The 72,089-nt window shown below is 41.8% G+C and overlaps 1 protein-coding gene across 1 annotated transcript; it reads left to right on the top strand.

Annotated features, from left to right (window-relative positions):
• Window positions 1-45,533: 45,533 nt before the first annotated feature.
• Window positions 45,534-69,900, top strand: dlgap4a (discs, large homolog-associated protein 4a; the record flags this gene model as incomplete). Its single annotated transcript, XM_083895135.1, has 11 exons — window positions 45,534-46,742; window positions 47,852-48,087; window positions 49,378-49,455; window positions 50,654-50,810; window positions 52,832-53,072; window positions 62,270-62,688; window positions 62,788-62,885; window positions 63,820-64,256; window positions 67,331-67,422; window positions 67,874-68,023; window positions 69,216-69,900. 11 exons carry the CDS (start codon window positions 45,534-45,536, stop codon window positions 69,438-69,440), a joined length of 3,342 nt encoding a protein of 1,113 aa, XP_083751261.1. The 3' UTR covers window positions 69,441-69,900.
• Between the last annotated feature and the right edge of the window lie 2,189 nt (window positions 69,901-72,089).

Raw genomic sequence — 72,089 nt, 5'->3', positions numbered from 1 at the left:
GGTATCGGTCAGTATTGGTCAGATACTGGCCCAAATCACTGGATGGTGTACTGGACAGATGAAAATGTTGTTAAAAATTATACCATCCAAAAAAGCCTCTATATATCACATGCATCCCTATGGATAGACTGTTAAAAGGTAAGAAATAGCAAAAGCATTTTAGCTGAGTCATGTTTGAGCCGAGTTTGTGATATCGCTATCGGACACAGAGATCCCTGATCCCTTCAAGAACGTGATACATCATCACTTAAGCAGAGGCGACATTTTTGGCCAAAGTAACATCATGCTATTAGCGGTTGTGATAGTCCTGTTATGGATTATGGGCATTATCAAGCGTTTGTCAGGTGCTAATACTGCTAACTACTTGGTAATACCAGTTTACAGTACGTCCAAGAGACGGAAAACAAGTGTTGTTGTGGCTAGCGAGGCTAAACACAACTCGTTAGCCAACATTACCGTTAGTTTCCTTGGATAATGGTCATTGTAAGTGCTTGTCTGCAGCAAAACAGAGACATGTCAGGTGCTAATACTGCTAACTACTTGCTAATACCAGTTTACAGTACGTCCAAGAGACGGCAAACAAGTGTTGTGTCTAGCGAAGCATAACAGAGACATGTCGGATGCTAATACTGCTAACACCAGTTTATGGTACGTGCAAGAGACGGCAAGCAAGTGTTGTTGTGGCTAGCGAAGCTAAACACAACTCGTTAGCCAACATTACAGTTAGCTTTCTTGGAGTCTGTTCTCCTGAGAGCGTTCCTTTTAAAACGGCTAGTTAGCCGTGACTCTACCTCACTGTCAGACAAAGGGGACAATCTACGCCTTTATGTCAACATGCAAAATGGAGAGGGAGGAGCTAAATGGTAACGGCGAGCTAACCCTAATCTGTTCATGAAATGGGATTGAGCCCAATAGTTGCCTAAAAGTCAAGGTGATGTGAACTTTTAACAAAAACACCATCTATAGAGATAGAGGCTCAGTTTGGGCCTTTTGGAGTTTGAGCTAAACTCATAAATGTCACATGATTGGCAGACGCTCACACCGTCACTTGGAAATCAAAACAATGGAACATCAGTGCACTTCAGCAACACTTGACACCAACCCCTCAATTACAAGTGACTGTGAAGCATTTCCTTCACTGCATATGCATTTATGAAGGAAGAGTTTTACATATGTTGACAGAGAATTAACAAGCACAAAAAAAATACAAGCACAAAATGTCTGCTTTGGTTCAAGGGAAGTCCACTGCAGCTGTGTTGATCAGGCCTCTTATAGTGGAACCTCCTGTGCAGGACCAATCAGCTCCCAGGATTCACCTGAACTCTCACACACAAACGTCATTCAATCAAACATGCACAGCTGCAGCACATCACACACACACATGCAGAAACAGACACACAAAGGAAAAAGCAGCCATGACCCTGGTGTCCAGTCTCGTATAAAGTACTTGAAAGCGATACTTGAGCAGAAGTACAAGTATCTTACCAGAAAATTACACCTTTTATAATATTACTAGAGTAACAGTGTTAAAGTACCTGACATTTACTGTACTTATGTATCAAAAGTATTTTTCTGATCTAAAACTTACTTAAGTATTAGAAGTAAAAGTAAAAGTATTGGTTGGCCGCTCAGCTGACAGTTATATACGCAATAATAAGAGCAGAAAACATCAATAACAATAAAATACAAACACAAACACAATAGAGCACAGGTGACAAACTGGTGGCCCACGGGCCATATGCGGGCCCCCAATCGATGACATGCGGCCCCCCCATTTAATATATGAAAACATGGCCCACGACCTCACAGTATTTTAAACACAGTGTTTAGCTGAGGCACATCTGCCAGTCAGGTCAAAGAATATAATATAATATAATATAATATATGTTTGTTAGTAATGTTAGGAAAGTTGTCCAAAGTTTTGCTGTTTTGGCGAATTTCGACCATTCGCCACGATACAGGAAGTGCCCGATAACTTCGGCATAGATTGAGTTCCACCAAATTTCCCGAAACTTGGTGGGAAGACCATGGTCTCATCTCAACAGGAAGTCGGCCTTTTTGAATTTTGGCCCCCATTTTGGTGATTTGCACCATTTGTAAATGAGCTAGACACATTGAAAAAGTTGGCGAAAGTTGTGTTTTTTATTCTCTAGGCCGGCCCACTATTGACCACACGAGACGCTCATTGGCCCCCAGGTCATTTGACTTTGACACCCCTGCAATAGAGAATAAAGATTCTTTAAAAAACAAATGTGAAAACACACTGAAGATCATACAATAATATACAATTGCGCACAGAACAGAAAACATAATGTTTAAAGGTGCATTATGTAATAAATCATAAAATCCTCCTAATATGTCACAGAGACTCAGGAATAATGTTCATATAACAAACTGAACTCACCAACAACAACAGTACAGACAAAATATTTGCATTAAAAAATATTTAGCAGACTGCAAATCATGTTTATGTTTTGAAATCATGTTTTTGGCATGTCTACTGCAGTCAGTAGAGTCTCAGCTGCCGAGCAACCACGGGTTGCCAGTTACATCAGAAATTGAAACCTAAAAGACCTTGGTATTTTAAATTTGAATGCAGTAACTGTTTTTGGCCACATTCTTACATGTGGCGCCTTTAAACAACTAAAACTCAGTGGGTAACAGCTGGTGACGCTAAAAACAAGAGCGACAACAGACAGGCATTACTTTTAACTTTTATTTTGTAGTAACGTAGATGGTTAAGGGAAATGCATCTTATCGAAGTATACGAACAAAGTATTTGTACTTCGTTACATTACAACACTGCTCGTGTGGTACCAGGACACAGTATGTGTAGTATCTTATACTGTATTTCTACCCATGTCCTTTTCATTTTTTTTATTATTCATAACCTTTATGTTCCAATAATTTGGTACAAAAAAGTTTGACAAAGTATTCTCCGAGTATTCCTCAGAGGGTTTTCAAACTTGGTCGTGCACAGCTCATGGAAGCAATTAAGGTGACCTGGTTTTAAAAACCGTCAGCAACCAGATTGCTGCAGTTTATGCCAAAAATGATTGTCCATCAAAAATAAATAAATGTCTGGAAACTGGCTGAGAATTATCTTCTCTTTTTTTGGGAGGGAACAGGATGTTAACTTGCTGTGAGAGTTTTCATTCGGCATCAAAGCCAGTAATTGGTTGTTAGCAGTAAATTCACCGACTAATAACTTTCAAGTTAATAGTGACAGTGAAGAGAATGATCTTAGGTACATTTGTTGAAACACATTTTTCTCACTTAAACTTATTTATTTTATTTTCTAATGCTGACCTTTAAATCTTGCATATATCTCACAGGCAGTGTTTCTTCTTCCTGTTGTTCTTGAAGCACATTGCTACTTTTTCCTCTGCACAACAAGTAAAAGGTGTTAGAAATGATGCCTGTGGTGTTTTTTTTTTTTTTAAGACTTAAGCTTTATCAGAGCGGAGATGAGTGGATATTTCTGAAGTTTTTCTCAGCACTAAATGCAGCAACAGAGCTCACATCTGCAACAAAAACACACACACACACACAAACTCAGTGCACTATTTTACATTCTGTACCTATTTTTCCACACAGACAGAGTCTCTGGAGGACAGTGACTATTAGTGCGTGATTGACATTGGTGGAATTTCTTATGTAATCCATGGACGGACAAGGACGTTGTTATTGTTCGCTTTCTCTTCTCATCTGAGTTTAGCAGCAGCTGCAAGGTTTTTCTTTTTTCTCTCTCTCTCTCTTCCCTCTCTTTTGGTTTAGCTCCCAGGGCCAAATGATTCAGAAACGCTGTCACATGACACGAGATAATGAGCAACACTACTGCAGCATGACAGCAAAGAGGCTCCAATACGATGCAGCAACGTGTGCCTGAGTGTTCAAGGACAATGCTTTGTCACTTAAAAGGCCTGTGATGCTGTGTGTGTGTGTGTGTTTAGAATAATATTATACAGGAAGTCTATAATAAAGCATATACTGGCCTTGGTGTGTACATATATATGTATATATATATACATATAGTGCACTTTAATGTATTGCCAAGATGAGTTATTGCCAATAAGTGTCCTAAATCCACATGATATCCAGACTGCATGCAAGTTTTAGTTTGTTTGATCCACACACGTAGTCACTGCTACAACTGGTAGAGAATGTAATTGCATTAAAGGATAATTATCTGCCTAACTGAGTCCAGACTGAGGACTGCAGCTGCCACACAGTGCAACACACACATACACACATACATGCACACTCTTTAAAATGTCTAATCTTTCTCTTAAAACATTAGCGTGCAACCATTTAAATATAAACAAAGGGCTTAAACTATTTGTCAAATGAGTTCACACGATGTAAATTAAGTTTCTCAGTGTGTTTTGTTCTTTTTCCTTGCTGCACGCATGAAGGGATTTGTTGATGAAGGCAACAGCAACGTTGCGCTAGTAAAGCGAGACGGGTGCTCATAGGTTGGAGTTTGACTGAAAAGTTAGTTACGCACATTACTCCAGTTTTAGTAGAATCTCACTGGTTCCAAGTTAATTTCCGAATTGATTTTAAAATAATTTTTTGTCTTGTTTTTAAAGTTGTTTTTTTCAGCCGCTGCTCTGAAGCTTTGGAATGAGTTTGTCTTTAAGCATCAGGGCAGGCGACTCACTTCCTGTTTTTAAGTCCTGTCATAAAACACATTTTTTGGTTTTGTCCTTTAACCCTTTAATGTACACACCACAAAAAAACGCAAAGGAACAATTATTTCTTTGCATTTTTTATTATTATTTTTTTTATTTACTTATGATAACAATAACGACAATCAATGTATATATATATATATTTTAATTTGACCCTGCAGTATTTCAGATACAGGCCTCTACCAAACAGTTGATACATCTGTTCATAATAAACCTGGTTTGCATAATTCATAAAGTACAACATTCAGAACAAGTGACATTAAGTGTTAGTGAGTTTTTCAATGAGATATAGTGACTTAAAGTGTGGTCGACCAAATGGTTGAGTCGTACCTTAAAGGGTTAATTTTTTAATTGTCACGTCTGTGTTCAGCACTTTGGGCCAACTGTGTTGTCTTTAAAGTGCTTTATAAATAAAGTTGGATTACATTGGACAAACACAAAGAAGCACCTGTGAACATCTTCAGACGTGTAAGTGCACAAATGAATCGGTTCCTTCAGCAGTTTGATGTTCCGCTGTTTCCACACGGTAACAGTTCACAATACTGAGTTATTTCAGATCCTCAGTTCATCGTCCTCACCTGTTGTTTCACACTCACACTGCTTCACACCTGCAGCTCATTAGTTCCCTGGTATATAAACCAGCTCAATCTCACTGTCTCTCTACCTCTGCAGGTTGTCTTGTGTTGTCAAGCTCGCACACATGTCTTAGTTTTGTATTCTCCCTGATCTGACCTCAGAATTCATCACTTCCTGGTGTTTTTTTTTGACCAATTAAACTGAACCCTCCTTTGAATTGACTTCTGCCTCTTCTGTCTTCTTAAGCTGCCTCAGTCAGGTCTGATAGTATTTCTTGAAAGAGCTCCTTTTCAGGATGAGGCAGCAAACAAATAATGTTAGATAATTTCTGCTCACAATGACGGGCAAAATAACATCAACAACAACAACAAAAAAACAACAAAAGCTACACACTAGCTTTAAGCAGAGAGTTTGTTTCGGAGTGTTTAGGTTAAGGCTACACTAGCACGGGTATTTTTAAAAACGGAGACTTTCTCCTGCGTTTGTGCCTTTCGTTTACACACAAATGGCGATTTCGCCTCTGAAAACGATTCTTTCTAAAAACTCAGGCAAAAGTGGAGATTAAGGAAAACTCGGAAAAACGGAGAAAAACAGAGTTTTGGCAATCTACGCTCCAAAAATTCAACCTTTTTTACATTTGTTTATGATTATTTTTACATGTTTGCATTTGTAAATACAGCTCCTATATTACGTGGGCAACTGCTGTCAGGTGGGAGAACTTTGAGAATGAGGTTATTGTCCTGGAGTGGAGTGACAATTTTAGGATGTCGTGATCATCGCTGCTGTCAATCTGTCACTTGTATAGTTACGTCCATACATTGAGGGTTAGAGGTCAGTCGTTGTTGTTGTTGTTGTTCTGATTGGCTTGTATGGCTTTCTGATTCTTCCTACACTGCCGCCCACAGGCTTGGCGTAGTTATGATGGCTCTCGACAGCTTATTTATGCGGGTTAATATAAATGGAAACTTTTTGAAAATGATGATGTGTGCACAAAGTTATTTTGGAAAATGGAGTGAATTTTAAAAATATCCAGCTAGTGTAAACGTAGCCTAAGACAATCATCATCTTACAGAGAGTTTCTCTTCTTGTAAAACACTGAGGCTTCTGATTGTTGAATAATTTACGTTGGACATCAGGCTTTTGCCTCTTGTTAGGTTTTTGAGGGGATTGCAGCTTCTTTTTTTGTACCAAAAGTGTAGTGTCAGCAGAAGCGAAGATATATATTTTTAACTACCTTGTTAAATCATGAGCTCACACTACAAACGATGCAGCTCAAGTTGACATTTTGGTCTGCAATTAAAGTTCTCTTATGTTACAAGTAACGTAGCCTGAAGCAGAGATGAGGAGTAAGGACCACAGGTCAGGACCACTCACCACCTTCTAACTCCAAAGTGTTAGTGGTTATTGTTCTCCGTTTTCAAATCTGAGGTTTAGCAGATTTTGCACATGAAACTTACTGCATGCATTAATATTCCCTTAAAACATGTGAACTTTTGATTTCCTATCGTAGACGTTTCCACAGCAGAGAGGTTTGTTGGTCGTTTAGTATCTCACGACCACCAATCCTCACTGACAAGTGACAAAATCGAAAAGAGTGAGTTCAGAGTCAGCTCAGTCCCAGTTCAAACTGTCCTGCCGTTTCGTCCCTAAAATGGGCCAAGTACTGAATGCACTGCACTTCCCATGATGCAGCTTTTTGATGTCTATTAGTAACATTTAGCTCATTTTAACACTGTCCACAAAAGGGTCTGATTTTCTTGAAGAAATATCAATAGAAAATATCATGGAATATGAAATATATTATATTGATAATATTCAAATTCAAAATACCGAGGTCTTTTAGGTTCTCTTTCATAATATCTCGTGAGATGTCTCACTATGGGATGCACCCCCTGCTGCAGCCCCCAGAAGCATTAATCTCATTACGCCAATCCTGATTGGCTGGTGAAAGTGTCCGTCTGCCACAGGTAGTCCCACCTACCATAAATACTGTGTGCGGACGGGACCACGTCATTCAAACACCTCTTCTCACTCGGAGCATATCTCGCGTCCAGGGCTAACTGGCTAAACTGTCCACAGGCGGATCTTATTTAGCTTCTGTCGCAGGGCGCCAGTTGCCTTGGATTTATTTGCGTCGTCGGTCACACCAGACCGAATTTACCGAATATTAGCACACCAGCTAATCTTTGGTCCTTGCGGTTATCACGCCAGATAACCTCCCAGCTCGGCGTCCCACCACGGCGCTCCGAGCACCGAGTACTAACACACCAGTTAATTTCTCGGTTTTTCACAGTTAGCACACCAGCTAACAGCCTCGACTCCCTGCCTGCGCACCAGGTCGCACGGAATGGAGGCTAAAATCCCTCACACCAGAGGGCACAGAGATTTTGAAGCCCGGCTCTGTCGCTTGCGGGAATAAGATATCGAGTAAGGATCCACACCAGGTCTGCTCGAGCTGCCTGGGGCTGGAACACACCCGGCTGCCTATCGATGTCCCCGGCTCCTGTCAGAGCTGCGCGGCGTTCACCGCCAAGAGTCTCCGCAGACGGCTTGCGCGCCAAGCTAGCCTGTCTGGCCGTGACCCATATCTCCCTTCTGACGGCGCCGCCGTCCAAGACGGAGAGGAGATGGAGGTCGCTGCGGCGGCACCGGGGGTTAACGTCAGCTGGGGCTCCCAGCTTGGCTTAGCCGCAGTTCCCCCGCCGGAGGAAGACGTCCTAGATTTGGACTATGGGGAGGATGATGATGTCGCTTCTGAACTCCTCATATCAGAGGATGAAGATGAGGACGATTTTTTCATCACTCCGGCCCGGGCTTCACAGCCCGCTGCCTCTGTCGCCTCTCGGGATGGGGGTGAGAGTAGCACACCAGCTTCTCCCCTCCCCGGCTCGGACATGCTCGACGTGTGTAAACGCGCTGCTGCCCGACTGGCTATCCCCTGGCCCGCTGTCGTAGCCGAGACCACCAGATCCCGCTACGAGGGGAAGAAATTGCCCCTGGCTAAGAGCGCAACGAGGCAAACTCTCCCCGTCTTCCCAGAGCTGCTGGATGAGGTCGCGCGCTCGTGGAGAGCCCGTCCTTACAGCAGCAGGAGCCCGATTCCTGGCGCCTCCTCCCTCGATTGCGATGCGATGGAGAGCCTGGGTCTGCTCCGTATGCCTCCGATGGAGCCACTCGTTGCAGCGCACCTTCACCCGCGACTGTCAGTGGCGTCCTCCCGGAGTCCCAACCTGCCGTCCAAATCTGACCGTTTCCAGTCAGCGCTGACTGAGAAGGCATATAAGGCGGCGGCGCTGTGAGGCCAAAAAGAAAGAGGATGAAGCTCTTCAGCTCTGCCTTCCTCGGAAGCCCTCAGCTCCTTCTCCGCCTGCACAGCGCAAAACCTTTGCGCATGCGGTTTCCCAGGGTTCACGGTACAGGTCTCCTAAACTGCCGAAGCCCCAGCCAGCCCCGCAACCCCACTCGGGCAGGGTCAGCTGGTCCAAGAAACCCTCGGCTCCGGTGACAGCTCCGCCGGCACAGCCCGCGCCAGCTGCTACACAGCGAGCCACGAAAAAGAAGAGAGCAGCCTGACAGCCCCTCTCTCCTCTGGTGATGCAGCTGGAAGTTCCCTGTTCTCCAGCTTCACCTGTTTGGCCTTTGAGCGTGATCTCCCGGCGGTCCATGCCAGAACTAGCCGAGGGAAGTGGACATCTGACAGCGGAGAGTTCAGCGGTTGCCCCTCTCTCATGTCCACAAGCACGCACGCAAAAGTTTTCATAAAGAAAAAGTGTTCCGCTGCCGCATCCAGGCCGAGTGCCGAGGGCGCAGCTAATAAAAAATGCCAAAACTATCACTATAAACAGCGCGGTGGCGACGCCCGCTGTCCTCCGTCGGAAGAGGGTCATATCCCTCCCCGAGACGGGGGCTGTGGTGTCCCCGCCGCTGCGCTGTCCACCCGGGCAGAAATTCGCAGCGGGGGGGGGAGCGGGATTCGCCCTATCCTGGATCTACGGGCTCTGAACAGATATCTCAGGAAATACAAGTTCAGGATGCTGACACACGCATCCCTGCTGCGTCTTGTGCGTCAGAACGACTGGTTCACTTCTGTCGATCTGAAAGACGCGTATTTCCACATCCCCATTTATCCGCCCCACAGAAAATATCTGAGGTTCGCTTTCCAGGGGATCTGTTACGAGTACCGCGTACTTCCTTTCGGTCTGTCATTAAGCCCGAGGGTGTTTGTGCGTTGCACAGAGGCGGCAATAGCCCCGCTGAGACGGCGGGGCATCCGCCTGGCCACATATTTGGACGATTGGCTGCTTTTGGCACAATCAGACCAGGAGGCCAGGGCGCATACGCGTATTCTCATGGAACACCTGTTATACCTGGGTTTCGTGATAAACGCGGAGCATGCTGTCTCCGGCTCAGGACATAATCTTTCTGTGACTGTCCCTGAACTCGGTGACTTTCACAGCGCGCCTTTCGGCGGAGCGAGTGGAAACATTCAAAGCATGTCTCGCGCTCTTTCATCCAGGCAAATCTGTTCAGTTCCGATTGTGTCTTCGATTACTCGGACTTATGGCATCTGCCATTCTCGTAGTCCGTCAAGGGGGGTTACGCTCCCGTCGGTTGCATATGCTGGCACGCAGACTGATCCTGTGGAGCTGCGGTCGTCTCCTCTCCCTGAGAGCGACGCACATCCCGGGAGTCCTGAACACGGGCGCGGACCTGTTGTCCAGGGGCGCACCGGTGTACCGGGAGTGGGCTCTACACCCGGAGGTTGTGGAACAGATATGGGCCCGTTACGGTCGGGCAGCAGTGGATCTGTTCGCGCCGGGAGAGAACGCACGGTGCGCGCGGTTCTACTCTCTGCGCAGCATGGACGCTCCCCTCGGTGTAGACGCACTAGCGCACGTCTGGCCGCACAAGCTTCTTTACGCGTTCCCCCCGCTGGCCTTGGTTCCCCCCACTCTGTCCAGGGTGAGGGAATACGGCCACACACTGATTCTGATAGCTCCGAATTGGCCTGCGATGCACTGGCTGGCGGAGATTTATCGGTTGCTGCGCGCTCAGCCCTGGCAGCTCCCGCTGCGCAGGGACCTGCTGTCGCAGGGGGGGGGAGCGGTTTTTCACCCACACCCAGAACGCATGGCGCTGTGGGCTTGGCCCCTGAGTGGCTCAATCTATCAGCTGTGGGACTCTCACAGCGTGTGATTGCCACTATACAAAGTGCTCGAGCCTCCTCCACTAGGTCTCTATATGACTGTAAGTGGAGAGTGTTTGAGAGTTGGTGCCACAGGAACAGCCACGTTCCCTTTCAGTGTCCAGTGGGAGTGATTTTGTCATTTCTGCAGGAGCTGATTGACAAACATAAAGCCTTCTCCACAATCAAAGTTTACTTGGCGGCTATCGCCGCCTGTCACGTGGGTTTTGGGGAGCAAACTGCGAGCCAGCACCCGCTGGTTTGCCGTTTTATGAAGGGGGCACGCAGGCTCCTTCCCGTGTCCAGACCGCTGGTACCGCCATGGGATCTGGCTGTGATTTTGGAGGGGCTTAAAGGGCCCCCGTTTGAACCACTGGAGGAGGCAGACTTAAAGCACGTGTCTCTTAAGACTGTGTTACTGCTGGCGCTGGCTTCCGCTAAACGAGTTAGTGACATTCATGCACTTTCTGTGCATCCGTCATGTGCTCAACTTTTCCCGGGCGATGTGAGGATGATTTTGAAACCCAACCCGGCTTTTGTGCCTAAGGTGGTTGGTTCATGTTCTCCTATTGACCTTGTGACCTTTCCTGCCTCACCAGGTGGGCGCTCACATGTGTCCAGTTCGTGCTGTGCGCACTTACATGGAAAGGACAAAGGCTTTCAGGAGGAGTGATCAGCTGTTCGTCTCCTGGGCTACGCCTCATAAGGGAAAACCTGTCACAAAGCAGCGCCTGTCCCACTGGGTGGTGGAGGCGATAGCTTTAGCCTATACGAGTCAAGGTTTGCAGCCGCCTGTGGGCCTGCGAGCGCATTCGACTCGGGGTTTGGCCGCATCCTGGGCCTTGTTCAGGGGGGTTTCTGTTCAGGACATTTGTGCTGCGGCGAGTTGGTCCTCGCCTCTCACTTTTGTTCGTTTCTATATGCTGGACGTTTCCGCTCCGTGGTTAGCACGAGCAGTTTTACTGTCCTCGTAGAGCAGAGCAGAGGACCTTCCCTGTGGGTTGGTGGACGCTTGATAAGCTTGTCTGGCAATACGGGAGCTACGATATCCCATAGTGAGACATCTCACGAGATATTATGAAAGAGAACTTAGGGTTATTAACATAACCCCGGTTCTCTGAGTAATATGAGTGAGATGTCTCACCAGACAACCCTTCTTGCTTGGGCGAGTGAGAAGAGGTGCTTATCTTGAATGACGTGGTCCCGTCCGCACACAGTATTTATGGTAGGTGGGACTACCTGTGACAGACGGACACCTTGTCCAGCCAATCAGGATTGGCGTAATGAGATTAATGCTTCTGAGGGCTGCAGCAGGGGGTGCATCCCATAGTGAGACATCTCACTCATATTACTCAGAGAACCGGGGTTATGTTAATTACCCTAAGTTTCGTTTTCTGATGTAACTGGCAACCCGTGGTTGCTCAGCAGCTGAGGCTCTACTGACTGCAATGATTGGTAGACGGCAATAGGTGGCGCCACATGCCAAAACATGATTTCAAAACATAAACATGATTTGCAGTCTGCAAAATATATTTTTTAATGCAAATATTTTGTCTGTACTGTTGTTGTTGGTGAGTTCAGTCTGTTATATGAACATTATTCCTGAGTCTCTTTTATGGCCAGTTGCTTTAGATTTATTACATAATGCACCTTTAACCTTACTTACTTAACCTTATCTATACTTTATAAATACTCTATACATTATAAATCCACAGGGCTGTATTTTTTTTTGTCTAAATACAGTATATAATGAAAAGAATGTGTGGTTTTGTGATGCCTTTCATTTAAAAAGGGCTAAATTAGGGAATATATCCATTAAATCTCTTAAATTGTGATTATATCAATTAAGAAACTGTTAATATTTAAACATTTCTGATGCCATATGAGGAAAAGCGGATCTAGACCAGAAGTTCCAATTAACGCTGTTTTTTAGTGTGTATCTGCGTCATTACCTTGTTTAAGAAGCGCTGAAGGTTCGAAACAAACAGTTCAGTCACTGCTGAGAACGCTGAGAGCGGTTGTGCTGATTATGTCACTTCCGGGTATTGGCCAATCACAAGACAGTTGGGAAGGCTCTACGCTGGCTGGCCAATCACAACACACTCTGTCTTCTGGGCGTGAGATTTCAGTCTGAAATTTTGCGGCTGAGGAACAGTATTAGAAAACAGAGATTTCTATCAGCTCGTTTACAGAGTTTTTTTACAGGAGTTTTTTGACCATAAAAACAAGTAAATGTATGTAAGTAGACCTCCATAACTAACATGTGCAACAGGACCACTCTATGTGAGCTTTAAATGAGCAGTGGCTCAGCTTATTTTTTAATGTATTTCAGACAGACAAACTGTCCCATGTTCTCATAAATGTACTAAACACACACATTACATAAGTCCCCATCATGAATATTTATATCAACGAGCTTCTCCACTGTATCAGGGTTCAGAAGGGATTGTCCCTCATGGCAGCGGTGGCGTCGTCATCAAATGAAGATATGCGGTTCATCTAATATTGAATATCACTCTGGGTGGGATCCATAATTCATCCTCTGAGTGAAGACGTGACTCTCATGAAGTGGATGGAATTTACAGCCTCAGTGGGAGGAGGTTGATGGAAACAATGACCCGCAGCAGGTTCCCTCATTCAGACGGTGGCTCAGATCACTCTACCTCCCTCTGCCGTATCCCCTTTGAGAGGTGAAGTTCAAGGCTTGTCATTCACGGAGGTTATCTCTGTCTTATGCACAACCTGCCATTCTGTGCTTGTGCTAATAAGCATGAGGGGGAAGCACTTAAAAGCTTTTAATTTGCACTGTATGACACCACGCCACAGGTGATTTGTCTAATATATGAGCGGCAGAGTAATAAGCAAGAGAAACACGACCGTGACATACGACGTGAGTGATCGCGGGGCTCATCATAGAGGTCTGAACATCCCCAATGTGTCCTTCAGAGGTGGTTTGAGGACACATGGGGCCACATGTCCTCAGGTTAGATCAGATTCTGCCTCCTGAGCTGACTTTATCTGATCCGCAGCAGTTCCAGGATTATTTTTACACTAATTAGCACAATATGATCAGTGTGTGAATGTCATGTTTTAAGCCGTCTCTTATCATGCCACACTTCTCATTATAACCCAACTCCTACACCATTTTGCTATATCTAGAAAAAATTTCAAAAACTGTAAACTGGCGATCTGTCCAGGGTGTGACCCCGCCCCCAACCCTCATGTGGAGGATAAAGCGGTAGAAGACAGATAGATGGATACTGGAAAGCAAAGAAATGAAGCTCTGTGCCCAAACACTTATTTCATTACTGTCGCCCCTCAGGACGTCCGTGCAACGAAGAAGATTCGCCAGCTTCTCAGTGCCGTAATTCCTAAACAGTTGAATAACTGCCAGATATTGAAAGTGAAAGTTATCTCGGAAGAAAAAGGGGCAAAAGAAACTCACTCATTGGAATTTCTTTGACAATTCTACAGCCATAAAATCAAAATAAATCCAAGAGGCTTGATTATCACGATGGTCATAAGAGGGTTAAGCAAACTTAGATTTAGATTGTTCAATCTGCCTCAGCCCCAAATCTGCATGTTTTTGAATCCTCGTGGAGGTTTTGGACTCAACATTTAACACAGTGTATATAATGGGAATATCAGTAGCTTTGCAGGTTTTGATCATGAACAAACGTACTGGACAAATTGAAGTGTTAAAAAAAAAGGTTCTGCACTAGAGCTTTAACCAATGAATGGGGGACCTTTTACTATTAAGGGACATTGAGATTTTTGTAACATCTGCAATGGTCAATGTTATTGAACCCATTAATTTAACTTCTCTACCCTAATAAATGGGACTGGTTCTCTTTAGTGAGGAGGTATATGATGATTATTTTTAGCTTGTAGTCGTCAAGTGCTTGTTTTGCCAAAATGTGACTTTTGTTTTAAACTTTGAACTTGCAGGAGAAATCCACAAACTAGATCCACACATGTATCACAATACTTGAATGCCTGGTTTTCAATTAGATGTTAGCGTGCGTTTGCACTCATTGTTATTTACTCTACAAACCCCATTACTGTGTGTGTGTGTGTGTGTGTGTGTGTGTGTGTGTGTGTGTGTGTGTGCGTGCGTGCGTGCGTGCGTGCGTGCGTGTGTGTGTGTGTGTGTGTGTGTGTGTGTGTGCAGATGGCATCCATGTATGTAAGGCTTGCACTGGCCTATAATTGATAATGTAACCTGTTGCTAAGCTAAATGGTGCAATCCATCATCGGAACATAGCTGCACCTCAGATTTGGTAGTTGCTGTATCCAGTTTACCAGTATGAATAATTCAAATGATGCACAAGGACACTTTTAATTTAGACATTCTGAGCAAGCGTCCATGTTTACTGCATCGTTCCTTTGACTGTCAGCACTTTCTTATTTTTTTTTTGTCTTTCCTTTTTTAGTGTTGTGCTCTCAGTGAGAGTAAGGGTGAGATGAAGACAATGAGATGGAAGGAAGGAAGGAAGGGGGGGAACGTGAGGAAGTGTTTATGCAGCAGCAGCAAAGATGAAGAGCGCGAGCGACGGAGAACTCTGATGTGGATGCGATCGTGATGAAATGAAACAAACAGGGAAACGGTCTCTGCGTTCACTCTGCTCGTGCTACGGTGGTGACGATCAATTATGGCTCCATAATTGATCGTCCTGCTTCCATTAACTACAGTAATTACACCTGCTGTTTTGTTGGCGCTATTGAACTCCAGGAGGGTTACAGGTTGTGTTTTGTCTGCGCGGCTCACGCTTAAAAATTACCACGTCGAGAGTATTTTTTTTAATGTATTTATTTTACTACTCTGAACAATGACATAAACGCGCGTTATTTTTGGTCTACAGTATGAAATATTATCTGTAATTATGTGACAGTGTTTTGTCATCCACAAAATGAGCCGTCAGAGTAAATGAGGTCTACTGTTCCGGATTTTAACAGGCAAAGATGGATGCAAGTGGACTGGATCGTCTCCCACTGTCTCCGCAGGACGCGTCAGCCTGAACTTACGGCTTTAATTATCCAGAAAGATGGCTTTGCTGCCCAGCTGACAGACACACAGTTTAGGCACATGCAGGTGATCCAGAACCCACCAATCATCTCTCATCATGGAGTCAGTGTCAAAATAAGTGCTAGAGTTAAAACTGGGCCCGATCTGACATCATTACCGTGTACAAATAAATGTTTTTTTTGTGTCCACGCTGCACCAAGATGGACATATTTCACCTTTTTGGACTACAGCCAGCACTTCTTTAAATCTCTATCATCCAGCTCCTGCAAAAATGTTTATTTTGTCTTGTATTTGTCAAACAGCAAAGCTGGGGTGAAGTGAAGATGACTGATCTGAAATGATGATGATTTAGTTGTGTCAACCCCACAAGCATCTCAGGTTAAAAGCACTAGATTTGTTCAGGCATTTTTACAAAGTCCAATCCAATCCAGCTTTATTTGTAAAGCACTTTAAAACAACCACAGTGAACCAAAGTGCTGTACAAATAAAGGACACAATAAATAAAAGGAATAGAGGCGATAAGATACATCGAAAAAATAAAAGAATGTGACATTTGAACCTTTTCTTTTGGACTCAAACTTTATACAACTGATTTTAAACTGAACTAAAACTCGACTTACACCAAATCAAATCACAACGTCTGTCAGAAAAATTGCATTTGGATATTTCCACCTCACTGTTCACTTGTACAGTTCAAAGTGTCCTCTTTCAAAGTCAAGATGACTCGTGTGGCAACTGTTAGCACTTAAGAGTGAAAACATGATGCTTTGAAGACACGCACTGTGCAGTAAATGCATCCCTTTTACCAGGGAATATTGTGAACTGTCATTATTTTTTGGGAACATAAAGAAAAAGCCTGTGCTGTGAATAATTGATAAATAACCAGAGATGGCGCCTGGTTTGGAGTTTGCTTAAAAGATGGAGCGCAACAAAGTAAACTTGCAAAAAAGTCAACAGACGAGTCTAACACACACATGGCATTACAATTCTTTAAATATTTTATATAGAAAAGATGATTGGGGCTGTGAAATGGAGATAAAGAGTCACACTTATACTTGGCATTAAGTTTTCAAGTCCTCAATGTCTGTTTTATTTTATTCTATTTAGTGAATTTTCACATGTCGGCAACAATGAAACACTAATGAGCTGTAAAAACCTTATAATATGTGTTAATAACCACCAACATAGTGTATGATAGAGAGAGAGAGAGAGAGAGAGAGAGAGCTTTCTGTTTTGCTTCCACTTTCAGCTGTTTACAACTCCAGACCTTCATTTTTCTTCCCCTCTGGTCCAGACGTTTTTAAGATGTGTACTGAGGCTTTTTAGGTTTGGTAACTCACAGCTTGCTGTGTTCAAATAACTCTGCATGCAACATTGGTGGCGGTGGTCGGCGCAGCAGACCAAAACTATACTGGCTGCATCATTGCTATCAGTGAACCCAGTATTTAAACTTGTTTCCTTGATCTGTGGTGACAATATAATACATTTATTACATCTACCACTTTAAATAAAGTGGAATAGAGTGTTTTGTTTTATTTGTATTATCACTCATCTGCCACTTTATCCTCCACATGAGGGTCACAGGGGGTACTGTTGTCATCCCAGCTGACAAAGGGTGAAAGGATCACAGACCACATCGGTCAGTTTATTAGGGATGTGAATCTTTGGGTGGCTCACGATTCGATTCATACGATTCTTAATTCAAACGATTCTCGATTCAAAAATGTATAAAATGCATAGTGTTTTAAGGCAAATTATGGCATCAAAACAATACAGTTTGTATAAGATAATGTGATAATATGATGACACAAGTTACAAAAATATAGTGTATACAAATAACACAAACTGGTGTTTTGTGTGATTTTTCAAAATATAAACGAAAAAAATATATATATGTATTTTTTTTCAATAATCTATTTTTGAAGTTTATGAATCGATTCAGAATCGTGGATGATTAGAATCACGATTCCTATGTGAATCGTTTTTTTCCCACCTCTACAGTGTATAGTGTCTGATTAGCCTAATCCCCTATAATCTGCATGTTTTTGGACTGATGGAGAAAACTGGAGAACCAAGGAAAACACACACACATGGGGAGAACATGCAAACTTCATGCAGAAAGGCCCTTAAATGCTGCAAAGACAAGAGTAACCACGTAGTAACTACTACATCTACCGTGTGGTTGATCATGCATTTCCAAATGAAGTTCTCTATCATAACAAATAGTGTTGGCAAAACCTTGTGACCTCACATTAACACCAGTGCAACGAGACGCTTTCTCTGTCCACAACCTGACAGACCTGTGTCCACGCTGACGTCACACCTCAGGGACAGTTTGTCCACACACACAACACACTATATGTTGACATTATGACCTTTCCAGGGGAGACAAAGAGATGAATTTCACCCTCTGCACACACACACACACACACACACACACACACACGCTGTAAACCGGTAAAAACCACCTGGTTGTTGTTCAATCTCCCATAGCCCGCAGCTCTGCGCTGCCTTTTGTGGAGCGTCGAGCCTCTTTAGTATGGAGGCGACGACGGACAAAGGAAACTCGGGAACCGAGAGATTTGTCACATTTTGACAGTCGCTTTGCTCCAGTAACTCACGTCACTCTGGGTCAACGTGATCCACCTCGTTTCTGCACAGAAGAACTTTCCACGGGCAGAATGAAGCAGAGCAGGTGTTGGCTTTTATTGTATTATATTTTATATATATTTGTATATATTGTATAAGTCACACCTTAAAGGACAAGGATACTTAAATATGCTATTAAAAGGTCAACATGAGTGGGTCTGATTTATGCATCAGTGGCTACATATCTCTTCTTTGTGTGATATGATTAACAATATCAGTTTTAATCTAAGCTGTTAAAGGTGCCATATGTAAGAATGTGGCCAAAAACAGTTACTACACTCAAATTCAAAATACTGAGGTCTTTTAGGTTTTGTTTTCTGACGTAACTGGCAACCCATGGTTGCTCGGCAGCTGAGACTCTACTGACTGCAATGATTGGTAGACGGCTGTAGGTGGCGCCACATGCCAAAACATGATTTCAAAACATAAACATGATTTACAGTCTGCAAAATATATTTTTTAATGCAAATATTTTGTCTGTACTGTTGTTGTTGGTGAGTTCAGTTTGTTATATGAACATTATTCCTGAGTCTCTGTGACATATTAGGAGGATTTTAGATTTATTACATAATGCACCTTTAATATTAAGACTGAAGTTGTTATATCCTTCTCTCTGACTCAGATCTATGGATTATATCCCATGTGCACGACTGTTATTACATCATTGATCGCTCAGGTGAGTCACATGACCTGGTTAGTCATTCTCACAACAGTCTGTCACTTTCATCATGATCCATTACTGCCAGTAAACCAACCACACGTCTTGAATTTAAATCTTAAACATAAGAGTGACTTTACCCTTCAGCCAACTCGAGCACACACACACACACACACACACACACACACACACACACACACACACACACACACACACACACACACACACACACACACACACACACACACACACACACACACACACACACACACACACACAATGAGCTGCAGAGACAAAAAAAACTTACTTTGAGGAGACGTCTCAACCGCATCCACCGTGGCATTATCACCTCCCCTTGGGATGCTCTGATTAAGGATTCCTAACCACAGAGATTTATGTGCTGCTTCTTTTACATAAGTCCTTATCTCGGCCGCCATGAATAATTCATGTGAAAGTGGAGAAGTGAGAAGACGTTGTGTCACAGAGAGGAGACGAGCGACGACGTCTCACCTTGTCTTTGTCGCCAGTTTGTGACCTGTGGTAAATACCGCTTTTTATAATTTAACCTCCTTCTTCAGCGGGAAAGATAAGAAGTGTTGGATCAGAGCTAATGTGGCATCGCGACGGCGCCTTTAAAGGGCCAGCGCGTCAGAATGAGTGAAGTCTAACGGGTTGACTGCAATAAACAGATGACTCCATGAACTACAGTGCAGTTGTTTTTCGGTGAACTGAATCATGACAATCATCCATCCATTCTCTACTGCTTCATTAAAGTGGACCGAGACCAGAAGTTCCAATTAACGCTGTTTTTTAGTGTGTATCTGCGTCATTACCTAGTTTACGAAGCCCTGAAGGTTCGAAACAAACGGTTCAGCCACTGCTGAGAACGCTGTGTTTTATTGTAATCTCAGGCTCAGTGAGATCTCTGAAAAAACCCGGCCCGTGAACAGCGGATCATCCTGCTCCGGGCACTAGTCCGGGTACATCTGGTTGCGTACATTGAACCGCAGAAGAAGAAGAACGAACGGGGAGTCGTGACGAAGCTATTTTTAAACACTGTTAAAACAATGTTTTGATAATGAGTAGCAGTGCGTCCACCGTTCCAGAGGGGGGAGCTGCGCTTCTGAGAGCTGGTGTGCTGAATATGTCACTTCCGGTATTGGCCAATCACAAGACAGTTGGGAAGGCTCTACGCTGGCTGGCCAATCACAACACAGTCTGTCTTCTGGGTTTAAGATTTATGTCTGAAATATCGTGGCTGAGGACAGCGTCAGTAAGGAGAGATTTCTATCGGCTCGTTTAAAGCAACTAGGAGGTTTTTGAGCATAAAAACAAGTTAATGTATGTAAGTAGACCTCCATAACTAACATATATGTGCAACAGGACCACTCTATGTGACCTTTAAGGTTGCTAAGGTTCACTCGGTGTCCAATTTACCTAACCCAACATATTAGCTGTGATTTTTGGACTGTGGGAGGAACCTGGAGAACCCAGAGAAAACCCACACTTCTTGCTTCTTCTTTTTTGTTATTACTTTTCCTAAATCTGTGCCTCCAGAGTCCAGGTTTTTGCTGTGATGTGTCAGCTGTGAGACCGTATGACATCTGTCCAAATCATTTCAATTGCTGATGTACACTGTTGCTTCCCCACTGCTGTTCTCAATCAGAAATTGACGACCAAAAGAAGTTTATTTTCTGTTTTTTTAATGATGCAGTTATCACATTAAAGGTCCAGTGACCAACATTTGTTGGCAGAAATTGAAGAAACAGTCCATAATGTAACGGAGCGTCTTTTGTCTTTTGGGTAAAGTTGTTTTACGCTTCTAACATCAACGTGCTTCACACTCCAAAAGCAGACAATATTCTGACTTATTTTCTCTAATATATTCAAAGTAGTTTTGGTAAAAGTATATTTTTTCTCTTCCTTTTGTTGAAACCAATTCAAAGTCCTTGGCCAAACAATCGAGGTTCAAAGCGAAGCCTTCTTTTGCCTTTATGCATTTTCAATGTCAACCTTTTAAATCTTCCTCACAAATGCCTTTGCTCTGCCTCTCTCTCTCTTCACTGCTCAGCTTTATTTCCCTGCTTCCATTCGCCTCCTGCTCTGAAAGTCATTGATTCAGCCATTTACCAGAAAAATGCCTTGGCACGAAAAAGAGAGAAAAGACATGATGGGTCGGTGGAGACTCTGTGGCTTATTCACATAACACACAATGACAGGAGGTTTGCTGAGGTCTCCTGAGTTTAATGTGTTTGTATTTAATCGCGTCCATTGACACAGACATGAAAAGCGTTCAAAGTAACCGCTTTTTTGTGTTGTGTACAATTTGATTTTTTTTGCTGTTAAAGATGTAAAAAAAACTGGACTTTTATTGACGCTCATCACTTTGGAACAGGGTCAGACTGATGGTGCGTTTGTGTGCCAAAGCTGACGGATTCAAAAAAAAGCATTTCATAGCTGTCGTTTTGCACTTTTGTTCCTTGTAGCACGATCCTGCACAAGCAGTGAAATATCTCCTCGTGTTTGATTAGAAACCGCGTTCGTTAACCTGCCGTATATTTATTTATCAGCCGTAACATGTTTCATCATTCAGAACCCTCTGTTGTACATGGAGCTCTTTGACGGCTCAAAAGAGCTTAACTCGGTTGGTTTTCTTTTCATTTCTATTCATGTTATTTCTCATCATTTATGATGGATTTGGTTTTTGGGGGCAAAAAAAAAACTTCTGCTCGTTCACAATCTTTTATTTTCTTTAGCTTCACATCCTGTACATAATTCAAATTAACTAAATTAGTTTATTGGTATATAGTTTATGTTTTTAAATGGTTTGTTTCAACGATTATTGCTTTTATCTGGATCTCCACAAATGTAAATATTCTCTATATTGTATCTAATTATTGGGTTGAGAGTTTTATTTCTTATTTCCCTGTTCCTTAAAGGTCCCATATTATGCTAAATCAACTTTTTAATCATTTAAATCCTTATATTTGGGACTCTGGAGGCCCTATGAGTTGGCAAAGTTTGAAAAAAGATGACTCACTCGGGTTTTTGTGGTCCTCCTCATGTTTTATACAGGAGATAAAACATGTGATGTTGACTTCTGCACTCACTGTGACGTCACAATGCGCTAAATTCCTGGAATTGTTGTCTCGAGAAGCTCCTCTTTGTCCGTAAAACACGTGAGAGTGCTGCCGAGGGCAACGGTATCCGAAAACCGGAAGTCCGCGAAAAGTTCTATTCTTGGCTCCACAGTGCAGCACAGAGTTCTACACACACTTCCAGCCTCAGAGGATTTATCTGTCCAGTAGATACATGTTATATATGACTGTAATGTGCCTGTTAGAGCCTGAAAATGATCACTTTCCCAAATGCTAACTGCTGTTAGCTCCCAGTAGCCTCTGTGGCTGATTTAATTTCCTGTCCTTTAAGTTTTGTTTCACTTTTTTTTTAAGGTGGACCTAAAGAGATACTACTACACCGAGCGTTCTGAACAGGGCTGTTTTGTCAGGGTGATTGAACTGCTGTGGTGCTTCATCCTTATGGTATTTTGACCAAATCATGTCACAGACGTGTTCATTATGACACCAGGGAACTTGGTTCACTTGGAGAAAGAGGATATAATATGAGTCCTTTAAATGTTCAGTCTTTTCAGCTGCTGCTAAACAGAGTGATATTAATATTTCCATCCATCTCTCGTTCAAACCTCTCCTCATTAATTCCCTCCGTGTTTACAACTAACGACTGGACAAGCTGACGCAAAGTACCATCGTCTTTTATTCTGTGCTTATTTTATGCCTTTTTTTAATTAAATGAGGAAAATAATTAGACTTTGTTTAATGACTGTTTTTTTTCCCCACCATCATTAAAAAACTAACTTGGTTTCTCTCAAGCTACAGTGGAGGAAAAGTACAGTTTGTTCACAATCTTTTTTAGAAATGATCTTGTGTTTCTTTTACTTCAGCTCATTTTTGAAGGCTCTAAAATGACCTCATTCCTCCCAATATCATATATCTTGTTTCATTTTATGTTCCCTCCCCAGCTTACCTTTTTAAATGTTCCATGTGTGACTCGTAAAAGTGTTGGCGAGGCTGTCGTCAGGTTTTATGTCCTTTTAAAAAATGTCTAACATGCAGCCTCGTGAAGTTAAAATGAGAAACAAGAAGAAAACCAACCTTTTCAGTCTGGCTTTTAATTGGGAATATTTCAATCTTTTAGTTTTAACCATTAATTCTTGGATTAATCTCTCTTGTTTATGTTTTTGTTATTATTTGAAGAGACTCCACACATTCCTGAACATCAGCGGGAATATAAATCTGAATAATGTGTCTGTGCTGGTTGGAAATCCCATTATTTAAAAAAGTAAGTACTGTTTATTAACACACTTGGCTCAGTGCTGAGTCTTTTGACTTCAGTTGACACAGAGTGAGAAAAAAAAAAAAAAGTAATGATGTAAGTGCAGGCTTTAATTCAGATGGAATTCATCCCCCAGGAGATTAGAGCAAAGAAGCATCTTTGGGTCGACACAGTATCATCCCAAGTGTGATGAAGAGACAAAGCAGGATGAACTTTGACCCTTAGGCAGACCCATAGGCACAGATGAGATACAGCCAGAGAGAAAGGATGTATATAAGCTGAGGGTTAGGATCCACGGAGGGTAAGAGATCAGTGTTTAATGATGAACTCCAAAGCTGCCGGCTGTCGCCCTGACAGACGGTTTTTCTTCTTCGGCTGATTGACAAAGAGTTGACGGAGCTGGAGCTGGAGCTGGAGCTGTCCAGGGTCCTGACCTGTGCTTCTGGTGATGAGGGTTTGAGGGTTTTCTTCGTAAGCGGAGCAGCTTTGTGAGTTCACACTATGCTGATTAAGCCTATCAGTGTGTGTGTGTGTGTGTGTGTGTGTGTGTGTGTGTGTGTGTGTGTGTGTGTGTGTGTGTGTGTGTGTGTGTGTGTGTGATGATCAACATTTTTGATCACGTTGACTGATAACTGTTGCAGCTCTACAGTAAAGTGAGATGGCAGCAAACTCGAGGTTAAGGAATATTATCCTTGTTCTCACACATCACTGTGTCTGAACTCTGCAAGTAAAGGATGCTGATCATGTTTTTGTGTGTCTGCGCTGATTTGATTTATCTGTCAAATGTTTCCCTGCTCTGCTGTCACGTCTGAAATTGTGTCCACCAAGCTAGACTATATGTACAATTTTTGTTATTTCCAGGCTGGGGACGTATAAAAGTGTAACACAGGGCAGGGCCACACAGTTTTTTTTTTTTGCAAATGGCCTCTGTGTTGCTGCCTCGTTGCTACATTGTTCCTATTAATCAGAAATCCATTTGCGATGCCGCATTAAACCCTCGGATGTCTGAAATGTGACAAATGATGATTACCTGTGGGAAATCGATGATGATCACTCCACTATTAATGGTCCCTGTGCAGGAATAGCATACATCCATGTACAAATCTGGAGAGAAGGGGGCTTTAAATAAGAACTGGGTTTTTTTTGGTGTGCAGTGATAAAAAAAAAAAAAAAAAAGTGTTTGATCCTGCTAGCTCACGTCTCATTTTACATCAAACAGAGTAAAACCAAAAAGAAAACAAACCCTGCATTGTCTTATCTCACCACTGTGGACACAATGGCTGTGTTCAGTGAGAGCAGCTGGTGAGTCAGACTGTAAAGTACTGCAGAGAGAGAGACAGAGGAAAAGGGGAGGAGAGAGAGGAGAGAGAGGAGAGAGAGGAGAGGGTTGTTGTATTATAGTGAGTTTCCTCAGGGTTGAAAATATACCCGTTCATCACTTCTTGCCCTTGGCTTCTCTCAGGTCAACAAGGACAATGAGCTCAGTGACATTGACTGTGTCGTCTGTGCAGCAGCGGCTTCGTCTCGCTGTGGCTTTTCTGTCCATACGTCACCTGTAGTTTATGGTCTGCTACTTGTGTTATGATCCTTCGTATGAATTAGTTATCGTATGTGTGTGAGAACACGGACTCTAATGTTTGTGTAACGCATGTGTGTGTGTGTGAGAGATCACATGTGTAGCGGGCACTCGGGGGCCGTGGAGGGGCGACCTTTACTTATGCATGAGGCTGACTCTGTGTTTTGACTGTGTGTGTGTGCGTGTGTGTGTGTGTGTGTGTGCGTGCGTCCATGTGTGTGTTTCAACTTGCAGCCCAATATTTGTGACAGAATTTCAAAATAAAAGTGTTCATGGAATGACATTGTTGATGATAAGATCATGATTACGATGCAAAAATACATTTTTCCATTCACAAAATAAAAATAAAGATACATAAATGCCTCATTATAAGTCATTACTTAGTGGCGGGCCACATGAAATTGCTTGGAGGGCCGTATGTGGCCCACGGGCCGCAAGTTTGACACCTTTGATCGATGGACTTCAGCATGTTCTCTGTGGGTTGTTGTGTTGATGAACAAAAGTGAAGACCTGTGTCATGATGGTGAAGGTGTTAAAGAGGTTAGCAGAGTCTCATTGTCCTTCTGAAAAGCAATCACAAGGCTGGAGCACAGCAGAGAAAGTGGGCAATGTGTGAATTTACAGTATGTGTGTGTGTGTGTTTGTGTGTGTGTGTGTGCACGCGTGACAAAGGGAAACAGGAGGAGGAGATAAAGAGAGAAGCAGCCATAAGAAGGAGGGAGGAGATGGAGGGAAGGGAGGTGTCAGGCAATAAAGCATCCCATCAATCTGCTAAATGAGCGTCCTTCCAGCAGAGGGCAGTCTGCTCCGCGCTCGTCAGTCACAGAGGTTCAGCGCTCATGAGTCTTATCTCGTCTCGTCTCACACTCTTAACACTTCCTTATTCAAGGAAAGTAGCAGTTGAACAAACTGGGTCTGAGGTCACTCTACCAATTAGACGTCATTTACTTTCAGCGCTGATGGCGTTTCTCACCTTGAAGGTTGATATTCAGCCGTTAACACTATCGCACCTTTGGTACACTACTGTTCAAAAGTTTGGGGTCATTGGTTAGGGTTAGGAATAAGTTCACAGTTAGGCAAACATGTGTGTGTGGGTTCTTGTACGTGAGCACAAAAAAAGGCTTTTTCAGGGTTAAGACCTGGTTTTAGGGTTAGGGTTAGAGTTGGGTTTAAGGCAGGTTTTATAACTTATTATTTATGGCCAGGGATGGACTAGGACTGAAAATTGCAGACTTGGTCAAGGTTAGCTCACTTGGTAAAGAGCTGTGTGTTACGATTGGTGGCGTGGACCCGAAAGCAGACGATGATGACAGGTTCTTTCAAACAATACTTTTATTACAAAAGGGGGGTAACACAAAACGACTTCCCAAACGGGGAAGTGATAGTGGATAGTGCAAGAGTGGAAAAGAATAAAGTCTTTGCAGCGGCTGCGAGGGGAGCTGACTCAGGGCGCAGGGAGAGTCCAGCTTGAGGAAGTCTTAACTCACGACGTGGCTTGTAGATTCCAGGGGAGAAGGTAACCAGAGAAGCCAGGAGAAGACGACCAGCAGGAGACGTGACGACCTGGAGCGGAGACGGAGTGGTGAGTATCTTTTCAAGGTAAGTATAGCGAGCGAGCAATGGCATGACTTTACCCATGAAAGTACGAGAACGATCTGACACCGGTGAGGAGGAATGACTCCGCCTTTAAGCTCCGCTGATTGCTCATCCGGAGCAGGTGAGGCGGAGCCGCGCAGGTGTAGACGATCACCGGTGTCTGGCAGTAATCAGTCAGGTCTCCTGCAGAGTCAGAGTGGGAAGGAGAGCAGCAGCCACAACAATACAACAATAATAATAAAAATGAGAGGAAGGTGCAGGTGAGATCGTGACACTGTGCTTTGAAACCAGAGTCCAGGGTTTGGAACACAGCCATGACAGACAGACAAGGATTTGGTGAATTTGCCTTTTAAAAATTATAATTATGACAATATTTTCTTTTATTTATTTCATTTTTTTTTTTTTATTGTTTTAATTATTGAAAACAATGCATTTGTTTGTAACTTTTCCTGTTAGAAAAGGTCTGAAGGGACCATTGACTCTTGGGAATCTTTACATTGTCAAATCTGGCCTCTCTTTAGACACCCCTGGATTAGGGGATTAGGGTTCGGCACTTCATTGTGATGGTTAGGCTAAGTGTGTGTGTGTGTGTGTGTGTGTGTGTGTGTGTGTGTGTGTGTGTGTGTGTGTGTGTGTGTGTGTCAACATAAGTCAGGATTCTACGTAAAAGAACAGCAGGCACCTGAGATGAAGCCACAGATGGATAGACGTCATATAAATCTTCACATTTGAGGAGCTAAATAAACCGCTCTGAGATGCATTTTTCTTTATATTCAGAGAGAGATTGGCCTTTGTTACGAGAATTGTTTTGTTATGATATGATTCTTGGAGCACGGAGCAAACTGAGCATTTGTCATTGTTGTCACGAGCGTTGTGACTCGACCGCACAATCCCACGGCTGTTTGCGGCGTTGACAGTGTGAGAATCAGTAATGCACTTCTGAGATGACTGTTAAGACTCCAACAGTCTGTGCTCAAACAATGACGGCCACGCTTCCGCTGTCAGCGTCAGTTACGCGGCTGTAAAGAAAGAATAGTGCACATACGCACAAATTCAAGGTAGTAGTGATATTTAGTCAGCTTTGGTTTGAACTGTAGAAAAAAACATGAACCTGCAACAGATAAAAGCAGCTGGCTGACCTTCAGCTGACCTATAAAGGTCACGCTGACCGACGGTTCAGACGAGGATCAAAGTGAGTGTCTTCAGTCACTCTGAGGTGTCAGCTCATCCCCGACGCCTCAGCTGCCTCCGAATGTTCCACTGATAACAGTCATTTACCGGATGCTGTGATCGCCTTTTTAATAATTGCTGTGATCCCGCAGAACTCACACAGCTCCACAGCTCTTCACAGCTCGTTCTGCAGCTCTGTGTCTGTGCCCAGCAGCAGGGCTCGCGGAGACAGGAATCCCCTCAGGAGACGGGCCTGAGCTCGACACTCTGTCCTACAGCGTTGAACAGTCCCACAGGGACAGAATCTCACTTTCATCTCGGCTTTTCTTTGAAGAGCTGCCACAGCGGGCAGTCGAGCCGCTCATGGTGCAAAGGAAATCCATCTTGTGCCTTTGCCTGTGGTCACCTCGGCTGCCTCAGAGTCCAAGTTACCTTAAAAACCTGCAGAGTGCTTGGACTGTATACTGTATGTCATATTTGGGAATCACTGTTGTGATATAGGAAGTGAAAGCAAGAAGTTCAGCTTTTTATATTTTCGGGTTTAAAGGTGCATTATGTAATAAATGATAAAATCCTCTGATATGTCACAGAGACTCAGGAATAATGTTCATATAACAAACTGAACTCACCAACAACAACAGTACAGATGAAATATTTGCATTAAAATATATATTTTGCAGACTGCAAATCATGTTTATGTTTTGAAATCATGTTTTGGCATGTGGCGCCACCTACCGCTGTCTACCAATCATTGCAATCAGTAGAGTCTCAGCTGCTGAGCAACCACGGGTTGCCAGTTACGTCAGAAAACGAAACCTAAAGACCTCGATATTTTGAATTTGAATGTAGTAACCGTTTTTGGCCACAATCTTACATATGGCGCCTTTAACGATGATAATTAGTGCTGGGCATGTTAACGCGCTAAAGGCATTAACGCATGACGCGTTTCCATGGCGGCTGACCGGAAAAAGACATGGGTGACATCATGTTTACGTGACTCCCGATTGTTAAAATGAGTCTCTAAAGTAACGCTAAACTTTAAAAACAGAGGCACACGTACGCAGGAGCTAACGCAGTTAACGCAGCTAACACAGCTAACTGGTAAACGGTGCCTGGACTCCGGTGCTGCCGCGCTTAAACATGACGTCATGCACGTCTTTTTTTCCGGTCAGTCGTCATGGAAACGCATCATGCGTCGTTAACCGCCGTTATCGTGCACAGCACTAATGATAATACTCCCTATTTTCCAGCTAGTTCTTTGTTGACATTGATGTTTCCATACAGCCAATCCTGCACCTGTGGCTCATCGTCTAACCATAAAAAGAAGGAAAAGATCTACGCACTTGAGCTCCCATTCAAATGATTCTATATGCCTGTGATGTGAGGATATTTGTAAGTCTCATTTAGTCAATACAGTCAATAATTACAGAAATACAATAGTCAATATAGTGTGAGGAAGAATCTACTGTGTTTGACATATCACCAGAAATGGAAAACCAATGAATGGGAGTTAAGTTCTGCGCCTCCTTTCTTTGGTTTTACTTGTATGAATATCTTTCACAAACTAACCACACAAATAATCACTGAGGATATTAACACTAGTAACTTCTCTTTGCAGGCAGAGGTAACCAAGCATCTCTGACATTGTTCTGTTATATAACAATGCTGGTATAGAACATTGAACAACTCCTTTGTGTTGTTGTCTGCTGTGTTGCATTCAATGTCTTTTGACTTTTTCTCAGTCGAAATGCAAGCTTGACCCAGGGCTTTCCTGTACCAAACCGAATCGTACCATAATGGAAAAACGGGGCATATGATGCCTAAAGTATTCCATAGAAAAATCCATTAAAAAGTCCAGTTTGGAAATGAATAGTGAAGCTTTCTTTATTTATTCTATTCATAAAGCTTCACTGTGTAATGGTGAGAAACTTTCCTCTGCTCACTTCTGCCTTAGCCAAGCAAGCAAATCAGAGAACTAGGTAGAAACCCTGAGGTGTAATGGCCTAAAGTAAGGCTTATTCTAAGCAAACAATATTGATCTTAAAGCAACTTAAAGTACACTTATACAAACATATGCATGTGTAGTATATCTCATTTCTGACTAAATAAACCCTCGCTAAATGAAATGTTACACACCGGCCTTCAAAGCGTTAATTATCAACGACTTTGTCTTTCCCGCTGAAACAGGGAGACGTTAAATATGCAGATGCTCGTCCGTATAATCCAAGCGTGTTGCTAAGAACACCATGAGCTGTGAATATAGATGAAGCTTAAAGTTTAGCATCTAAACGAGCAGATGTTCTACTTTCACTTTGCCCGTTACATAGGCTTAACCCCCCCTCGCCTTATAGCTCCAAGACGGCAGCAGACGTCGAGGATAAATTAGTCTGACGCTCAACTGGCCTCACGCTGCCCATCGTCTTCACTGCTCTGCTGCTGCTGTTGATACACATTTACTCTGTTTCATGTCCCTCACTGTCAAGAGAGAGCAAGAGAGAGAGAGGGAGAGAGAGAGAGAGAGAGAGAGAGAGAGAGAGAGAGAGAGCTGACTGATGGACTCTGTCAGCAGTGAAGTGCAAGTAGATCTGTGCCAAGATGGAGCTACATCGGCCCAATCCCACATCACTGTTCACTCATTAGTCTGATTTACTGACTTTAATCTGACTGATCATGAGAACTTAATGTCAAACAATGATGTCCATGAATCAGTCTTGTATAAAGTACCTGAGTAAAAGTACAAGTATCTTAGGAGAAAGTGGCTTTTGTCGACTTTTTTATAATATTACTTAAGTAAAAGTCTTAAAGTATATGACATTTACTGTACTTAAGTATATATATATATATATATGTATATATATGTATATACATATACATATATATATATATAATGATATAAAAAACTCAAGTTGTAGAAGTAAAAGCATTTTTTTTGTTAGTTAGTTAGGATTAAGTCATGGTGGCTCAGTGGTCTTTCAACTGGAAGGTTGTGGGTTCAATTGTTGGCTCTTAACCTCATGTCGCAGCACATGAATGAGTATGAAAGACGTATGAATGGGTCAACTATAGTGTAAAGTACACTCTTAGAAATAAGGGTTCCAAATGTGTTCTTCTACTAGGGCTGAGGTTCTACCTGGAACCATTTGCTTCTGGAAACCCCTTTCCCGAAGAAAGGATTTTTCAAGGGTTCTTGGTAACACTAATGGTTCCAGTTAGAAACGTTTTGATCCAGAGAACCCTTTAAAACCCCTTTCCTGAATAAAGGGTTTTAAAAGGGTTCTTGGTAACACTAAGGGTTCCATTATGAAAGGGTCTACCTGGAAACAAAAAGGGTTCTCCTATGAGGACAAGCCGAAGAACCTTAAATTGTTCTATTTAGCACTTTTATTTCTAAGAGTGTAGCTCATAAAGAGTAGAAAACCTCTATATAAATACAGACCATTACCAACTCTTCTTCTTCTGATTTAATTTGGTAGTAACGAGTGACAAAGGGATTTGGAGGACATGTAGTGGTATGTTTCCTTTTCTACTTTAGTTTATATTTAAAGTTTTTATATAACTTACATTTTTATTTGAGTGTTGGTCATGCAAAGCGTCTGTTGATTGCCACGGTAACAATACCCTGCTTCTTAACTTGATTTGGAGTGACACATTGCAGGAGGGAGTGAGTCAGTTATGTTATCTCTGAGATGTGTAACTACTGATACTGGCACAGCACAGTCTTCAGTCCATCATCACCTCCCTGACCGCTTGCTATCAGATAATTGGGGGCCGATACTCTGGGGATGTTTAAAAGATGATGGAGCTTGTGTGGATCTTTGCTTCCCGTTGTCACTTTTTAATTCCCATCCACTTCCAGAGTTTGTGCCAGGACACTACTGTGATTAGATGATGTTCTTGTTGCCCACTCCTTGTGTGTAAATGCTCTGGGAGTATGACGCTCACCTCACCTCACTGCTGGCCAATAACAAGAGTCTGTAAAATGCACTATGTTTTCTGACACCACAGCTAACAAGGTGGAGCTCTGTAGTATCTCCCTGTCAGCCATGAAGCTCAGTCTTTTGTCCCGTGCGTAGCACAAATAAATGAAATGGCCCAGGATGTTGCATTTACCGTTAGGCTTCGTTTCATCGCTGGCATCTTAAATAAAAGAGATGAAGTGTGTGTTTGGCTCATGTTTTTACAGGACTTAAAGCAGACAAGGACACAAACAAGTGAAGGTGAAAACACTGGTTTAAAAGAAGATGCAGATGAATTAACAAGTCCTGCGTGTTGTGATGACAAAGTGTTGATTGTCAATGAGGGAAACACAGGGACAGACTTGAGTCAAAGTCTTTGCTGTGACAATGTGACTTTGACAAGTTCAAGGCAAAGTGTTTGTGGCCAAAAGCCTTGGTCATCTCTCGAGACTCCAACCTGTCCATGTTCTGTGCTGATGTCCTGCCATCATTCTGATGTCGCTGCTGGTGAAAGAGACACAGTCTCTCCTCCTACTGTCCTAATAACTCTGTCCGGATATTTGCTTTTAAATGTGTCTGATGCTCAAAGATCTATTTTAGTTTTACAGTAGGCTTTCTTTGAATGAATGAATATGTATCAACCAAAAGGTACCAACAGGCCTGCAGAGTAACGGAGACATGGAACGGTGTTATGTAGTTAGGATACAAAAAAGCTGTATTCTGTTATAGTTACAGGAAAAAGGGTCTATCTATCTATCTAGTTAGCGTACTAGTTAGCTTGTGAGCTACCAAGCTAGAGTCTATCTATCTATCTATCTATCTATCTATCTATCTATCTATCTATCTATCTATCTATCTATCTATCTATCTATCTATCTATCTATCTATCTATCTATCTATCTATCTATCGTTTTTAAGATTTCCACTCTGGAGGGTGAGTTCATTTTCTTGCGTTTTTAAGCCCCAAAAACGGTGTCGCAATCTAAACGAAAGTCACATCTGATTAAAAAAAATGTTGTCCGTTTCACTTAAGCCTTAATGTGAAACAAATAAGACTGAGGTGCAAATAAGAGCGTTGTCACCATTGACTCAGATGGCAGCCATCTTGGAATTGGGTTTGCGAGGATGCTCCAACCTGAGGAAGCGTTCCAGTTGAAACTTCCGATTCGGAGCTTGGAACACACAATAACCTATTGATATAAGTCACATACTTACATCTCTAAATGACAGAGCCATAAAACCTGAGCGAATAATACTGTACACATCATTTATTGTTATATAGCTCTACAAATGAAAAATGATGCGATGGCTTGTGGTGCAGTCTCTCTCTCCTGATGGAGGAAGGATGTCCAGCAATCGTTTGTTAGCTTCATGATGCCAAAGCCATATTTCTGTCAATCTGTTTTTTGTGTGTCAGGGTTATGGAGAGATTATTTAGCATTATTTTATGATTTTAATGTATTGCTCTTGTCTTTTGAGTCTGAATGTGATCATGAGGCTTTTTCTGATCCTTTTTTGTTTTACTGCAGTTGCTGTCTAGGCTTTGATGTTCACTCTAATTAGACAACTTTTTAGCTCTGTTTTTTTTAGAAACTAAAATATCTCCGCATACTTAATATGACCTTGGTGTAATCCTCACACCAACGTCTACTCCTGTTTAAGTGGCTCTTGATGTACAGATGTGCTCCTCCTCTTCCTCCTCTTCCTCCTCCACCACCACCTCTGTGCTCTGCATGGTGGTGTGCAGCAGTATACACACTGAATCCTAAACCCTGACACTGTTGGATGCTCTAATCCCTTCACACTACAGAGAGCAAAACAGCATATTCATGTTATCTTGTTTCTAGTGTCAGGGGCCAATTTGAGCAGCGAGAGAGGGTAGAGCTGCTTGTGTGAACCCAGCCTGATCTTGCCATCCATCGGATTTACGTTGGACTATCTCCGATAAATCCATTTAATTTGACACCCTGGGCTGGTATTTGATTCTATAGCTTCTATATTCTGAAGCCACCATGGTATATGGTAACATAACTGCAAAGGCACAGAGCAGCAATATTCTGTGTGTTTTTATAGATACAGAGTCCAGGCGTATTCTTTTTTTAATTAATCTAATTTTTACAACTAATGTCCAGACGTAAACAACAGGATTGCTTGCTACCACAGTTTTTGTAGAATACTGACTTTATTTTGTGTATGAAAAAATATCAAACGCTTTGAATCTTGAATCTACTGATACAGATATTGGTCCGTATTCAGTCATTTTCTGGACATGCTAATACTGCGTTTGTGCTGATGTATTCACCACCTGTCCATCACCAGCAAGCTCTCTTTACAGCCTATGGTGAATGAATTATTTATGTGATATTTACAGTTGAGCGATCTCTGTAAACACAAGAAATTGGAATCCTATAACTCGCGATAAGTACACTGAAAATAGTAGGTGAACGCCCTAAAAAGTGATTAGTGCTATATGGCCCTGTCCCAATATCTCCCCTAACCCTACATATTTCCCCTAACCCTACATTTTGCGTGTTCACGTTTAGGGTGGAGCAAGGAGATATTTGATTTTCTCCTTATAATCAACCCTCAAAACGTAGTGAGCTCTGATGCTTAAAAAGAAGTGGAAGATGAAATTACCCATGATGCTTTGCGAATTCAGCAAGCCGGCTGATATTTTTCAACAGAGACGGCGGCCACATCTACCGAGGAGCATTTTCGTTGTAATATATTTTCACAAATAAGCGCGTTATACTGTCAAATATGTTGGTTTGATATACATCCACAGGACCGTTGAGCTTTGAACACTAATGTCAGAAAATGAGTGACGATTTATGAAAGCAGCTAGCTAACTAGCTAGCGAGCGGCTACCCGCCGAGTGCCCTCTTGAAGCACCCAGCAAACAGCCGCCAGACTGCTCTGCTACATCTGGGTAGTTTTGTCAGTGTGTGGATGTGTGTACCAGCGATCACTTGAACACGAAGACCCTGGACTTGTCAGATTTCAATCACATTTGTGATTTAGCGTTTACGAGGACGGCGTTGAGGGAGAAAAACAAACAGCTGATCCGCCGGCATTTTTCCTGATTGAAAATAGTAGCACGTGCCAACGGTAGAATTGTCAACATGTGACGTAGGTTAGCACGTTCGTTACGTTCACTACGCTAATTTGCATGTAGTGGTGTCCCAATACCACTTCCCTCAACGAGAGGAATTTATGGTTGAGGGAACTCAAAACCACTGGGGAAATTTTAAGGGGGAGGTGTTGGGACGGAGCCTATGACTATACATGTTTTTGAAGTGTTGCACATTCAAACAATTCACTGGAAACAGCTGTTCACATTGAGCACTTGTAATCAGAAATGCAATGACTGTCAAACCCATGACTTTGTTTACATTACTTGTTTTTAGACGTTTTTCTTGAAGGTTTGCACTGATTCTGCCACAGAAAGGGGAGAGGATGATCCATAATGAAGCTCTTATCAACACAAGTGGTCCTGACCTTTAGGTTTTATGTGGGTGAAGGGAATGGTGACGAGGCCTAAGGTTGAGGATCTAAGTGGTCTGGAGGTGGCGCTCGGACATGTACTTTAGGGAAAGACCATGGAGGGCTTTTGAGATTTAAGGTTACTCTGACTACATTCCTTTTCTTGGCTATAGTGAAAGTTTATTTACCTCTACAGATTCCACTGCACTTCCTGTAGCTGTGACCTCGGGCGTTATATCCAGGTTGAAGTGATGGTGCAACCCCCTGGGAACTGTAAAGGTAAACAAACTTATACTAGCCAAGAAAATGCATGTAGTCATAATAGTAGTAATAATAGTATAGTAATAAGGTTAATTTAAGGTTGTAGGTCACTGTTGTGATATAGTGGAGGAAGTCACCCTTTGGAGGTCCGATAGCTTTAAACAAGATAAACCAGCGGACTGTATGACCGCTTAAATCTATAAAACGATGCAGAAACGCCAATGTGCAACTGTATTCCGTGTGACGGAATAGTACTGTCTGTTGTGCCTTTGCTGTTTGCAGAGTAGACTGAAGCGTTTCCTTTCTAAGCCCAAGCCCACGGGACTATTAAAGCTTTGACAGCATTTTAAACGAGCGCTGGTGGAGGATTCACCCTGCCAGCTCCTAACCAATAGCATGCAATAATTCCCTTGGGGCCTTGGGGCTGTGCTGAACGTATATACGAGCACTGTGTTCTTAACAGTGTCGACGCTGGGCCGTGCATGCTTAGCATGCATGGCACACCAGCGCATGACTGCAGAGGTTGATGTGTGCGGCTTATTGGGTGCTTTATGTCTTGTTTCGCCTGAGACCAATATGGTGTCAAAGTCATTTAGTCAGGGAGGGGAGTTCGCACAGCTCTCCACATACATCCTGCAGCTTTTCAGCCACAGCGCTGCTTCGTACAGACAGAAATATTCAAAATGAGTTTTATTTTTAGTAGAATTTGCCTTTCTCTCAGGTCTCAGGTCCATTATCTTATTAATGGTCTAATCTTACTGGCAAATGATGGCTGTGATTTACACCTCTCCTGTATTCATACATCAATCCACGCCTGTTCAATAGGCCAATATTAGGATTGCCGCTCCTTTTTTCCCCCCCATTTTAAATTAAACCCATAAATATTCACCCTCTATCCTGAGCCATGCCATGCGTTCAGTCTTGCAGAGTCGCGGTCAGGCTGCGCTGAAGCGCCGACATAAGATGTTACCAAATGAATACGCTCAGAGTGAACAGCAGCGATACAGTGAGGACGGTAAATGGCCAAAGGGACGTTTGCAGCCTCTCTTTCTCTCTAATTACACTCCAGTGTGTGCAGACGAGGACGAGCGGCGCATTGGAAACTCTCTAATGGACAAAGCACTGATGAGAAACTCATAAACACTCGTAGCTTCTGGATCTGAATATTTCAGCAGGCGTCATATTTTTGATTCAGACATCGCTAACGTTAGACATTATGTAACAGCAGAATCTGAGAGTTTGGGCCAATTCCAATTCCTATCTTAACCCTCAAGCTCAACCCTTAATCTTAACTGGCCTCAAAACCAAGTGTTGAGGGTTATTTTGTCACTTAGAAATGGGACACCCCTTAAATGCAGATACGTCTTCAGACTGTAGGGGGCAGAATAACGCCAAAGCTGCGTCCATTCTGTCAACTCCAAAAAAGAAGAAGAAGAAGAACACATTTATGTCAGGATTATTTATTCTGATCCGTTTGTCAGTCAAGTTATTAGGTTGTCAGTTAGTTATAAGATGATACTCATACAAATATTCAGCTGACAGTTACCACACACCACGACTTATTGAAAAGTAAACCACACCGGCCAACTATTGACAAAAGATGGTCAAATAAAAATAAATGTTACTCAACAATGACGTCAGTAATCCATAATATGGGCCTAAACTAAGATCATTTTTATATCTCTATTAACAAAGAAAATACTTCATTTGTATCGTACTCGTTTCGCTGCTTTCGGCGCCATCTTTGTTATGTCAAAACACGCAATGCATTCTGGGTAGCCCTTGCTCCCAAGGGTGGTCTCGGAAAATCTCAATATTGAGGGCGATACAGCCCTTAAACTTGCCCCTCAACTTAATTTTTCTGAGAATCAGGACAGAACTTGGACTAGAGGGAGAACATTTTTGAGATTGAGGATTAAGAAAGGAATTGATCCTTAAATGACGAAACAGTCGCTGAATGAGAGAAGATTTAGATTTAGAATCGTTCATTCAGAGAAATTTACCCAATAAGTATAATTTTTGTGTTGGTGTATAAGCAAATAAAAAATATCTTAGAATAAGCCTTTGGCCCCCCCCCCCCATCCCGAGCCACCAGGTTTCTGCAGCAGCCCAAACAAAACCAGACAAACGAGCTGGAGCATGAAATTCACATTACGCAGTGAATGAAGTCTAGTTCTCTCTCTTTCTCAGATTACTTGATTTGCATAATGCTGAAAGGCTATTGTGGAATTATTGCTAAATAATACTTAAAGTGTTTTTTTGCCTAGCTCAGCTTGTGGGTGTTAGTGTAATAGAATTTTCATTTACCAACCGCTGCTTCTTACTTTAATGTGGCTGACCAACATTTGGCAGTTAAATCCTCCTCTGCTGAGAGAAATATCCACACAATATGGTGCTTTAATGTAAAAAAAAATCCTGTGTGAAATCAATGATTTAGGAAATACGTGCAGCTGCACAGTCAGAAGCACTCTGTTGTATTGTTATATCTTTAGCTTCCAGCTTAGTGGACTCTTAATGGGGCAGATAATTCTTTAAAAAGACGTTGTTTTTGTTATGCACTTTGGCTCAACTCTTGTTTTGTTTTATTCAGTTGCTCATGGAGGGTCACAGGAGGAGCTAATCCCAGCTAACATAGCGTGAAAGGCAGGTTCATCTTGGACAAGTCATCAGTCCATCACAGCGCCACATACAGTAGAGACAAACAACCATTCACTCTCACACTCACACCTGTTGTTTATTTGTGTCCAGTTCAGCATGTTTTTGGACACACGGGCAGAAAGGCTAACCGCATGCTAAGAGTGCTAACCGCTACACCAACCGTGTGGCCCTTTTCACTTTATCGTGTTATCCAAATAGATATGATTTGGATATATATTTTGAGTTTTCACACAGAAATTAAAGTTGTCACGGTGTGAGTCTAATTTCTACACTTTTGTTTCTGTACAGAAGAAGTCACGCGGTCTTTGTGCTACGCTAAGCTACCATCGCTAGCAGGTTCATATTGTTGCTGTTACAAGTCAACCCTTTCATTTTCCAATAATGCTTTTTAATTTAAATATTAGAGGCAAGTGTGTGTGTGTGTGTGTGTGTGTGTGTGTGTGTGTGTGTGTGTGTGTGTGTGTGTGTGTGTGTGTGTGTGTGCGTGTGTGTGCATGCGTGTGTGTTTTCTTGTACTTGCGGCATACTGAGGACCAGTGAGGGTTTTTCAACCAACACAGTGAGGTCATTTTTACAAAGTGAGGACATTTTGGCCAGTCCTCACTTCGTTTTCACTGAATTCACTTCCTTATGTTATAAACATAAGCTATACTATGTATTTAACAGAGCTCCTCAATTTTGGTACAAAAACCCATTTTCCAGCCCTGGTGGATTTACACACTTTTTGCTCTGGGGCTCCACCTGAAGACATTTTATGGTAGTGCACCCAGTAGTTCTTTGTAGATGTCATTCATGAAGTGGATATTTGTAATTGTGTTGATTTATAAAGTGGAAATGCTGGTCCTCAGTATGCAGCAAGTACAAGTGTGTGTGTGTGTGCGTGCGTGTGTGCATGCGTGTGTGTTAAAAAGCCCAAAGTTCTTAGAGAAGACGTCTCCCATAAGCTTCTAAACAACATTGTCAGCAGTTTGGGTGATGCTATCATTGTTAGCATTGACCTGTCAACCAAGAAACCCTATAGAAATGTCCCTATTTAAGGGTTACTCAAAATATATATATATATATATATATATGTATGTATTAATAGGGTGTGAAATGGTGAGATTGTAGATTGTATCTGCTCACATTCTCTCTGGTTATCGAGATGAATTTGAAACTTTAGAGTTCCCTGTGTCGCCTTTGTTTTTGCATCAATATACGAACTAAAATACAAATGGAATCTGACAATATGCAGAACGATAAAAGCCGCATGTGTCAGCAGCTGCACACTTAACATTTCCAGTCAGTAATTTCACTAGATGTAAATACACTGGACGTGTGGCTGGAAGAGAATGGATGAAGGAGGCAGTGAGAGAAAAAGGTGATTATTGAAGGTGACTGCGAAAGCCAATACCCAGCAGCTGTATATTCACCCTCAGAACAAGGAGCGAGACCCAGATCAATACCTCGCTCCCTGTGCTCATCACAGGCTGCAGGAGACGTTTATTACTGAGCCTGTTCTGTAGCTCTGTGTGACGCAGCCCAGCAGCTCTTAGTTGTGCTTGTTATCGCGCCTCGTGCAGCTCTAACAGGAGCTGTATGTCAGCACTGGATGGCGCTGTGACATAATCTCCCAACGGACCAATGATGGGGCTTTTGACAAAGTAGCTGCAATTTCTCTGGCCCTACGGAGGATGATCACTTTGTCAAAGTGCATTTATGTACAGAGTTTATTCCCATTTGCTAAACTGTAAATCATGTGCAAAAATGAGCCAGGTATATGATATAAATGTTTTTTTATGTATTTCATTTTATTATTATTTATTTTTATTTTTATTTTTCTGCAGAACAGAGTCAGACCAAAAAAAAAAAAGAAAAAATGCTCAATTTGTACATTTTGCTTTATTATCACGATGAGCTACAACTGACTGACTTTAAGATTCATGCTCTTTGGTTCATGTTCACTATAATTGATTCCATCCTTTGTGTTTAACAGAATCATTTTCCATGCAATCGACTGGCAACAAAGGGGACAGATAGTACTGTATATTTAACATTTTACTGGATTATTAGATTATATTAATGTTTAATATTTCATTTTACATCAAACGTTTCTACTGGAGAATTTATTTATCTGCTGTTGTGACAAAATGTGTGAAAATATTCTGTCATTTGAAGATTTTACACAAAGGGACTTTTAGTTTGGGAAAATATCAGCCTTTTTCTGCAGCACAAAAACAGCTTATATTATTTAAATTGCTCTTAACTTTATTTTAAACACACCGCACTTATACACGCCCTGTATTTGCTTCCCCCCGATCACTATCTACAGTAAAAACATGGCATGCCGATCCATTTATATGCAGACGACTGTCAAATGTATGTCCCCCTGCAGCCAAATGATGCATCCAATGTCCAACCTCTATTGACATGTCAGACATGACATCACTGCATGGATGGATTTAAATTGTCGACTGAGATTATACTGTTAGATCTTGGTCTTAATCTTGGTCCTTTGGTGCTTTACAATAGACACTGATATAAAGTTTGATAATTAGCTGTGTTGACCTTGACCTTGTGTTGAGGCATGACCTTGAAACATTCATACATGCCTTCGTAACTCCTCGACTGGATTCCATCACTCGCTTTCAGCTGCTGCACAATTTTTGACAAGAACACTCAGGCATGAACATATCTCTCCCATTCTGGCTTCAGGATTAAATGAAGTTATTAAATTATTATTGATTGTGTTCTACACTCTTAAATAAGGGTTCCAAAAGGGTTCTTCTACAAGGGCTGAGGTTCTACCTGGAGCCATATGCTTATGAAAAACCCTTTCCCTGAATAAAGGGTTTTTCAAGGGTTCTTGGTAACACTGATGGTTCCAGTGAGAACCATTTTGATCCAGAGAACCCTTTAAAACCCCTTTCATGAATAAAGGCTTTTATTCATATGTGTCCATATGATGGACTTGTGACCTGTCCACGGTGTACCCTGTCTTCAGCCCTATGTCAGCTGGGCTTGTTCACCAGCGCCCCCTGCAGCCCTCATGTGGAGGATAACGCAGTAGACGATGGCTGGAGGGATGGATTTCACACTGTAGAGATACTCCTCCTTCACACATGCCGATCAACCAAATGCTTGGATGACTTTATTCCCTCCAAATGACCCTTAACTGGACCGGAATGCACAAACAGGTGTGAAGATCACTGCGTCAGTCCATAAGTGGATGACAATTGCCACTTACATACTGTTTGTATTAAGTAATTTGAGGCTACGCTTGTGATGCATGCGTAAGACACACACACACACACAAACCTGCTAGCATCACACCAAGGATTCATTCACCTTGGATTTGTGCAGGAGACGCTGGCCAGGCCACCATCTCAAACACACACACATAAGATCAGGTCTTCATAAGGACTACTGGTCCTGACAAGGTCAGTGTTTATACCAGAACATGTCTCACAGGGTTCATGGAAACAAGAACACACACACACACACACACACACACACACACACACACACACACACACACACACACACACACACACACACACACACACACACACACACTGTGCCTGTGACAGAATTACATGAACTGTGTGAACATTATTTCTCTCTCTCACCCGTGATGCTCAGCACTTGACAGGGTTTTCAGCGGCGCTGCTGCGTTTGGGTGGGTGTGCGTTTAGCACGTTCATGTGTGTCAGCGTGTGCGTGTAGGTGTGTGTCAGCTCATGGACAGTGGCGCCCACAGGACGTGAACACGTGGGGCTCACAGTCAGCCCCCACAGGGTGGATGAATTAGAGCAGGCTGTGCTGACAATGGTCTCGTCCACAAACACTGACTCAGTGAGCGACGCTCTCTCACACTGGAGCGAGTGTGTGACGGAGGTCAGAGAGAGAAGTAAGAAAGAAAATGAAAGTGTGTGTGTGGTTAACATGGATCATTCAGCTCCAAGGCAACATTTTCATGCTTGCTGTGAAAGAGGTTCTTACCATTGACTGATCAGTGAGTCACTCTGCTGTGATATAGACAACATCTGTTAGAATGAATCCAGTGCATCATGGATGTCTGCTTGTAAATGATGACCTTTTTTTCACAATCTTCAAGTGATATTATGGCCTGTTTGTACTGAGCATTTAAGCTTTAGGTTTGTGTCTGAATTAATAAGTTTAATAAGTTATTTGTGGTGTTTGTAGCTCACAATATTGTAATAAACTCAATCATTTTGCTTGGACTGGATGGAATGATTGTAATTAGAGTTTCACAATGAGCCAGAGAGGCACACACACCTGAAGCATTCCCTGTCCACAGAGACTCTCTAGACCTGGGGCCTCAAACTCAAAATGACCATGGGGGCCAGTGAACTTCTAGTCTGGTCAGGAGGAGCCAGGTCAAGTGAAAAAAGTCCAACAATTCAGGAAAAATTAACAGTTTAGTGATTAGAAATTAAAGTGATATCTCGATTATCGATCACGATGTTGTAAATACAAAACTAAACTAATTATGATGCAAAATGAATCAGTAAAATACTAATTAGCTTAAAATATACATGTAGACAATTGTAATTAAAACACTAGACAGGCTTATATATAAGTAAATGTTGAATTTAGTCATTTCAAAATAAGTGTAGGGCCGCAGGACATCGACTGATGGGCCGCATGTGGCCCCCGGGCCGCAAGTTTGAGACCCCTGATTTAAACTGTATATGAAAATGGACATAGCATCTAAGCACTCTTAGCAACTCTAAGCATCAATGCTTGTCAATGTCTTGACTATATTTTCTATTCATTTTGCAACTCTTAGTGTGACTTTTAGTGGAAAAAAATGTAATCGGTGACCCCAATCTTTTGAACAGTAGTGTATGTTCACATATGGTGTTCGCAGTATTGCTGTGGACACGAGGGGCTGAAGACGACACATCGAGGCAAAGATGCAGATGCAGAAAGTCTAAATCTGGTCCTAAATGAGTAAGTGATGGAAAAATGCTGCCTATAAATTATTCCCAGTTTCCCAGTGTTTTTGATGCCAAGCGCTTTGATGAGAGGGACGACAGAAGCCAGTGACATAATATATCTGTTACAGCTTCTGCTTCTCCACACTTACAAACCCCAGCTTTAATGGTGAGCAGGGATTAAGGGACAGAAGTTAGTCAGTTGCCCTAAAACCCATTTCTGTTCCCCTTGTTCAATGCACTGCTGAGTGGATGAGGCACTCAGCCTCCATATTAGCCTTGATGGCCGATATATTGTACATGGCAGATAACAAACATAAATGAAGGCCATTTTACTTTTACCTTCATCCCAGAGATGCTGAGGGAAAATGACCATTGGCTCCTGTATTCATCAGCGCTGTCATCCACTGTTGTTTGGAACAAAGAACTCTTCCAACAAGATGAAATGAAACCATACAACGCAGACGACAAATAACAATATTACAGCTGACTAAAGGTTTATTAGATTGCACTGAACATTTATCTCTGCTCGAATCTAATACAGACACGAGACACCACTGAAACACAGCTATTAGAGATTTGTCATTGTCTCTGAATCTCTTAAAGAGAAGAGCGATTGCTCGCCGTGTTTAGAGAGAAAGAGAATCATAGTTTATCACAGAGTCAGTGCAGTTTCAATAGGAAGTTTAAAAAAAAAAAAAAAAAGGAGGGTTCATTTCCTGCTGTGGAGCAGAAGAGCTCTGCTTAAATATAAAGCTCATTTTCAGGAGTGAACAACGATGCATTGTCAGCAGAGAAGCTCCAGGCTGTGAATCACAGTCTCTGATTGGCCTGTAGATATATCTGCTTTATTGCTGTAGTGGAACAGTTTATGCACTAAACTGAAAAGACTTTCCAATACTGTGAGACTAATGTGATCTAGTCTGGGTGGGTTTGTTTTTATGCTCTTTCTTTTGCTCTCTTTTGTCTTCGTTGTCTTCAAAACAATGAAGTCATATTTATTGTTCATCTGTCTTTAACAACTAAAGGTGCATTTTTAATATGACACAGTGGTTTGTTTTAAGGTTGTATTCACATTTATTTTTTTATTTATATCACATGATGGATTTCTTCACACAAACCCTGACTCTAACCTCTGTACACTTGCTGCTGCTGCTCCACCTAGTGGTTTGTTGTATCAAGCGACTCATGATGGACCTGAGTGTAAAGGACAAGGTTTTCTGCAGCCTTCAGTGCGTTAGAGACTGTAATATCTGCATCTTAGCTCAGATGCTGATTCACTTCTGAATGCGTTCATTAACTTTAAGTATAGACGAGATGTGTCGTGCTCCCTCTCTGAGGGTATTGTACACAAATGGATTTTTGTTTTTTACTGTTATGCACAGTTAGTTTTGGTCTCTGTAGACGGACAAACACTGGTGCATTTTTACTGAAACAAGTGCAGCTACTAAGTTGGGAAAACATCTTCCTAATATAGGAGAAAATAAATGTGATGTGTAATTAAGAAGAATTAAGAAAGTGTGGTTACACTTGTACACTCTTCAGCCAATTTCAAGCACTGCCTTCTTGTTTTTCTTTATCTTTCAGATTCTCGTTATTGGGTTCTCTTATTACTGTTTTTGCACCATATGACTTGTGCACCAAGTGGCTAAGCTAAGATCATGACCATAAGAATTCAATTCCAATTTTGAAGCACACAGATTTGTGATGAAGCTGCACCAATGGTGGCATTTACTTTATTGCTTTATTGTCTATTTTCCTCCATTATCCCACCATTATTCACAAAATCAGCATCATGTTCTTATAAAGAAGACCTGAAACTAGCAATAGGGATGATTCACTGGTGTTATACATTTAGTGAAAAGTTGGCTAATTTTCCCATAGAATTGCATTCAAACAGTTCTTTTTGCAAACCCAGTGGATATTCAGTGTATTTTCCTTTCCTGGTTGGCTTTAGGAACAAACTGGAAGACTATATTGATTATTATAAGGCAGGGGTTCTCAAAGTTTTGATACCTGAGGGTCAATTTAGGAACCCAACATTGGACTGAGGGCCACCAAAGGGGAAAAAAAAGGGGAAAAAAAACAGAAATAAATCCCATTTGTAATCATTTTAATGACCAGATTTCAGTTCTACAGTTCACACTTATTGGTCTGTATCCAGTAATGTCCAGTAAACATTTAACAAGCTTAGTAGCTCCTGGATTAAAACTATCAACTGTAATTCATTGTGGGCCGCCATTGGCTCGCGGGCCACACTTTGAGAACCACTGTTATAAGGTATATGATATTTATGGAAACAATTAATCTATGAATCGATTATTATTACAAACTTAATCGTCAGCTATTTTGATAATTGATTAATCGGTTTGAAGCTTTTTTCATGATGAATGCTCCACATACACAAAGAAATCATTCAAACTGAATCATTTTGGTTTGTGGACAAAACAAGACATTCGAGAACATCGTCATTTCCAAGTTTGACAAAAACTGATCAACGTTTTTTAAGCATTTACTGACATTTTATGGACCAAACGATTCATCGATTCATCGTGAAAATAATAAACAGATTAATCGATTATGAAGATAAAAAGTAGAATATTTACATATGTGTATGTTATGAAGTATATTTCGGCATCGACCACAGCTCGCCTATTGCTAATGTCTGTGCATCTGTACGTTTACAGGATGAACCCTTCGGGTGTACAAACCCACACTGGAGACATGTTCTAAGAACGACACCTCAGCCACCATGAAAGGGTTAGGAGCCAATCGCAGTCGTCACCTGTCGGACACCTGTGAGCCAGCAGCATGCTCGCAGAAGCCTCTGTGCCCTTTAACCTCAGACCCTCATGGCACGTTCATGTTGAGCCCCACCATAAACCACTATGGCACTTTAGACCCACATCTCCACCAGTGCACTATCACCAGCCCCACCTCCCTGACTCCCGACTGCCTGCTGCCTTTCAGCCAGATGTCCAACAGCAGCACCTTCCCTCGTCTGCACTTCACCTCGCAGGCAGACCAGGTCGACTACTCACAGGCCTGTCTGGCTGGTGGTGGTGGAGTCGGGCAAGGCAGCAGGACAGGCACGCTCTCCAACTCATTGTCCATGGGCATGGGCTTAGGTCTGGGGCTCACTGGTGCTCCGATGATCACCAGCGGATCGGCCACTATATCCTCTGCAGCGGCAGCCAAGATGAATCGGTTACCCTCCAACCTTCTGGATCAGCTGGAGAGGCACCTGCCTCTGCAGCGAGACGGCTTCAGCACTCTGCAGTTTCACAGAGGACGCATGTCCAAGCAACGCAGCGAGAGTCCCGGACGCATACGCCACCTGATGCACTCAGTTCAGAAGCTTTTTGCCAAGTCGCAGTCTCTGGAAAACTCTGCGATGAAAGGCGGCTTAAACGGGCGCTCGGCTGGAGGGATGACTTGCGGCACGGCGACTTGTGAGGATAGTGGCCGGCCAACACGTAGAAGCAAAAGTAAAGACAGGGCTAAAACTGAGGGGCCAAAGCCAAGGCCTCGGCCCAATGCACTTGACCTCTGGAGCTCAGATGACGCTCTGGATTCTGACTCTACCAAAGCTGGCACCATCGCTGTTGGCTACCGCAACCCGCTGACCATGATGACTCTGGGCAGAGCGGTGTCAGACAGTCAGGCTCATCCCAGACACATCCCACAGGGCTACAACACCATCTCCGCACATTCTCTCAAGACCTCTAAAAGCAGCAGTGACCTCAAGTTCTTGGCGTGCCAGGCGACACAGGTAGGATCCAAGGACGTCGAAGGAAGAATGAGGGGAAGCAAGGACGACGCGCTGGTGAAGAGGGGCTCGTGGTCCACGCTCACCCTCAGCCAGGCCAGGCAAGTGTTGCAGAAGGGTTCTGCTACAGTCAACAAGACCCTGCTCAAATCAAAGTCATGTCACCAAGACCTGACACAGCAGTTCCTTCAGGTAGGAGGGCCAGTGAGTATTCATCTTCATCCACATCTTTCTTTGTAAGTTTGCATGGATTTATCTCTAATTTCTTTGACGTTTTCTATAGAACAGTTATGACTTAGTCTGATTATTTGAGTAGATTGACCCATATTCTATTTATCATGCACACTTTTGGCTCGTGATCATACTCGACGTTCAGTAGATTTGTCCCATGACGTTCATCACAATCAAGTTTTCTTTTGCTATACCCTAACTTTTTGTGCGTAGTGTATAAGACAGGGTTTCTCAATCCTGGTTATGGGGCCCCACTGCCCTGCATGTTTTGGATGTGTCCCTGCTCCAACGCACCTGATTCAAATAAATGGCTCTTTATCAGGCTTTTGCAAACATCTTTGACGAACTGATGATTTGAATCAGGTGTGTTGGAGCAGGGAAACATGTAAAACATGCAGGACAGTGGATCCTCAAGACTGAGAAACCCTGATATTAGGAATACTGGTAAGCAGGCCATACCAGCTTTATTGTTTTATTAAGTTTTGATAGCATTTATAGTTTTGTTAAGATACAACCAGGAACAATATTGCATCATGATATCACACGTATACTTAAAGGTGCATTATGTAATAAATCTAAATCAACTGGCCATAAAATCCTCCTAATATGTCACAGAGACTCAGGAATAATGTTCATATAACAAACTGAACTCACCAACAACAAATGTCTTATTATTACTGTTTTAATAAACATTGCTCGCAAACATATATTATATTCTATCCCCTCACTGGCTGCTGTGACTCAGCTACACACTGTGTTTAAAAGACGGTGAAGTCGTGAGTCATGTTTTCATTATAACATGATAATAAGTGGGGGGCCCATGTAATCGATTGGGGGGCCGCATGTGGCCAGTTTGAGACCCCTGTTCTACAAACATCTTGACCTGGTATTTCGTCATTTTGCACAGCTGCCTTTTTGTGCCACATGAAATTATGTTGTATGAAACATTGCATACATACACCGGGTTGTATCGTAATAAAGAAGACATTCAGAAATAAGCATATAGGATTATCATAACAAAACTAGTACATTACAAGGTCTCACGGCTGAATGTCTGTGTTTAAATCCAGGTCCCACTGGGTGAGTGGACAGGAACTTTGGGACGCGGCCGGCCCAGAGGATCAGAGATCCCCTGTCGGAGGATGCGCAGTGGCAGCTACGTGAAGGCAATGGGAGACTTAGAGGACAGCGAGGACTCAGAGGGAAGCCCCAAACCATCCCCTAAATCAGCAGCTCGTCGCCAGAGTTACCTGAAGGCCACGCAGCGCTCCCTGAGTGAGCAGCAGCCACCGCCACCTCCACGCAAGTGAGTCCCACAGTCGCACACACAGCATAATCAAAGAGGAGTTGTTGTTTTTTTTGCCTCAGTTGAGTTCATTTTACATTCATCCAACGAGAAACAGTCACGGAAGGAACAGATAATATAGTATGTTGTTAAAATAGCGGCGAGACTTTAGGGAATTCTCAGCACGACAGTTCTTTTCTTCTGAAGGTGCAAAGCTGGCAGAATACAAAGTTATTCCATGCCACAAAAACTTTATTCTTTATTTTTCATTCCAGTGTGGATCCTCCTTTGAGATGTTTTTGATGATTTTGTGTCTAACAGATACATGGGTGTGCACAGATCACCTGCAATTCCTTTATTCCTTTTTTAATTGTATATTTTTTGTGGCCTCTAGCATCAATAATGTAATAATAATAATAATGTAATTTCTGTCAAAGTACAACCTGAGATAGTGTTAAATTAAATTAAACTAAATAATATCAGCTCTACGTGTGGTTTCATTATTTGAAGTGTGTGTGGACATACACTACCGTTCAAAAGTTTGGGGTCACCTATACAACTTTTTTGTGCTTTCATTAAAAGTCACACTTTGATTCATCAAAAGAGTTGCAAAATAAATAGAAAATATAGTCAAGACATTGACAAGATTAGAAATAATGATTTTTATTCAAAATAATACTTTTGCACAAGGGTTTTCAAGGGTTTTCTAATCATCAATAGTCTTCTAATGTGATTAGCAAACACAATGTACCATTAGAACAGTGTAAATGTGCCTCTATACACCTATGTACATATTACATTAAAAACCAGACGTTTGCAGCTAGAATAGTCGTTTACCACATTAACAATGTATAGAGTGTATTTCTGATTCATTTAATGTTATATTCATTGAAAAAATAAGGACATTTTTAAGTGACCCCAAACTTTTGAACAGTAGTGTATGTGGAAAATCATTTTCACCTAAATAGGATCCACACTTCTTCAAAACATTGTGTCCTTAATAAAGTGGCATGGCTCCTCTTAATTACATTAACTGTGGAGAAAACACGTTTCTCGTGTGCCCAGACTTTGTCAGCAGGGGGCAGTGTCCTGTCATAAATGTCTGAAGGTGCAGCAGCACTTCTTGAAAATACTGTATATACTGTGGTCATGGATATGACACACACACACACACACACACACACACACACACACACACACACACACACACACACACACACACACACACACAGTATCATCCTCATTTATTACAAAAGCAATAGGAGGTGAATTGTTTGCCGTGTCTTTTACCTCCTACATCCACATGGACAGGCCTCGTTACTACGCCCTCATTCGGGAGGATTATCTGTGGTCTCCTCTGCAAAGTGGATGCTCTATGCAGCATCTGAGGTCAGTGTCACCCATAGGCAGACAGCGTGGTCCTTCCCCCCAAACACCACCACCACCACCCTCTGGCCACACTCACCCCCTGCCCCATCACCACCAACACCACAGTCACCTTTCTTGTCTAACCCTCACAGTGTTTTCCTCTCTGCCCTCACTTTACCTGACAGTTACTCTGAGTCATGTGTTACTGTCGCTCTTCCTCCGAGCCCTAAACTCATAACATGCACATTTCCCATGGAAATCACTGGAACACACCCTGCTGCTCTCCACACTGGGTGTCACACGCCAGAACAGAGGAAACCAGACTAAAACTTGCATCAATAGAAGCATATTAAAGGTGCTATATGTAAGATATGTGTTATAGTAAGATATAGGGTGAATTCCAATTCCTTTCTTAACCCTCAATCTCATAAATGTTCTCCCTCTAGTCCAAGTTCTGTCCTGATTCTCAGAAAAATTAAGTTGAGGTCAAGTTTAAGGGCTGTATCGCCCTCAATATTGAGATTTTCCAAGACCACCCTTGGGAGAAAGGGCTACCCAGAATGCATTGCGTGTTTTAAAAGTACGCTACAAATGAAGTATTTTCTTTGTTAATAGAGATATAAAAATGATGAAAACCATTGTATTATCTTAGTTTAGGCCCAAATAATGGATTACTGACGTCATTGTCGAGTAACATTATTTTTTATTTTACGATCTTTTGTCAATAGATGTGATAGTTTTTCGCTGCTGCTTTCAAGCAAAACACACTTTCATTTTCAATCTCCAAAGACATTGCTGGAATGATCCAATTAGGTTCGGTTACAGCTGTGTATGTGTTTGTACATGAATATGCCGAGTATAAGTGCAGCTTATTATTCTGTATATTCGGTAAACTAAGCCCCTGCAAAGTTTTTTAAAGAAGGATTGAAGCCATAATTTAAAATATTAATGGTTGCTGTTAATGTACATATTTTACATTTATCACCTTTAAGCAGATTTACCCAGAAACCACTACCCAGTTTCCTCTGCGCTGCTATTTTAAACCTTTACACACAACACTACTCACACATCCTGGCTGTATTTAATGTGAATACACCCAGGGGCACACTTTTTTTTGGGTGAAAATTAAAATGTTCGCTTTAATCACAGCCCTCACTTATTCCAGTCTCTCTCTCTCGCTCTTCTTCTAAGACACTGATTGTAACGTTCACTTCCACAGCTCTCTGCCGTCCCTGCCGTCCCTGAAAGAGCTGTCGACCAATCGCAGCCTTGATAACTTGGACTGTCTGGTGAGTCCACTGGAGGCTCCTCCACGCCACAGGAACGATGACTTCAGCCAATGCTCCGGCACGTTGGGCAGAAGCTTGGGAACTCAGGTACGTCGTCCATGATCTTATTGTTTTTTGCCTGACTAGAATTGTGGATTAAAGTCATTATCGTCCAGTGTTTCCCTCGTATACATTGAACATTTTATGGTTGTGACACAAACACAAGAAACAGCTTTGTGAGATCCTTTTGGATCGACTCCCAGTGACGCCCCCACACTCATACCGCCGGAAAAAAAAGAGTAGCGAGGAGGATTAATGGTTCAGTCTCGAGACATTTGAGACGCGACGTATGAGTCAGTCTTGAAAACTCACTGGTTTGGGGAACTTCTATGACTCACGTTACTTTAGTAAGACGTGCAAACACAGTCACAGAAAAACTCCCAAATCATTCTATTTTAAACTATTAAAATGCCTCTTTTTTTTTAAATGTATGTATTTAGGCCCTTTAAGGGTTCATCAGGGTGTTAATGAGTGAGTATGAGTATAAGTCTGTTGGGATTAATCAGTGGAATAGAAAATAAGCCACAGCATGTTTGCAGATTGTCAAACTGGGACATTTGCATCACAGTAAACTTGCAGGAGCTTGTTATACAACTTCAATACAAGCAGCTTGTCATAGAAAACCAATGGTACCAGTTTCTATTTGTCTACATCAATATTAATATAATAATAATTATGGCCAGAGACATCATTTAATTGCTGTGTGAGGAAGTAAATTTTACTTTAAAATAATAGATAAACACATGAACTTTTCTTTTTATACATCAACCATCACACAGTGACGTCTAAAGCCATACTTTAGAGAAATACTGATATCATTTTGCATGAAATATTTTCATACTGACCCTGAACCAAGGACTAACATGGGTTTAATATTTGCACCATTTTAAAACAGCCATAACTCATCTAATCTTTGAACTAAAATACCGTCTGTCTTTGTCTTATCTGCTTGATAAAGAGAGTAAAGTACAAGTACTTCAGTATTGTACTATGATCTGCCCCCGGCTGTCTTCAGGATGACACCACTCTGTGTCATACACTTTGTAGCTGCCCCACATCTTACTGTACCGTTGTCATATTTTTGATATTCCATTATCTGTAGTAAGGGATTATGAGCAGCTAATCGAGTGCACGCAGATCTACAACTGGGTCATGTTTGCCTTTCCTGGTTGAGTATCCTGTGGAAATCTGCCAAACCATTATTATGACTTTGCAAATGGATGGAAAGTTTTACAGGATATATATATATAATATATATCTCAACCTCAGAAAACTTTCTTTTTCTTCTGTTGTTGTTTGGGGTTTTTCACTGTTGGGGATGATTTGGGTTAATACATATATTGGTATAGTAAAAGAAAAAGATTGAAATCAAGTGCAAATGTACAATTTTGAGGTACTTGTAGTCGACTTTAATATATAGAGCATGTTACAATCTTAATCTTAACACTGAATCTAAAAAATCTTGTATTACATGCGATTTCTTAGATTTTTAGATTGAAAATAAATGTAATGTACTTACAAATTGCATTGTATAATTAAAGGTTACATTGGTGGTTTCTTAGGTTTTAGATGTTCCACTCTCATCAAATGGGAGGTAGTTGCAAATTATTTAAAGGAAAAAAAAATCATTCCAATTAATTGTAGACATTTTTTTTTGTTACCACCAGAATTATTGTCTATTATCTTTCTTTAAGATAATTTATTTAGTTATCCCTCAAAGGGGAAATTCACTTATTACAGCAACAAAAACAATTGAAGACAACAAAAACTAAGCAAGGGATTAAAGAAAAAATAGAATAAAAGACTATAGTCTATGTGCATTATGTAGAGAAAAGAGTTATGGATATTATTTACAATAAATGAAGTCTAGAGTGATATTGCACATTGCAGGTAGATGTATAAATAAATATAGTGAATATTGTGAACACAGGCTCGTAATAAAGACTACTTTAGTAGTAATTGTGTATACACAGTGTATAAACAATATATTTATACACTCATTTATTTCCATGTATTGTTACAATAGAGTGTAGTGACTGCATGTTTCTCAGTCTGTCCTCTGCCTTTAGCGTGTGAGTCTGCACACGATCTTTCAGGTTTGCGGTCAAGGCTGCGGTCACGCGGTCTCGTACTGCGAGGGTGAATCCCAGGCGGTGGAGGCTCTGGACCTGCCCACGCCCACGTGCTTCCGGTCACGCAGCCACAGCTACCTGCGAGCCATCCAGGCCGGCTGTTCCCAGGACGAAGACACGGCCTCTGTGGACTCAGACTCACCGACACCCACCTCTGCAGGCTACAGCTACAACACCAGTGAGTACCAGTGACAGGAAAGGTGGAACACAGCTCCTGGAGAGAGAGAGAGAGAGAGAGAGAGATGACAAAAATATTAGTTGCCAGGTAGGAAGTACTTGCCAAATATGGTCAATGTCATTTTGTAGAAAACTGAAATGTCACCACGTCCCTAAAACCAGAATGAAAAGTACATTTCTTTATAAAGTACGGAAGCGTATTGTTGCCACACATACAAACAAGTGGGGTGGGTCAGTATTACGTTATAATGCCAAACGATTACATTATAGCGAGAAACTATCGCGTTATTTCGAGATAAGATGTTTTGACGTTATAAGGAGAAACCCTCTTATCTCTAAATAACGTGATTATTTCTCGTCATAACGTAATAGTTTCTCAAAATAAGGCAATAGTTTCTCGTTATAACGAGAAACCATCTTATCTTGAAATAACGTGATAATTCCTCACTATAACGTAATAGTTTCTCGAAATAATGTGATAGTTTCTCGTTATAACGAGAAACCATCTTATCTCGAAATAACGTGATAGTTTTTTCGTTATAACGAGAAAACATCTTATCTTGAAATAACGTGATCATTTCTCGTTATTGCGAGAAACAATCTTATCTCGAAATAACGTGATAGTTCCTCATTATAACTTAATACTGAGCACCCCGCTTTTTTTGTATGAGTGGCAGCAATACACTTCTGTAATTAAGCATGAGTAAGATAAAGTAATAAATATCCACCCTGTTGTGTCTTCAATTAAAAGATATTTTCTGTGAATTAGTTTGTTGTATAAAACTTTAAATCATATAAAAAGGAAGGAAACATTCTCCACTGGTTGGTATGCGACATTTCACTCTCAATTGAGAGTTTTTTGATGTTTCTCTGGTGAGTTTAATGAACGAATGAATGAATGAAGCGTTCAAAAGCTCCACACCAGGAAACGTCCGCCACAAATACTTAAGCGTTGTTTCCAGAACTATTGTGAAGTGTAACATCTGTCTGCTGCACCACGTGAACACGTGAACACGTCTCCAGTGTACAGGACAATTGTGTGGAAGGAAACAGTTATAATAAGAACCAAAAGCGCTTGTCCAACAGAAATAGCACCCTGTGTAAATGTCTCTATTATGTGTTAGATTGCATATGATGTGTAAGTATTTGTGTGAACAGAAATGCGGCAAATGCAGCAACTCCATCGTCATAAGTTGCAATAAAATATGACAGAAAAAAAGACGTAGAGTCAAGTCCGTGGTGTTTGTTTCCTCTGTTGGTCGCTTCCACAGACTCTTCTTTCTGCTCTTGACTCTTCATCAGTCGGGGATATTTTAGGCTGACGCTGCATATTAATGAGCGACTGTACTCACATGTAGTCAGTGACGCTCTATAGACAGAGGACTGAGGGAACCACCTTGTGACTGTTAAAGTAGTCCAGGGTGGATTGTGTAGTGCCATTTGGATCATGCTATTTATATTTATATATATATATATAGAGAGAGAGAGAGAGAGAGAGAGAGAGAGAGAGAGAGAGAGAGAGAGAGAGAGAGAGAGAGAGAGAGAGAGCGAGAGAGAGAGAGACATAAACCTGCTGCTGCTTTTCATTTACACCCACTTATGTGACATTGTGAGTTTGAGTATGTCTTCCCTCCTGTCGTCTACGTTTCCTCTCTTAACACTCTGTATTTATGTTGGACTTAAGTTTCATTCACTGTACATTTGTTGTCATCGTTATGGTTTTCTTTTTAGCTTTTGAATACACAATAAACTACTGGTTACTTGTTAATCTTTTAATTAAAGTTATTGAAAAGTTGACTGTTATCAACGTATACTGCACATCTCACAGGCTCCATGTTAACCCTTTAAGTTACTACTCAACCATTTGGCCGACCGCACTTTAAGTCACTATATCTCATTGAAAACTCACTACATTTAATGTCAGTTGTTCTGAATGCTGTACTTTATGAATTATGCAAAGCAGGTTTATTATGAACAGACGTCTCAACCGTTTGTCAGAAGCCTCTGAAATATTGTAGGGTCTAAGTTTGCGTCTGCATGTTGTTTGCATGTTCTCTCCCTGTGTGTGCGTGGGTTTTCTCCAGGTTCTCTGACTTCCTCCCACAGTCCAAAGATATGCAGATTAGGTCAAATTGGACACTCTAAACCCAACCGTAGGTGTGAGTGAATAGTTGTTTGTCTTCTATGTCGACTATGATGGACTGACTGACCCCCGTGACCCTCATGTGGAGGATAAAGCAGTAGAAGATGGATGAATTACTGAGAGTGACTGTATTCTGTAATGGTTTGACAAGGACTGCACCAGTTAGGGTTTTAATAAGCTGGTTTGGGGAAACTTATTAAAGATTACAGCTAATCTTTAATCTAGAGGCAAGGAATAAAGGATAAAACGTGTTTGATTTTGTGTTGCTAATGAGAGTTTTGTGTTTTGTCGTCTTGATGCCGGACACACAAACAATTAATGGAGGAAAATGTGGCTTTTCTTTATCAAATAATCATGAAATAAATTCAGTTTCAGCTATAATAATTTAGCCAAAAGTGTTTACAAATAAATCATCATAAATCATTAAAACGCAGTACAAAATTCATGTCTCTATACTTTACTTTGTTATTACTATTTCTCGCAACTTCTCCTTTTACTCCACTTCTTCATACTATTGTTGTTACTCTTTAAATGGTCTGTATTTATTAATGCACTTCTCTCTGGTCTTGATCACCACTCAAAGCTGCTTTACGCTACATGTTTGCCATTCACCACATTCATACAGTGCATCTATGTGCAGTCAGTGCATTTCCTATCACATATCTTTCACACCTGTTCACTCAAGTGTCTTGCCCAAGGACACATCGGCATGTAGACTAGCGTAGCCAGGAATCTAACCCACAACCTTCCACTTGGAAGACGGCTCAGTCTACCAGTGAGTTACTGTGACTCAATTCTAGCTCCTCACTCTTTTCATACTTTTACTTCTTAAATTTAAGTACGTTGTATATCAGAAAATTTCAGTTGATACTTAAGTGCACTAAATATTGTATACTTTAAGATGTTTAACTCAAGTAATAGTACTCAAATATAACTTTTTAGGTACTTTATACAAGACTGTTAAAATGTCAATAACTGAGAAACATCATATTGTATTAGAAATATGTTAAAACCTTATCTACCTTAATAATTTGGTGAATGGAATAATAATCTGAAAGTGCATCAGTGGGCCGCGCACCACACTTTAGGAAACACTGGTCTAGACTCCAGTCTGTTGTTCCCGCGGCGTTCAGAGACAAAATGAAGCGCACCTACCGGGGGCGCGTTCACGAGCAGCGTCTCCCTGAGATTTAACCAATCACCGTCTTCACCGATTAAATGGGGAACACGCGCCGTCCAATCGTGTGCGTAGAGCGGGAAACGGGGGGAAACGTGGACTCCAATCCTCGTCGTCAAGGGCGTGAACAACAAATCTTTTCTTCACAGCGTCGCTGTGTATTTTACGGCAGGACTCTTTAGTCTGAATCTCGTCCGCGATTAATGACCGAGCTGAAAATAAGGATTCCCGAGTCTTCCATGATACAGTAAGGTTTTATATCGCTTCCTGTGTGATGAACTCTGCGGTTTGGACGCGTGTGTCGTTGTCGGTTCGCTATGAATAGGAAGCCACAACACGAGCTAATAGTCTGGCAGGTTAGCTCAGCAAGCTAACGTGGATGAAGAAAGGGAATGGAACCTAGCAGGCAGACAGGCGGGCGGGCGGGGTTGTCACACAGTGTTGCGGCTGCTGTTGTTAGACAGGTGGTAACCCGGTAGCGGTGTCTCTTTTGTTGGCTCACCTCCACGCCTGACACACTATGCCTCCGGCTACTGTTACTCGCCGTGAAATGCCCGAGTGTGTTAGCACACACAGCGATGTGAGTGGACTGGCTACTAGCAAGAGCTAACGGTAGCGTCAGAACCCCGTGTGAACCGGCTCGTTCTGAGTGAAAGAGAACATTTCTGGATGTAGTGTCTAATATAAGCTATGTTGACATACCAAACTGTTTTGTTTGTGTGTATATATATGTGTGTGTTTAAGAGAAAGATATACTGTGCTGTTGTAAAACACCATTCCCTCAGTGTTGGAACTTGGGATCAGTTATAACAATACAAATATGACGTATTTATCTGTCTATGAATCAATCAAAGCTGCTATGACGGGTATTAGAAACTGTAACACCTCTGTGAAACACATAACCTGCTCTGATGGCACATTTATTTAATTAGTCATGTATTGTGGTTAAATGGCATCCTAGTAATTATTGTTCTTTTATTTAAAGTGACCTCAGAGGCACAGAGGAAACTATGAATCACAAACCTGTCCATTTAAAAACTCAGATATTACACTCCTTCCGATTTGTCTCATTGCTTTCTTTTAAGCAGGACAGAGTTCCCCCTTTTAACATCAACACTTTTGTCTTTTGGATAGTATACCATTTATTTTTGTAATATCCCTGTTCACATGGGGCACGAGGAGTTGCAAATAACCTAACCTTTCTCCTGAATGGATCACAGTGGCTACTTGATATAGTTGCATGTGCAATTTTTATTCAGTAGTCACCTAACACTTGTTAAGACCTGTCAATAATTAATCAGCTTCCTGCTCTGGTTGTAGTGCTTTTGCAGTTCAACAGTTCAGACACTTCACTCAAGGACCACCAGATCCTCAAAGTTCTCATACTACACCCCATGATCATTGATAGTAATATTAATTTGTTTCAAGTCATGCATTACAATCGCCCATCAGACTTCCTTAGATCTTAACATTGTAGCCACAATGCATGCTCACTGTATCCAGCAACATGTTATATAAGTCACCGTGCGTCTGTGTATTACCATAGATAGTGTGAGTCATCGTCCATAGCATTAGACTCATTGATGAGGTAATCTCTTGACTGAATGGGTGAAGCATCTGTAGTTTCACAGTAAGGTCAACAGCACACAGGCTTCCTCATGATATGTGTGTGTGTGTGTGGAGCTTCTAGCTAACATGGTTACACAGGGCAGCAAAGGCCTCTCCATTTCCTGCACTAATGACACACTGGTTTGAGATCTGCTTCTTGGTTTGCCATTTTTGTGACATTTAAAATCTCATGATAATATTCATGGATTCTGACTCTAGCTTGGAACAGCCAACTGAACCTGTTTGTTCAGTTTTTTAATCCTTTAATTTATTAATCTGTCACTGTGCGCTTGTAATGTGTGTGCAATGATACTCTTTTCTACAGCAGTGTTGTATGCAAATTGTAGATCGGGTATTCAGTGTTGACAAGTAACACAGTTCTGACCTCAGAAGCACTTGTCTCATCAGCTGATTTGGCCTGAGCCCAGAGTGTTGATCCAGTCAACAGGTCAGACTAAGCACCACAGGAGGTCTTAAGGATATCAGATCAGCATGTACAGCACAGCACAGACAGGAATGCAGAAATCCAGACTCCAGAAACTGAAAAAGTAGGCTGAAATGTTTGGATTTTGTTTCTGTTTGAATGGCTGTTCTCAAGGTAAGCTCCTTTGGAACTCATAACAGTAACGTGGAGGTAGAAACATGTTGCTACCTATTCTTTATTTATTTTTTAATTGGTGAAAATAAACTCTCGATTGCGTGATCTGGGTCTATTTCGGTCAAACTCGTATGTTGTATTATGAGAGTTCTGCTGTAGTCAGACTAACGTAATAATTACATTTTCCATGTCTTCTTCTCTCATAGACAGCTTAACAACATCTTTGGTCAGTATAAATCCTTAAACTGGGCACTAATCTGTTATAATAAATTATATGTAAGCTTAATGTAATTGGAATTTCAGTTATTTTCCCACAATCAGTCAACGTGTAATTTTGTTTTAACATTGGCCAGCTTTCTGCTCAAATGTAAACATACAGTATATAAATAAACCTCCTTTTGTGTGTTAAATCCATTTTGTTAAAAGTCATGTTCAGCCAGGTGTCGTAGTCTAGTAATCTTACAGTGTGTCAGCCTACTACACCACCTTACAATAAGAATGCTAATCTTAGACGAGGCTAATTGCCACTTCTTTTTATGATACTTGGCTCATGTCCAGAGTTTCACAAAGGATCACGTATACTGTAGTTAAACTTTCCTTTTGGGCTTCAGGGGAAACTAACCACAGAGTCTCTCCCTGCACAAAAAGTTTACCCTGTGGACTCTTTAATTTTACATCAAATGAGGTCAACGGTAGTAAAGTCGTCGGAAATCCCAACCCCCAAAACGGAACACCAAAAGCTGTCTCCAGAAATGAAGTTGGTTGTTGTTGTTGTTGTTTTTGTTTTCATTGCTAATGCATTTAAAATAAGTCAATCGTGTTCACTCAGGTTTTATTTTGCTGTGGAGAGCCCATTAGAGGTCATCTGATAGTTCGCAGACAGACCTGCTGACTGACTCAGATTCTTGGCCAGAGACTGCATAGCTTTCATAACTGAAGCAATTTGTAAACATGTGATCATCGTAGTGGTGTTGACAGCATGGTAATTGATCTTAATTGTTCTCGGAGTTAAAAGGAAGCATTTGGGGCCCCTCGAATAAGTGCCTCATCGACAGCTGTTGTCAGTTTGTGTTGGCATCAACTCATGCCCTGTTAGCATGTGTTGTGACCAGTGTCAGCTCAACTTTCAAAAAGTGGGGTGTTAATGTAGAGGACCAAAGGCTGCAGGGACTTAACATGAGTGGTGTATTTGTGAGAGGTAAAATAATTACAGAAGCACCTGACTGTTGGAGATGTCTTGTACAGATCTGACAAAATATAATGTGTACCTGGAGACCGTTTGATGGCAGTGTTGCAGAGATCCAGGGCCTGGGCAGCTTGTCCAATTCTTTACTGTAAATGTTTCCATACACAGTAAAAGTCAAGCTTGACTACACTAGAGTTTGAGCTTGGGAAAAGGGATTCCCGGGAAAAACCACTCTGGACCATTTCCCAATTTCCAGTTGATGTAATGATGGGAAACAGGAAAATTTGATATTTTATATTTCACTTCATAGGTGAAATGAATGTAAGCTGACATAAAACATGCAGCAAATGTTTGTGTGCTGTGCTTTGCGCCTGCAGGCTCGCATTATCTCAACAGCCATAGATTAGACTTAGTTTAACCGATTGGGTTAGAAATCATCAAATGACTTACTTGAGCAAATTTTGGTAGTTGGGTAACCCTAACCATGGCCTTTAAAATCGGGTTTGGTTGGACACATTGGTGCATTGCTATCTCAGCAGCAGAAATCCACTGTCTGTTCTTAGTCTTTTCAGGTTAAGCTATTACCAAGACAATGTCTTTCAACCATCTATTAACTTCAGAATATTAAATTATTATGGCTGTCTGTCCAAAAATAGACCGATTTTGCCATGTTTTTCTCACTGTTGTCATGTCTTTTTTGCTCAAAGCCTGGGGTTTGTGTGCTTCGGCCAGTTTGGGTCCAGCTGATTCAGCTTCCATTTGCCTTATCAGGAAGTGTTAGTCTAACTTTGAGAAAATAATGTTTGTACAATTTCAGTCGGACTAAAATGTTTACATCTGTTTAATTGGACTAGCCCAAATAAGATTTTTCTAACATCAAGTTAAACGTACTGTCTCTACATGTCGTTAATGTGAATCAAGTCATCACTTTATGTATTGCAGTAAGAAATTGATTAGGCTTTTTGCATAAGGTGTGAGTTATCTGTAATTGGCCCACTTCACTATGAACAGTGTTGATGTAGTTCATAAATTGAATTATTGGTGATCTAATGGAGAAACGCTTGTGCTTGGTCAACTGTTAATGGATGTTTTATGGTCTATTATAAGGTAAATGGACTTTATCGCTCTGTGTGAGTAAGAGATTCAGTGCAGTCGCGTAGACACAACTAATGGCAGGCGTGCGCTCAGACTCTGGCCTTTTATGAGACACGTCATTGTTGGCCATGTCATGCATCTCTGCTATGAGCGCCACAGGATGCTTCTCATTCTTTCAAAATAAACGCTGTGTTGTTGGGTGGACATTTTTTCCTGGGCGAGGTCGTCACTGCAGGTCAAGGCCACATGACTAACTTATGAATGTGGAGTCTACTGTCGTGTTTGTGTATGGTGGTGGGATTTAAAGATGGACTTTCTGATGCTGTGAGTGACTCACGGGTGTTAAGTTGCTCTTTTCAAATTCCATTTTTGTTCTTTGGTCAGCGATTCTGAAACATATATTTTACCCAGTATGTGTGAGGGACGCTGTAATGAGATGGAAGTATGTGCTCTGTGTTCTGCAGCTCATTCAGTCATCTGTCGTCCGTCTGCCAGCTGTTTAAATAGCGTTTACCCACCCACCCACGACCACCACACGTTCTAGAAGAAATCCTGTGGTTTTTCTTGCTTTCCTAAGTTGTTCTGTAACTAACCCTGTATCTTCCAACACCGCCATGCAGTCAGACTGATGACAGGAAAAAGAGGCACCAGTCCCATTCCTCGTCCCTGAGTCAGTACGTTCTTACTCACTAAATAATCTACGTTGAGGCCCCGTTTTAGTTTCTGTTGAAAGAGATTGTGAATCCTAGGATCATATATCCTTGTCACAATGCGAGATCTTTTGTGTGGTGTTTGGTTTACAGTCATGAGAGCTTTTTCAGCCTTTTGTCTTTGGGAATAGCCACTGAAAATAATGCAATGAGAGCTGCCTGAGACAGAAACCCAGAAGAAAATAAAGAGTCAGAATTCTTGAAGAGACCAGGGACCGTGTTTCCCCTAGTCTGCTAGGTCCGCAGTATTAATAATTGTGATATTTCTTGTCTTATTGCGTGGCTAATAGCTGTCGTTCTTCAGATGTAGGACAATTGCAAACAGAGAAGCACAACAAAGACATGTTGGGTCTTTGAACTCTTTGGTTGAAAATAGCTTTAAGCATTGAGCAGAGTTTTCTTGTCACACAAACAGTCCCTAGAGCAAAATGACAGTGAAGGTGTGGCATGTAAAGGAAGATCCCGTTCCCCAGAGACAGAGTGACGTCAATTGAGCACAACAACCAGCAGGTTTGCAGGAGACATAGAGGTAGCGTTAAACAGAGTCAGCAATAAGGACAAAGTGCATGGATGTTTTTCTAATGTCAATGGTTTTTATGTTTCAGCATTTTTTCGAAGAGACAAAGGGCAGGTTTCTAATATTTATGCCTGTTTTTTTGTTTCTGCTTCTTTTGCCACCAGTCAGCCACGGGAAGGCTCCTCCTCCAGTCCCGCCGCGCTCCACCTCCAAGCCGCTCATCTCAGTGACACTGCAGAGCAGCACAGAGTCGGCCCAGGACACATACCTTGACCAGCACGGCAGTGAGGCCAACAGCCAGTCGGGACGCAGCAATTCCTCCGACAGTCTCTGCAGCATCCGCACGAGCAGCCTGGCTAAGGGGAATCAGCCTCCACCAGCCGCTGTCCCCGCTGCAACACCTGCACCTGCTGCAGGCTCAGTACCTCCTGTTCCGGCCCCTCGTGACCTCCCTCCCACTATCACTGTCACCACCGCCACTACTTCCACTTCTACCCAAGCCCAAAATGACACCGTGAGCATTGGTATCACCCTAGACCCGCCACCTGCACCCAAGAGGAAGCTGTCCTCAATCGGAATTCAGGTCAGATTTGTCTTTATTTGTAGATGGATCCAGTGTGAATGTAAATGCCTCCTTCCAAGTTGTATTAAGCAGCTTTTCTGATGTTTCATGATTATTCAGGTGGATTGCATTCTTCCAACTCCAAGAGAGGAACCACTATCCCTGGCTACACCACTTAAGTTTCAGTCAATCGGAGTGCAAGTGGAGAACGGCAGGCCGTGAGTATACGCTCACATTTCGCATTTACAGTGCCTGGGAAGCCATAATTGATCTCATGGTTTTACAATGTTTACTCAAGTCTTCATAAAGTGAAGCAAAGAAGGATGTACTTGATATGAATCAGGAGATATTACAGTAGAGATACTGGGATTTCTGCACCACAGCTAGTATGTTGTGTGTTGTGTTCTCTGGGTACACATCTGACCTGCTCAGGTTGTAAAGAAGGTCAGACTGTCCCGTTTTCCCAAAGGGTGACATACATTCTTCTTTGACTGGGCTCAACAAAACTTTTGAAGAAAAATCATTATTTCTGATCTTGTCAATGTCTTGACTATATTTTCTATTCACGTGTCTATTTTTTTATTCATCAAACTCTTTTGATGAATAAAAGTGTGACTTTTAATGGAAAACACAAAAAAATGGTATAGGTGACCCCAAACTTTTGAACAGTAGTGTACTTCCCTTCATGTCATTCATCACAAAACCCATACATTAACACTGACACTGCAAGTATCGCTGCTGTGTGAATGTGGTTGCGTTTCCTTTGCATTTCCTTCCATAACTGCACACACACACACACACACACACACACACACACACAGTGTTGTGCGTTTTCAGTCTCTGTAACAGCAAGTGGTTAAGGTCATTCAGCAGTAACCTGATGTCCTCTAACTCTTCCTTTGACAGTAGAAACTGACTATTTATTCTTTTCCAATGCACTGTAATTTTTCCTATATCACATTTGATATACCGTGTGCTTCACCTTTTCCTGTTCACCATCTCTGTCATGTCCTCTATTGTGACTTTTCCCTTTGCGTTTCCTTGACATGGATGCTGCTGCACCCATGAACTGTTAGCGTGGAATACGTTTGACGCATCACTTCACTTCATTAACTGTCTGTCAGGAGCTGATGTTTATTCATGTCTCTGCAGTCTCAGCCGGAACAGCAGCATGGCCTCCAGACAAAACACAGAGACTGAACCTCAGGAGCCGCGGGATGCAGCGCCCACAGAAAACAACACAACCAACTGCACCAACAGTCAGACAGTGAATGCCACTGCGGCCAACGGACAGGACAAAGCCATGGAACAGCAGCCCCTTAAACACACCTCAACCCCATCCAGGATATCCAACTCACCCCCGGAGTCTTTGGACCCAGCTTTAGATCCCTCCTCATTGCCGCCGCCAGATCCAAGCCTGGAGACTGGAAACTGCAGCAGCCACGGAGATAGCGTTCAAACTGGAACGCCTGCTTGTCTCCGGGACGGTAACTGGTTTCTAAAGCTGCTGCAAGCAGAAACAGGCCGCATGGAAGGCTGGTGTCAACAGATGGAGCAGGAGACCAAAGACAACATGCTCTCAGAGGAGGGTGAGTGACAGAATTGCATGAATTTTGCCTTCAAATCATTGGTGGATCCTGCTTATACACATTTGTCGCTTTATTTTAGAGCTGCAACTAACAGTTCTTTTCGTAATCTGTCGATTATTTTCTCGATGAATCGTTTGGGCCATAAAATGTGAAAAAAACACTAATCCAGTGTTTGTCAAACCTGGAAATGACGATGTTCTCTCGAATGTCTTGTTTTTCTTTATGTGGAGCAAAGAAATGAAGAAAATATTGACATTTAAGAAGCTAAAACAATCAGAAATCTTGTTTTAATCATGAAAAAAACAGTGGACGATTAATTTAGTCATTGATGAATCGTTTCAGCTCTACTTTATTTTTCAAGGGAGACTTGTGCTAGAACAACATTTTTAAATCTGGAGTTCTTTTGTAAGGAGCACACTGAAGAGAAACTGGGTGTCCCAGCTTTAAAAAAAAAAAGCTTCAGCCAAGTTTAGAATATTCTGAGACCTGATACTGTAAGTACTTCATAATGAGACAGTTTTGGTTGTAGAGACTTAGGACAAACATGACATAACATCCCACCTTATTTAAATAAGAGGTGGTGGTTGGGTGAGGAATGCGTCTGTGAGCTTTAAAGTGGAGACACAGGACTGCACATACACAGTATAATCAAGAGTTGACATTATATTATATTGTCTTTTAACAAGCAAAAAGAGATTTGTTAATGCTGATGTTCTGATCAGATCTGCTCATACTGAATCGTGATCCAATATTTGTAATAATGGCTGCACAGCCACTGTCGATAAATATAATAATATAATAATATAATTGTCTGAAGAGGAAATAGAGCAGCATCCACTGTCATCCGTCTATGCTGGGTTCACACTGGATGTGACAGCAGATCAGCTGCAGTGCTGTGTCTGCAACACACACAGCGCATGTGTTTGCTGCAGAGCTGCTCTGCACTATATTTGTATTGTATACAACATAACTTAATGTCACGGTTTGAAGTCTCTTATCTGTCGGTTCTTCAGATACTGCACAATAAAAGCTTTGTTTTTGTTTTTGTTTAAAATAGATTTTATTGATTTTTATCAAAATTGAACATAACCAACATACAAGTGCTCTCTATATGCACAAAATATCAAAACATAAAAGCTTTGTTGAAAGAATTTATGAACTCGGGGAACTGAAAGGCCGGTGTGTAGAAGAGAATTGCATTTCTGAAATTCAGAAAAACACAGCCAAAAGAAATAAAATTAACTACTGAATGCAGTAGGCTTCCATAGTGCAGAGCGTGTGCGCTGAAACAGGAAGAGGACGTGTTGCGTTTTTGACGTGCGAGACGGACAGACGGTGAAACTGTTGTGAAAGACAAATTTTTCCCGGTCTAATTTGCTGTGAAATGCGTGCGGCTTGTGGTTTAAGAAGTTTAAAAAGAAAAGAAGTGATTTCCACGCAGAGCCTCCACAGCTGCAGGTACCACAGCCTGAGGAAATCTGGTAATCTTGTTCTAAGCTCAGCAACATTCACCCACAAATGACACGGATCAAATCAAGGCATCATATGAAATTATGACTAATTCTATCAAATTCAGGTAATAATGTGTAATGAAATATATGTTGCTGGTAGAGCTGAAACAATTACTCGGTTATTAGTTGATTGCTAAATTAATTAAATGAAATAATTGGTTTTACAATTTTTCAATATTAAAACAAGATTTCTGATTGTTTTAGCTTCTTAAATGTGAATATTTTCCCTGTTTCTTTTAGTGCTGTGTGTGTTAACAACAACACGTTTCCATGACGACTGGAAAAAGACGCTTGTGACGTCATGTTTACGTGACTCCCCGATTGTTAAAATGGGAGTTAACGCTAAACTTTAAAAACAGAGGCACACATACGCAGTACAAAGGTACGCTGATTATTTCTAACGGCACTAACTGGTAAACGGTGCCTGGACTCTGGTGTCGCGCCACGTAAATATGACGTCACGTACGTCTTTTTTCGGTCAGTCGTCATGGAAACGTGTCGTGCTTTAACGTGCCCTGACCTAGTGCCCAGCACTAGTTTCTTTGTGCCATATAACAAAGAAATCATTTAAACTGAATCATTTTGGTTTGTGGACAAAACATTTGGGAACATCCTCTTCATTTCCAGGTTTGACGAACACTGATCGACATTTTCTAACGCGTTCAGGCATTTTATGGACCAAATGATTACTTGATTAATCGAGAAAATAATCAACAGATTAATCGTTTATGAATAAAATAACAAAGGTAAAGCTCTCATTGCTGGCTTAAAAGATTGGGCAGAGGTGATTGCCCACAAATACCCAGATAGACTTCAATCTGATACTTGAGATTGGTTAATATTGGTCAATATTCCCTCTTTTCCAAATGACACGTGAAGATCTCAAACAGGCACATTACAAATGTAATAAAGTACAACTGAAAAGATGCTCTTGTTACTGAACAGTAACCTCTTATTTTGACAATGGACAATGAGGCCAAGCATGGCAGACTTATTACTACTATTGACTCACACTAATGTTGCTCATTAGAGTGGGAGCTGCTTTTGTTTTAGTCTGTAACACACAGCCTCAGCAGAGTCATTTCATTTCCTTCTCTCCCAGAATCCCACTTAAGGCTGACGTATCTCTGCAGCGTCTTAAATTTGAATGAGCAAGTGAGCCGACCAGCAGAAGCAGCGTCATCAGATTATCGTTCAGTTTCCCTCTCTCTCTCTGTGTGAATTGGAATTATAAATTTCCCATTTACATGCAAAAAGCCTGAATGAAGAGAGAGTTGTTGTTCTGCCTCAGATTGAGGCAATAAATTACGTATAAGGAAATAATTGAGTGCCACAGAATGTAACATGGTGAATGTCTGCATCAATATTTCAGTAGTTGACAACTAAATAAATAAATTCTACATTGCCAGTCGCCCCCTCCACTGTTTTGAAGTAGCTCCTTAACCCTTCAGTAAGTGCATCAATCAACTGTGTCTTTTCTTTGGTGTCCTTGTTTTTCTGTTCATTCTTAAAGTGCTCGTACTCCTCAACATGTTGATGATTCCTCATGCTCTGCTCTTTCAGTGTTGGGGACGATCCGCAGTGCGGTAGGCAGCGCTCAGCTCCTCATATCAAAGAAGTTTGAGCAGTTCAGAGGGCTCTGTAAAGAGAACTTGGTGAGTGCCAAATTCATTTATCCTTTCACATGTCACCCTAAGTCACCCTTCTCTACGACTCTGAAATTCTCTTTGACCTCATTTTGCTTCCGTCTTTGTGCTGCCAACATCATTTCACCGTTCACGTGGTGACGCGTAGATGTCGTCTAGTATTATTTGCATTTACAGAGAAGTCAGGGACGTGAAATCCTTTGAATTATTCAGTCCAATTTAACGCGGGAGATAATCGCTCCCTGATTCAATTGTCTACTGTTCCATCTTGTCCGAGCTCTATCACAGGTCCGGTATTGCTAAAATGTAATATTCTCCAAGAGTTGATTAGTATCAAATGTGTTTTTTTCTTCACCCATTTGCTTCAAGACAAGCTGCCCAGGAAGTGTGCATGTATGTGTGTGTGGAAGGATGTGATTCATTGTCCTTGATTTAGTCAAAGTCATTTTCCTTTCACCAGGACGTGCACGCCAACCCACAACCGACAGCACAGGACCTCGCAGGATTCTGGGATCTGCTTCAACTCTCAATAGAAGACATCAGCATGAAGTTCGATGAGCTCTACCAGCTGAAAGCCAACAACTGGCAAATTCTGGAGACGAAGAAGAAGGTGACGCCTAGTTTTGTTTATTTACTCCAAAAAAAAAGAGATTGTCCAAATAGAAACCAGTGGAGTATGATTTAGTACAGCTATGGAGTCAACACATTACCACTGTTCGTTTGGTATAGAAGCGTAAATACGCTCATAATTTAATCAGTATCGCTCACCAGCGTGCATATCCACTAATACGGAGATAATTGAAACCTTTTCAGCTTCTCACATTTGCGTCAGTGTTGTATTAATATAAACGAAACATCCTTGGGGCTACAGTTCCAATAAAACAAGTCATTTGAAGATTATTGGCTTGTTTGCAGGGAAATCATGAGCAATTATCTCCATTTTTCCAACATTTTCTATACAAAATTGCGACTGGAGTGAAACTGTGGAGGAGGCATCACAGATGGGGGCAGCACAATGAGTAATCAACATGACTTTGACTAATAGTAAGAATAATAATAAATACTTTTGTCAAGTTTGTGTGGGTGGAATATCAAAATATCCTCTTAGGAATCATGTGTCAATCTAATGTTTATTCAGGCTTGATTTAGTCTATTTAAAGGTCCCATATTATGCAAAATCAACTTTTTAAATAAATAATATAAATTTAAATACTTATATGTGGGACTGTGGAGGTCCTATGAGTAGGCAAAGTGTGAAAAAAGATGACTCACTCATGTTTTTGTGGTCCTCCTCAGTCCAAGTACAAGAGATAAATCCATGCTCATCAGGACGTCACAGGACGCTAGATTCCTGGAATTGTTGTCTCGAGAAGCTCCGCTTTGTACCTAAGAAAACGTGAGAGTGCTGCCGAGGGCAACGGTAATCCGAAAACTGGAGGTCCGCCTAGTGTTCTATTCTTGGCTCCACAGTGCAGCACAGAGTTCTACACAAACTATCTGTCCAGTGGATAGATGTTATATATGACTGTAATGTGCCTGCTAGAGCCTGCAAATCACTTTTCCAAACGCTAACTGCTGTTAGCTCCCAGTAGCCTCTATGGCTGATGTCATTTCCTGTCCCTTAAGCTTTGTTTTACTGCTGTTTTGGCAGAGTGATTGAACTGCTGTGGTGCTTCATCCTTAACGTATAAAGCATGTCACATGTGACATGTTATTAGGACACCAAGGAACTAGTTTAACTTGGAGAAAACAGTTGTGTTTCTGGCTCGTGCTACACTGTACCTTATTCTTTTTTTCCCCAGGAGGAAAACAAGCAGCCTCCATCATCTGTGCCAAAGAAGCAGTCTAAGCCCAAACTGTCATCGGGGAAGGACCGGAGCGTGGACTCGGCCGTGGACAAGCAGCGACAAGAAGCGCGGAAACGGCTGATGGCGGCGAAGCGCGCGGCGTCGGTGCGACAGAACTCCGCCACAGAAAGCGCAGACAGCATCGAAATCTACGTCCCGGAAGCTCAGACTCGCCTCTGAGAGTGAACCAGCACCAGTAATCGGAAAAAAAAACACACAAAAAAAACCTGCCTCCTTTCAAACATTCACTGACAAAAAAAAACAAAACAAAAACTGAGACAACCACACAGACTTACAGCGGACGCACAGGTGCAGATTCTTCAAAGCAGCTGAAGATGGAGGAGAAACATGGGGATCACAGGGACACAATACATACACAATAATGCAGATTATCACCCTGCTGCCATGGGACAGAATTACTATTGACAGATGTTTAGTACTATTGTTATTATTGTTATTATGGACATTATAATAATAATTATTATTATCTCCTAAAGTATATCAAGACTGTCTTAAATGTGCGAGCATCTTGGATAAGGACACGCTGTACTTTAACGAGCTGAAGAAGAATCCCAGATGTTTACTCTCTCTTAAATCCCCTCGTCACTGCTGAGTCTACCGGCAAGTTTTTGTTCTGCCCGGTTTGTACGAGCTGAGCTCCCCCATCCACACACACTCAGGACACACACACATGCAGGTGTACTCACTGTCCACAGAGTCTTCCTGTTTCTCTGTTTGTATTAGGCTGCCACTCGTCGGGAGGGGAGGGGAGGGGGGGGGGAGGGAGGGAGTGTGTACACTTTACTGTGTAAGGAAAGGATGAGGCGACGTCGATGCACTTGAGAGGATTTGAAAAAGCGCAGAGGAAGGCAGTAGCATATATATTATAAATATCACACTAATACAATGTTCATTTTGTAAATGTTGTATACCAGATTATTTGTTAGAAAGAGGTCAGTGTTCAGTACCAAGGTAGTTTTTTATAGATCGAGTACATGTACTGTCATGATATATTAGCACTTGATGCAATCATTCACTCCACCTCTCTCCTCCTCTTCCTCTTCCTCGTCACAAACACACTCGTCGAATACTCGCTCGTCAAAAGTCTTAACACGAGTCCTTTTTTTCTTTTCCCGTGAAGCAACAGTGAGGACGGCTGTCCAGCCAGTGAACTTACGGAGGAATGTAACGTATGCATTTTGACAGCTCAACGTAGACTTGATCACTGCACTTTTCCATTCACCTCCGATCAAGTTCGCACACCTTTATTTTGTTGATTTTTTGTGTGTTTTTTTTCGCCCGATCATTCTGACTTTTTCACTGCATCCTCACAGTGTGATGTAGGGACCAAGACTCACCACTTTGATTTAGCATTCCCATTCAACCAGGGTCATGTGATTTTATATATATATAAGTATATATATAAAAAGGGTGGGGTTTTTACCTGCTACTGGAAAGGAAATGGAACAACATAGCAATAATATTAGAAACAAGCAATGCTCTAGGTACCGGTTTTAAATTATTTAATTAAACATTTACAATAAGACTTTCTTATCATGAAGGATAATTGTGTGTCTTGACTGTCCTTGCAGGAGCGAGGGGGGGGGGGGTGAGGGAAAAACTCAGGTTGAACTCATCAGTGAAAACCACTATGGATTGAATATTTATTGTATTAACCTCGAATGAACTGGACACATGCTTAATATTTCAATTCCAGACCTGCTCAGTGTTCTGTTAGACGACAAAGTCAAGTGAGTTCGACCCCCCCCCCACACACTCGCTTTCTAGCAGCTCGAAATCCCACCCGTGTTTTTGAGAATGAAGAACTGTGGTACATTTCTTATTTAAAAAAATTTTAATATCGTGACTTTCATTGGAAAAATAAGGTGATCCTAAACCTGTCTTGACTTCTGTAAGTATGAAAATGAAAACGGTGCTGCGAGGGATTTTCTATCGTGCCAAAAGCGACGATGATCATCAACATTTCAGTGTCATTTTTCTTTTATTTCTTTTTTTATTATTATTATTATTTTATTTAAAAGTTATTATTTAAATCTGCTCATGAGTTTCCCCGGCCGTCTGTGTGTGCATTCTCAGCAAAGTTTGTTTTACGTTTGCATCGACACATTGTGACACTTGGGGACGCTGTTACTGGAAAACTTGTCCAAGTTTCAGTTTTCTCGGGAGTGAAACACAAGTGCTCATGTGTACACGTGTGGAACAATGCTTTAACAGTTCCTCATACACAAGACCAGGTTCACTCACATCCTCTTTTTGTTTTTCTGTAAGTAAGAGCTGGCTCTCCCCCTACTGGTCAGTCCTTGCGTGACACTCCAGACATCTTTCTTCCCCCTGCTCCATTTTGAATCAACATCAAACAAATGAAGTTGAGCTGGGAATGCTGACACAGTACTAAGTTGTTGATTTTCTTTTTTTTGTTTGTTTGTTTTCCTCTTCTTTGTATTACATCAACAATGGACATGTGCATTTCATTGTCCAAAGAAATCATTAAACATCCCTTTGCTACATGTCCTGGTCATCATTATTGCTGTCCTTTTTTTCATCCATGATGCGATCGTAATATTAAGTTTTAAAGTTAAAACTCCTAAAGCATTAGACGGTAGACCTTTTTATTATTACTGTGTAATCTCTAAAAAAAAAAGCATGGCCTTCTTTACGTATACGACACGCTGAGATCTTGCCGGTGAATTTTCAGCAATCCTTTAAAATGATAGAAAACTGTAAGACATTCAGGTTGTGTACTGTACATAAGAGTTTATAACTGTGTGGAACGAGCGGAAAGTGGAAAGACCTCTCCCTTCTTTTTAT

This window comes from Microchirus variegatus (assembly GCF_963457635.1).
Source record: "Microchirus variegatus genome assembly, chromosome: 9".
NCBI lineage: Eukaryota > Metazoa > Chordata > Actinopteri > Pleuronectiformes > Soleidae > Microchirus > Microchirus variegatus.
The sequence above is the reverse complement of the archived record's forward strand: the minus strand, read 5'-3'. Positions and strand labels throughout refer to the sequence as shown.